Below are 72089 nucleotides of genomic sequence, written 5' to 3' on the forward strand. Positions count from 1 at the left end.
TGGTGTTAGACGTGCGTCCGGTATCCGCCGTTAGTTCACAGGGAACTAGACAATTTATTGAGGCAGTGTGCCCCCGTTACCAAATACCATCTAGGTTCCACTTCTCTAGGCAGGCGATACCGAGAATGTACACGGACGTCAGAAAAAGACTCACCAGTGTCCTAAAAAATGCAGTTGTACCCAATGTCCACTTAACCACGGACATGTGGACAAGTGGAGCAGGGCAGGGTCAGGACTATATGACTGTGACAGCCCACTGGGTAGATGTATGGACTCCCGCCGCAAGAACAGCAGCGGCGGCACCAGTAGCAGCATCTCGCAAACGCCAACTCTTTCCTAGGCAGGCTACGCTTTGTATCACCGCTTTCCAGAATACGCACACAGCTGAAAACCTCTTACGGCAACTGAGGAAGATCATCGCGGAATGGCTTACCCCAATTGGACTCTCCTGTGGATTTGTGGCATCGGACAACGCCAGCAATATTGTGTGTGCATTAAATATGGGCAAATTCCAGCACGTCCCATGTTTTGCACATACCTTGAATTTGGTGGTGCAGAATTTTTAAAAAAACGACAGGGGCGTGCAAGAGATGCTGTCGGTGGCCAGAAAAATTGCGGGACACTTTCGGCGTACAGGCACCACGTACAGAAGACTGGAGCACCACCAAAAACTACTGAACCTGCCCTGCCATCATCTGAAGCAAGAAGTGGTAACGAGGTGGAATTCAACCCTCTATATGCTTCAGAGGTTGGAGGAGCAGCAAAAGGCCATTCAAGCCTATACAATTGAGCACGATATAGGAGGTGGAATGCACCTGTCTCAAGTGCAGTGGAGAATGATTTCAACGTTGTGCAAGGTTCTGTTGCCCTTTGAACTTGCCACACGTGAAGTCAGTTCAGACACTGCCAGCCTGAGTCAGGTCATTCCCCTCATCAGGCTTTTGCAGAAGAAGCTGGAGGCATTGAAGGAGGAGCTAAAAGGGAGCGATTCCGCTAGGCATGTGGGACTTGTGGATGCAGCCCTTAATTCGCTTAACAAGGATTCACGGGTGGTCAATCTGTTGAAATCAGAGCACTACATTTTGGCCACCGTGCTCGATCCTAGATTTAAAGCCTACCTTGGATCTCTCTTTCCGGCAGACACAGGTCTGCTGGGGTTGAAAGACCTGCTGGTGACAAAATTGTCAAGTCAAGCGGAACGCGACCTGTCAACATCTCCTCCTTCACATTCTCCCGCAACTGGGGGTGCGAGGAAAAGGCTCAGAATTCCGAGCCCACCCGCTGGCGGTGATGCAGGGCAGTCTGGAGCGACTGCTGATGCTGACATCTGGTCCGGACTGAAGGACCTGACAACGATTACGGACATGTCGTCTACTGTCACTGCATATGATTCTCTCAACATTGATAGAATGGTGGAGGATTATATGAGTGACCGCATCCAAGTAGGCACGTCACACAGTCCGTACTTATACTGGCAGGAAAAAGAGGCAATTTGGAGGCCCTTGCACAAACTGGCTTTATTCTACCTAAGTTGCCCTCCCACAAGTGTGTACTCCGAAAGAGTGTTTAGTGCCGCCGCTCACCTTGTCAGCAATCGGCGTACGAGGTTACATCCAGAAAATGTGGAGAAGATGATGTTCATTAAAATGAATTATAATCAATTCCTCCGCGGAGACATTGACCAGCAGCAATTGCCTCCACAAAGTACACAGGGAGCTGAGATGGTGGATTCCAGTGGGGACGAATTGATAATCTGTGAGGAGGGGGATGTACACGGTGATATATCGGAGGGTGAAGATGAGGTGGACATCTTGCCTCTGTAGAGCCAGTTTGTGCAAGGAGAGATTAATTGCTTCTTTTTTGGGGGGGGTCCAAACCAACCCGTCATATCAGTCACAGTCGTGTGGCAGACCCTGTCACTGAAATGATGGGTTGGTTAAAGTGTGCATGTCCTGTTTTGTTTATACAACATAAGGGTGGGTGGGAGGGCCCAAGGACAATTCCATCTTGCACCTCTTTTTTCTTTTCTTTTTCTTTGCATCATGTGCTGATTGGGGAGGGTTTTTTGGAAGGGACATCCTGCGTGACACTGCAGTGCCACTCCTAGATGGGCCCGGTGTTTGTGTCGGCCACTAGGGTCGCTAATCTTACTCACACAGCTACCTCATTGCGCCTCTTTTTTTCTTTGCGTCATGTGCTGTTTGGGGAGGGTTTTTTGGAAGGGACATCCTGCGTGACACTGCAGTGCCACTCCTAGATGGGCCCGGTGTTTGTGTCGGCCACTAGGGTCGCTAATCTTACTCACACAGCTACCTCATTGCGCCTCTTTTTTTCTTTGCGTCATGTGCTGTTTGGGGAGGGTTTTTTGGAAGGGCCATCCTGCGTGACACTGCAGTGCCACTCCTAGATGGGCCCGGTGTTTGTGTCGGCCACTAGGGTCGCTAATCTTACTCACACAGCTACCTCATTGCGCCTCTTTTTTTCTTTGCGTCATGTGCTGTTTGGGGAGGGTTTTTTGGAAGGGACATCCTGCGTGACACTGCAGTGCCACTCCTAGATGGGCCCGGTGTTTGTGTCGGCCACTAGGGTCGCTTATCTTACTCACACAGCGACCTCGGTGCAAATTTTAGGACTAAAAATAATATTGTGAGGTGTGAGGTATTCAGAATAGACTGAAAATGAGTGTAAATTATGGTTTTTGAGGTTAATAATACTTTGGGATCAAAATGACCCCCAAATTCTATGATTTAAGCTGTTTTTTAGTGTTTTTGGAAAAAAACACCCGAATCCAAAACACACCCGAATCCGACAAAAAAAATTCGGTGAGGTTTTGCCAAAACGCGTTCGAACCCAAAACACGGCCGCGGAACCGAACCCAAAACCCGAAAAATTTCAGGCGCTCATCTCTAATATATATATATATATATATATATATATATATATATATATATATATATATATATATATAAATAAAATTAAAATAATTGTTAAGACAAAATAAAATTCTCTGCTACCTAAAGCAGAATAAAATAATCTGTTATCCTGGGAACAGTATTCTAGGCATGTGACTTGCTGTTATTATAATACTTTGAGGGATTAGAAAGAGAATTACAAGTTGGCAATTCGGTTGTACGGAATAAACATTGTTGTGTTCACAAGCAGACAGAAGGATATTGTCCATGTTTAGTTTATTGCCTCACACAAGGTCATGGTTTGGTGAGCATGCTGACTGAAAAGTCAAAGAGGTCTTTATTTCTCTTCCGCACCACACTTAGCTCATCCTCAAGTTCTGTTGTCCGAGAGCGAAGCTGATCTACGAGTACTGTAAGGTTCTGAGAGAAATACAGAAAAAGAATATATATATATATATATATATATATATATATATATATATACTTAGCTCAAAGCAATACATACCTTACTCATGAGCATGCACACACAAAAAAAAAAAACTAACTGCTCGACAATTTAGCACTCACCTTGCCCTCAGTTTCACCAAGCAGATTGTGCAGCTGTTTCGCTCGTTGCAAGTAAGTGTCCTCAGTCCCCTGAAAGCAAAAACGCGGCTAAGAGTTCAGAAATCACTAGGAAAATATGGAGTAATACAGGATTAGGATACCTACCGGTAAATCCTTTTCTCCTAGTCCGTAGAGGATGCTGGGGACGACATCAAGACCATGGGATATAGACAGGATCCGCGGGAGACATGGGCACTCAAGACTTTTCATTGGGTGTGAACTGGCTCCTCCCTCTATGACCCTCCGCCAGACCTCACTTGTAGGAACTGTGCCCAGGGAGACTGACATTTCAAGGAAAAGATTTACTTCAACTAGTGGTGAGATATCTACCAACCCTCAACCATGCCGCTCACATGGCATTCAACATAACACACGCCAACAGGCATGAACCAATTACAGCAACATGCTGAAAACTAAGAAAACACAACTTGTGTAACTCTAATAACTAAACTGCAGGTAAAGTACGCATTGGGACGGGCGCCCAGCATCCTCTACGGACTAGGAGAAAAGGATTTACCGGTAGGTATCAAAATCCTGTTTTCTCATACGTCCTAGAGGATGCTGGGGACGACATCAAGACCATGGTGTCTATACCAAAGCTCCAGTACGGGCGGGAGAGTGCGGATGACCCTGCACCACCGATTGACCAAACTTTAGGTCCTCATCGGCTAAGGTGTCAAACTTGTAGAACTTAGCAAATGTGTTTGACCCTGACCAAGTAGCTGCTCGGCAAAGTCTTGTTGTGAGCATACAGGACAAACAGCCTCTGTTTTCCGTATACGAGCCATTATAGCAACATAGATTTTCAAAGGTCTAACCACATCTAGAGATTTTGAATCTGTGAATGTGTCAGTAACTACCGGCACTACAATAGGTTGGTTTATATGGAAAGATGAAATCACCTTCGGAAGAAAATGTTGTTGAGTCCTCAACTCTGCCCTATCTTCATGGAAGAACAGGTAAGGGGTCTTGTGAGACAAGGCCCCCAATTCAGACACCCGTCTTGCAGATGCCAAAGCATCACCACTTTCCAAGTGAGAAACTTCAACTCTATCTTTTGTAGAGGCTCAAACCAATCCGATTGAAGGAACTGCAATACCACGTTAAGGTCCCATGGTGCCACTGGAGGCACGAATGGAGGCTGGATGTGCAGAACCCCTTTCACGAAAGTCTGAACCTCTGGAAAAGAGGCCAATTGTTTTTGGAAAAACACTGACAAGGCCGAAATCTGAACCTTGATTGATCCCAATCGGAGGCCCGCCTCCACACCATCCTGCAAAAAATGGAGGAAACGCCCTAAGTGAAATTCTTCCGTAGGAGCTTTCTTGGATTCACACCAAGACACATATTTTCTCCAAATACGGTGGTAATGTTTCAACGTTACTCCCTTTCTGGCCTGAATAAGGGTGGGGATGACTTCCTTGGGAATACCCTTCCTGGCTAGGATACGGTGCTCAACAGCCATGCCGTCAAACGTGCCCGCGGTAAGTCTTGGTACACGCACGGCCCCTGCTGCAGCAGGTCCTCTCGAGGAGGAAGAGGCCGAGGATCCTCTATGAGCAACTGCTGAAGATCTGGGTACCAAGCCCTCCTTGGCCAGTCTGGGGCAATGAAGATTGCTTGAACCCTTGTTCTTATGATCCTGAGTACCTTTGGGATCAGCGGAAGTGGAGGGAAAACCCACTGGGTCACTAGCGCATCCACTGCTACTGCTTGAGGGTCTCTCGACCTGGAACAGTATCTCTGAAGCTTCTTGTTGAGGCGAGACGCCATCATGTCTACTTGAGGAACTCCCCAAAGACTTGTCACCTCTGTGAAGACTTCTTGGTGGAGGCCCCACTCTCCTGGATGGAGATCATGTCTGCTGAGGAAGTCTGCTTCCCAGTTGTCTACTCCCGAAATGAATATTGCCGGCAGAGCCTGTAGATGTTTTTCTGCCCAGCTGAGGATCTTTGTCGCCTCTGCCATTGCCGCTCTGCTTTTCGTTCCGCCCTGCCTGTTTATGTACGCGACTGCTGTTACATTGTCCGCCTGGATCTGTACGGGACGGTTTTGAAGATGTACCGCTTGTTGAAGGCTGTTGTAAATGGCTCTTCGCTCCAGTATGTTTATGTGAAGGCAGGCTTCCTGATGTGACCAACGTCCTTGGAAGTTTTCTCCCTGAAAGACTGCTCCCCAGCCTCGGAGACTCGCATCCGTGGTTACCAGGACCCAGTCTTGGATCCCGAACCTGCGTCCCTCTAGTAGGTGAGAGCTGTGTAACCACCACAGGAGCAAAATCCTGGTTCTTGACGACAGGATTATCTTTCGGTGCATGTGTAGGTGTGACCCCGACCACTTGTCCAACAGGTCCCAAACTGAATACTCTGGCATGGAACCTGCCAAACTGTATGGCCTCATAGGCCGCCACCATTTTCCCCAACAACCGAATGCACTGATGGATAGACACACTCGATGGTTTCGATATCTGTTTTACCATTTTCTGGATTTCCAGAGCCTTTTCCACCGGAAGACATACTCTCTGAACGTCTATGTCCAGAATCATCCCGAGGAAAGACAACCCTGTTGTCGGTTCCAATTGTGACTTTGGGTAATTTATGATCCACCCGTGTTGTTGGAGTATTGACAGAGAGAGTGATATGTTTTGTAACAACTGCTCACTGGATCTCGCCTTTATCAGGACATCGTCCAGATAAGGAATTATATTTACTCCTTTCTGACGAAGGAGGACCATCATCTCCGCCATCACCTTGGTGAATACCCTCGGCGCTGTGGAGAGGCCAAAGAATAACATCTGGAATTGGTAATAGCAATCCTGAACGACGAATCTCAGATAAGCCTGGTGAGGAGGATAAATGGGACCATGCAGGTAAGCATCCTTTATGTCCACCGACACCAAGTAGTCCCCCTCCTCCAGACTGGTAATCACCGCTCCAAGTGATTCCATCTTGAACTTAAACCTTTTCAGATAGCAATTCAGATCCTTTAGATTTAGGATCGGTCTGACCGAGCCGTGCGGCTTCGGAACAACAAAGAGGCTTGAATAAAAACCCCGCCCTTGTTGTGACAACAGTACCAGGACTATGACCTGGTGTTGACATAATTTTTGGATTGCCGCCGTTACTGCTTCTCTTTCTGGCGGAGAAACTGGCAAGGTCGATTTGAAAAATCGGCATGGGGGAACATCTTGAAACTCCAGTTTGTATCCCTGGGATACTATTTGCAACACCCAGGGATCCAGGCCAGACAGAATCCAACCTTGGCTGAATAGTTTGAGACGTGCCCCCACCCGAGCGGCCTCCCGCAAGGGAGCTCCAGCGTCAAGCTGAGGATTTGGCAGAAGTAGGGGTAGACTTCTGCTCTTGGGAACCTGGAGCCGCTGTGGGCTTCTTTACCCTTCCCCTTCCTGCAAAGAAGGGGGAACCTCTCGTCTTTGTATTTATTGGGCCGAAAGGACTGCATTTGCGGGTGATAGGTCTTTTTTGCCGGTGCAGGCGCAGAGGGCAAAAATGTCGACTTACCTGCGGTAGCCGCCGAGACTAACGTATCCAGGCCATCGCCAAATAAGACCTCACCTTTATATGGGAGAGCCTCCATATTTCTTTTGGAATCTGCATCCGCGTTCCACTGGCGAATCCACAGCGCCCGCCTAGCCGATACTGCCACGGTAGCGGCTTGTGAATCCAATATCCTTCATTGCTTCCAGCATGTAGGCGGCAGCGTCCTTAATATTCCCTAACTTAAGGAGTATCTCATCTTTATCAATCATGTCAATTTATGATGACACGCTTTCTGACCATTTTTCAATAGTGCGACTCACCCATGCGCAGGCAATAGTGGGCCTGAGCAGTGTACCATTGGTAACAAATGGATTTCAACGTCGTTTCCATTTTGCGGTCTGACGGCTCTTTAAGAGAAGCCGTGCCAGGAGCAGGGAGAATTACCTTTTTTGTCAACTTGGAAAGTGCACTGGGGGTGATTCCCATTTTTTTCTGTCCTCAGCAGGGAAAGGCTGAATCCTTTTGGGAATACGAAATTTCTTATCAGGATTCACCCACATCCCTTCAAAGAGAGCATTTAGTTTGTGTGAAGGAGGGAACGTGACTTTGGATTTCTTTTCCTTACATAAATAAGCCTTCTCCTGAGGTACTGGAGTGGTTTCTGTAACCTCCAACACGTCCCTTATAGCCACAATCATATATTGTATACTTTTTGCCAATTTATGATCTCTCTCTCTGGAGTCACTATCGTCGACACAAGAATCAGAGTCTGTGTCGGTATCAGTGTTTACAACATTCGCAAACGGTCTCTTATGTGACCCAGAGGGGCCGCCCGCATAAGGAATAAACAGCATCCTGAAAAATCACATCTGCCACAGATTTTCTCCAGCATGCAGCCTTAGATTCAGACTTGTCTAATCTTCGGTTAATCAGATGCATACTGTCACGTATCTCTTTCACCCATGCAGGCTCTTGGTGACTGTGTCCCTAATATGGCTTCCTCTGGGGAGGAACTCCCTGCCTCACACGTGTACAGCACACTCAGACACACTGGGACTTATTTGGGGACAGACCCACAGTAAAATCTGTCAGAGGGACACAGGATAGGAGCAGCCAGTTCACAATCCCAGCACCAGTAGTGCCTGTGTACACAGTATGCCAACAGCCAAATAGCGCTTTTAAACAGTAATTACACTATTAAAATGCACCACAATCGCTTTGTGCCCCCCCTTAATAGCACCCTGTACTTGTCAGAAGTGGAGGTGAGGACCAGCGTGTTCTCTGCAGCCTGAGGAGAGAGAGAAAATGGCGCTGAGCAGTGTGCTGGCTGCCTAAGAAGCTCCGCCCCCGCAATGGCACGTCCTTACACTCAGCATACATAATATTTATACTGGCGGGGGTAGGGCTGTGCCAGCTGCATCTTATGCCCCCTTTTAGCCAGTTTGAGGTATATTTCTTGCTGCTCAGGGCGCCCCCTGCGCCCTGCAGTGCCTGTGTGTGGGGGCAGCAATGGCGCGCTGCGCTCCCGCCAGTCGTGCCGCACCTCAGCCGTCACTTAATAGAAGATCATTCTTCTCATACTCACCTGTCTTCTGGCTCTGTGAGGGGGGTGACGGCGTGCTGTGGGAGTGAGCATCTAGACACGGCTAGCGTTCAGTTCCCTTCAGGAGCTAATGGTGTCCTGTCAGCCAGAAGCAGAGCCATGAAACTCTTTAGGAAGTTGGTTCCTACTTCTGCCCCCTCAGTCTCACGAAGCAGGGAGTCTGATGCCAGCAGATCTCCCTGAAAATAAAAAACCTAACATAAGTCTTTTCAGAGAAACTCAGTAGAGCTTCTTAGAGTGCATCCAGTCTGCCTGGGCACATTTCTAAAACGGAGGTCTGGAGGAGGGGCATAGAGGGAGGAGCCAGTTCACACCCAATGAAAAGTCTTTAGAGTGCCCATGTCTCCCGTCTATACCCCATGGTCTTGATGTCGTCCCCTGCATCCTCTAGGACGTATGAGAAATACAGTTCAGCTATAAAGGCAGTCTTGTCTGGGGTGCACTGTGCATATGTAATGGGGTATTGCTTTTAAACTATAAAGTAATTTCTTAATAGAGAATGGGAATTAGGGGGTCATTCAGATCTGATCGCTGCGGTGCGTTTTCGCACAGCATGCGTTCATAGCCGAACTGCGCATGTGGCACACGGCTGCAACGGGCATCGGCGCGCTGCAACGGGATGGTGCAAAGAATCCATTCGCAAGGAGATTGACAGGACGAGGCCGTTTGTGGGTGGCAACTGGCCATTCTCAGGGAGTGTCTGGAAAAATGCAGGCAGGATCAAGCGTTTTCACGGAGGGTGCCTGATGTCAAATCCGGTCTCAATCAGCCTGATGTGATCGCAGCGGCTGAGTAAGTCCTGGGCTGCACAGAGACTGCACAAAATCAGTTTGTGCAGCTCTGCTACACATGCGATCACACACTTGCACAGCGAAAAATCACTCCCCCTATAGGCGGCGACTATCTGATCGCAGGACTGCAAAAATCGCTGCCTAGTGATCAGATCTGAATGTCCCCATAGTGCACATTAAAATTGCGATTGATGTAGTAATGCCACTTCAGGTATAGATCCACTGACTCTGCGCTAGTAATCACCTTTTTCCCTGTAAAGTATTTATAGCATTTATTGGAGGGGGAATTTAATTGTTTTGTGAGGGCCCATTAGAGCAATTCAACTGCCCCCACTCCTTGGGTGAGAGTGTTCTAAAGTACTACTTTTGGTGCCCAAAGTGCCAATTTATTGTAAATTTCATCTCGCCACCTCAGGGGACTGCGAACTGAAATGTGTCCCCGCAGTTATTTTCCCCCGAATGGACCAACAATTGAACTGCTCCGTTCAGCGCCATATAGTGGTAGCCCCAGGGTGAAACAATTGAAACACCCTTGTTGTATCCTAAGGCTCCAAGATAACATTATTGCACAAATTTCTTAAAATATAACAATAAGCTAGTCAATGAAAAACTAAGCTTACATTAGTCAAACATTTTGCATTTTTATTAATAGTATTCGTGGCTCAATGCAAGCCCCTCTTTATACTTACATGTTGGGGTTTCCCGGGCCGCAAAATGATACCGTCACTCTCAGGACCCTCACAGCCCTCAGCACCCTGAAAGTGCTTGCTAAAGCGAGGGAGGGGAAAGCTTGGCTTACTATCTGCTCGCAACATGTTGCCTGGTGTAGGTATAATAAAGGCATTTGTCACTGGACCTAGAAAGGCAAACAAAACCTTAGTAATAATCATGAAGTTCAGTATTGCTGGATCTTTACCCAGAGGCCAAACATGACCCTACCTCTGTGGTTGACTGTACGTAGGCATTGCTTGCTCTGGATGTCCCATACACACACGGTTTCATCATGAGATCCTGATATTAGCATACTCCCATCCAGTGACACAGATAGACATGTCACTTGGTCTCTGAAATGAAAGAACGATAAAGGGTGATTTGAAGCAAGTAAATGATTATTTTTGCAGTAGGGGGTACAGAACAACCTTCTGCCTGCATACTTGGAATACGATAGAACTGTAATGCTGCACCACTGCACCGAGTCTTTCAAACACTACCTTAAGCAGACTGTGTGGATACCGAAGCACTATAAATTAAATTTGATTGTAACAAAAATAGGATTTTGGTACTTACCAGGTAAATCCTTTTCTTTGAATCCATAGGGGGCACTGGAGTACTCTTGGGATATGGACGGTGTTAGCAAGGACAGGCACTGGATATTTAAATTTCAGTAACTCTCCTCCCTTCCATACTCCCAGAATACCTCAGTGTTTTTTCCTGAGGCGAACAGGAGCGATAGAGAGGATGAACAATGGAGAATTACCTATAACATTATAACATAACGGACAACAATAAAGTTGACACATAACGTAACTGACAACTAAACAGTTGACACCATAACCGATAAATCGGTGAGAATGTGTTACCATAAGATCCACTGAACTTACCACAAACAAGGTAAAACTGCTCTGGGTGGGCATCCAGTGCCCCCTATGGATTCAAAGAAAAGGATTTACCTGGTAAGTACCAAAATCCTATTTTCTTTTTCATCCACTAGGGGTCACTGGAGTACTCTTGGGACGTACCGAAGCTTCCCTCGTGGGCGGGAGAGCTGTTTGGCACCTGTAACACTAGGCGGCCAAAGCTAGGCGCTGATGCCGCAAACGAATGAAACTGGTAAAAGCGCACAAACGTGTGCACTGATGACCAAGTAGCCGCACAGCAAAGCTGCGTCGTAGAAGCTCCACGACCAGCTGCCCATGAAGTTCCCACAGAACGTGTGGAATGAGCTGTTACTGATGTAGGCGGCTATAACCTAGAATGAAGGCAAGCCTGACGTATGGTCAGTTTAATCCATCTGGATAAGGTTTGCATAGAAGCTGGCCAACCCATCTTGGCAGCCTCATAGAGAACAAACAACGTATCCTCTTACGAACTGTAGACGTTCGGGATACATAAACGCGTAGTGCGCGTACCACATCCAAAGTTACAGAATCTTCTGTTAACACAGGAACTACTATTGGTTGATTGATGTGAAAAGATGACACTACCTTTGGCAAGAAAGCGGGATTCGTCCGAAGTTCCGCTCTGTCATCATGAAACACCAACTACGGTGGCTTGCATGACAAGGCACCCAAATCTGAAACACGCCTTGCCGAAGCCAAGGCTAGGAGAAAAATTGTTTCCCAAGTGAGAAACTTAATAACTTGTTGTAAGGGTTCAAAATATGAAGACTGTAAAAAAAAAAACCTAAACCAGATTCAAGTCCCATGGCGCTGTAGGTGGAATGAATGGAGGCTGTACTCTGAGGACACCTTGCAGAAAAGTGTGTACCGACGGCAATAGAGCCAATTGTCTTTGAAAGTAAATTGACAAAGCAGATACCTGCACCTTTAGTGTATATAAACGCAGTCCTCCATCTAACCCTGTCTGTAGAAATAACAAAAGTCGGGATAACTTGAAATATGATGTCGGAAACTTACGAGTTTCACACCAACCTATATAGGCACGCCAAATTCTGTAATAATAAGCTGCCGTAACTGGCTTCCTAGCACATAACATGGTTGGTATAACCGATTCTGGAATGCCCTCTCTTCTTAAGAGGGCGGTCTCAACAGCCACCCCGTCAAACGCAGCCGCGCTAAATCGGGGTAAAGGAACGGACCCTGTTTTAATAGGTCCGGACGTAGCGGGAGCGGCCAAGGATCGTCTGCGAGAAGTCCGCGGAGATCCGAGAACCAAGCTCTCCGAGGCCAATGAGGCGCCACTAGTATGACTGTGGCGGACTCTCTTTTGATCCGTTGTAGCAACAGAGGGAGCAGCGGAAACGGTGGAAACAGATACACTAGACTGTATGGCCACGCGATTGTGAGAGCATCCATAGCCACTGCCTTTGGATCTCGCGTTCTGGACACATACTGGGGTAATAGGTGATTGTGGAGAGATGCCATCAGGTCCACTTGAGGGTAACCCCACATCTGGACCAACATGTGAAACACTTCTGGATTTAATGACCATTCTCCTGGATGAAAATCCCGACGGCTTAGATAATCCGCCTTCCAGTCGTCCACTCCCGGAATGAACACTGCCGACAATATCACTTGGTGATGCTCGGCCCAATTGAGGATTCAAGCTACTTCCCGCATGGCCATGCGGCTTCTCGTTCCTCCTTGTTTGTTGATCTATGCGACCGCCGTCGCGTTGTCTGACTGCACTTGGGCAGACTGAGACCGAAGCATGTGCACTGCTTGTCGTAGCGCATTGTAAATTACCTGGAGTTCCAGGACATTTAGAGACAGCAATCTTTTGTGATCTGCCCAGAGACCCTGGAGCTGACAACTTTGAACCACAGCTCCACAACCTCTGAGACTCGCGTCCGTCGTTAGAATTATCCAATTCCAGACGCCGGACCGTTTTCCTGCAGTTAGCGTGTGTACTTTGAGCCACCAGAGTAGAGATACTCTGGCCCGTGGAGACAACATCACCATCTGGTGAATCTGCCGATGTGAGGCCGACCACTGTGCGAGCACATCCAGGTGAAAAGGACGCGAGTGAAATCTTCCGAACTGAAGCGCTTCGAAAGCTGCCACCATATTTCCTAACAATCGAATGCACAAATGTACAGAGACTGTGCGTGGCTTGAGCACTAATTGTACCAGATGACGAACACTCTGTACTTTCTGTTCTGGTAGGTAAATTATGTTGGAGGATCATCTGTTGAGACAGAGTTTGATGAGTAGATGGTCCAAGTATGGAACTATTATCACTCCCAGGGATTTGAGAGGAGCTATCATCACAGACATCAGTTTGGGGACTACCCGAGGCGCTGACGAGAGGCCAAACGGTAGAGTCTGAAACTGGTAATGGTTTCGCTGTAGCGCAAACGCAAGAACCTCTGATGAAGTGGCCATATTGTAATCCTGTAGCTCTAAACCTGCAATTACTGACAGCAGGGATTCCATCTTGAATCTGTAGTAAGTGACGTACTGACTGAGACCCTTTAAGTTCAATATTGGTCTGACCGAGCCATCCGGCTTTGGTCCTACAAAAAACTGGCATAATAACCCTGACCTTGTTAGTGAACAGGAACTGGAAACAAACTGCTGAATCTAGCAGAGACTGAATTGCGATTTCCAGAACTCAGACATGGGCTGGGAGCACGTCATGCCCCAGGCTTCTTGGTGGCCCTAGCGTTGTAAACCACGTCCTCTACCACATCTACTAGGTGTGGTTGTTCCTCTACCACGGCCTCGAAAAGGCCTAATTTAGAATTAAACAACTTCTTGCCAGCGGAAGGTAATGCTTTCAGAGAGCCCGTCGTGCCGAAACTAGTGACGCTGAAAAGCGAGAACTGACCTGACAGACGTCCGTAGAAGCTGTACATAAATACTCAGCAGCTTCACCGATGTGATCAGCAAGAAGTATAAGGTGGTCGACTTGCAGGCGGATCTGAGTTGTGTTATCAATATAATCACCGCCTTATGTACCCAAATTCCAACCAAACCAGGTCTAAGCAGCACCCCTGCTGCTGTATACATGGACTTTTAGCTTACGCTCTGACGGATCTTGAAGCGTAGTAGCAGTTGGTACTGGAATGGTTAATTTTTTTGTAAGTTTTGACACAGACGAATCCACCATTGGCGGATTCTCCTATGTAGATGTCACAACTGTGGAAACGGTTAACTAGACTTAAACCGGCGAGGTATAGAAACCCGTTTATGCGGATTCTGCCATGCCTCTATTAACAGTCTGAAAACACACTAAAGATCTCTGTCGTTTAGTAAATACCACCTTATTATTTGTCAGCGGTTCTTCAGTGTCTGTAAAAATCAGAGACTGACGTACCACCCTGATATTATCAATGCCGGCTGTCAATATCCTCAATATCTGACTGCTGGTCCAATTCACCTTCCTCATGCTCATCCTGCGCAGTCGCCAGGATGCTATATAGCAGAAACTGGGAAAGTATAAGCAAATGAGAACTATCTTTGTGACCCGAACTAGACTGGGATCTGTGCAAAGACGGAGACCTATTCTGAGACCCTCTGGTATCTCTTGTGGTCTCCCCGAGCCTCAATTCTTGCCGTGTGTCTCTCGTCGAGCAGCGCCCATCTTGTGAGGCAACACACACTGACAGACATTGCAGTTACACTGCATCTTTGTTTTTGCTGGAGCCTTATGCATTATGTTGTACGGCTGAAGGCAGTGCATGTGGCCAGACTATAGGAAAACTGATCCAAAAGTCCTACCAACACCCCTACGCCATCCGGTGGAGTATTGTTGTAGGATAGCCCTTTCTGGAAGAAGAAACAGGAAGTATGGTTAAAATGGCTTCCAGCCATGTGCTTACATTCTATAACATAGCATACTAGGTTATAAAGACGTGCCCTTAAAACCATGCCCTTAACACTCAATCTAATGCAGCCTCTCTCAATATAAAGCAGCCTTAATATAAAGCAGCAGCCTCTCTCAATATAATGCAGCAGCCTCTCTCAATATAATGCAGCAGCCTCTCTCAATATAATGCAGCAGCCTCTCTCAATATAATGCAGCCTCTCTCAATATAATGCAGCATTTCTCAACATAAAGCAGCATTTCACAATAGAATGCAGCCTCTCTCAATAAAAGCACATATTTAATAACTTATAATCTAGGCTTAACAGCCTGTCTAGTACTGCTGCTGTGGGCATTATTTCCCCCCCCCCCTTCAGCTGCGCTGCACGTAAAGGGGACAGACCGCGGCAGCCCTGAGCGCTGTCCGCGGTCTGAGTGAGGGCTGAGCCGCCGCAACTCACACCCCCAGCGTGAGCTCCCGTACTGTGTAACGGGCGCTCTGTAATATTGGGGAGCGGTGTGGAGCGTATTAGCGGGCGGCGGCAACAGGTATCATCTCGCTGGCTCCCCTATGCGCAGGATTCTAACACTGGCCGGCGAGTCGGGAGCGGCGGCTAGAGCGGGCGCAAGGGAGCCTGTGACAAGTGGCAGGCAGCAGGGGATTAGTGGCCGGCGGCGGGCAACAGCTATGGCGGCGCGCAGTCCCCACACACAGCGGGGCGGCAGCGTGAGCTGACCGCCCCGGTCATTAATACCTGCGATCCTGTTTTGTGATGGGCTTTTGTAGCTGACCTGTGCTCTTGGGCTCTGACGGGGCTTCTCCAGCAAGCTCCGTCCAGTCCTTTCTGCAGCCTCAGCTGAAGTTAGCTGAGCTGCTTGTGGCTGTGAGGGGGCTCCTATTGTGAGGCCCGACACGCCAAGAGCTGCACACAGCAGCTTCTGTAATCCCGGACCTATAGCTTTTGTGTAAACTGGAAGGGATTATAATCAGAAAAAAGTATAAAAAATAAAATATCTAAAAGTAAAATATGTCCCCCCCTGGAGGTCCACACTTTGTGCTCCTATCCATGTGAGCACCGAAAAAACACTGAGGTATTCTGGGAGTATTGAAGGAAGGAGAGTTACTGAAATTTAAATATTCAGTGCCTGTCCTTGCTAACATCGTCCATATCCCAAGAGTACTCCAGTGACCCCTAGTGGATGAAAAAGAAACTACAAATATTCCACCCACCGATATTTTGAAACAGAGAACACCCAAATGACAGTACATACTTCACACATACCCCTTTCAAACATGCTTCAAAATCCCCGTAATTTCCCCGCAGCCTAAACGGGTTGCAGTTAATTTAAATCGGCAGTCAGGATCCTGGGGGTCAGGATACCAACGTCGGAAACCCTACTGCTGACAATACCGACAGCCGGAATCCCGGCTCAAAGGAAGCTATTCCCACTCGTAGGTGTCCACGACACCCATAGAGTGGGAATAGAACCTGTGGCATGCGCAGCGTGCCAAAGAGCCCACAGCATGGCTAGCGCAACGAGCCCACAAGGGGACTCTCTGCGCTCGGTCCACTGAAGGCATACTGACGGCTGGGATGCAGTTGTTGGTATACAGACGGCTGGAATCCCGACTGTCGTTAAATCATACTGGACCCACCTAAATGACCCGGGTCTACTGGTAGTGTGAAAGCTATTGACCCGGGTTGGGAGTCCCGGGTCCATGACCCTGTTACTTGGGTTATTCCCGGGTCTGTGCAGGGTGGACCTGGGTTTCTGCAGTATGAAAACACTAGACCCAGGTTTTAAGATATGGGTCTGGGGAAACAGCTCTGATTGGCTGGGCAGCACATCAGTAGCTCCACCTTGCGCAGTCACGGCTTCCAGACTCACAGAATAGCTGTAGGTGTGTGTGTGACAGGGGCAGCGTCCATAAAGTATTTGTGGGTGGCTGGGTGCCGCGTAATTAATACAGTGTGTGACTGCCCGGGGCAGCATCTTTAAGTTATGCTGGTATGTGATGCTGGGTAAACACTAGGATGACTTATTCGACGATTGGTAAGTACATACACACTTATCAATCCCTTGCCTGACGTGCCATGCCTGACGTCACATGGGTGAGCATTTACGCGTGCCCATGCAGTTATGATGTCAGTCACCAAAAGCAGCAATTTGCCTCTGCAGATATATCAGCCATAGACTCTGCTGCAGGGCCAAAACGATATGTCTGTGAACGTCGTCGTTCAAAGTCCTATAGCTGGTACACCCCCGCTGACGCACCCATGATACCCACAATATATATCGGCCAGTGTGTACCCAGCTTTATGACTGTGTTACAGTGGGGATGTTAAAAAATAAAAATAAATAAATACCTTGGTTCAGTGTGAACATTGGTCGACCCTGGAATTTCCTGGGTCTAATGTGTAGTGTGAAAGGGGTTCTCGAGCAAAAACCCGGGTTTTTTTGCAGAGTTGAAAAACCTGGGTCTGAGCTGGGATATGTCTGAAAGTTGTATGTCTGAAAGAGGTATTACGCTCCGTTTAGTCCCACAATTGCCAGGACTATCAGATGGCTGCCAATTAAGGAGGGTACTCAATTAGTGCCATTTCTTCGACCAGTTGAAACACACGGCACTTTTCGCCAGTTTTTAGGTCGTATTTACATTGACCTATTCAATTCCTGTTCCGTTTCTTCGACTGGTCGAAAAATACGGCACTGGCGAAGACCACGTGTATTGTCGAATTCGCTGTTGATACACATGTTTTGGCGAATTTGCAGTGCAATCTTCACCTATGCCAATTTAAAAAAAAAAAAAAGTGAAAATGCCCGCAATCGAACACCCTGTGTTAAATTCGAAAAAAACAACAACCCAGCACTTAATTCAGGCATTCCCAACCACGGTCCTCAAGGCACACCAACAGTGCAGGTTTTAGTGATATCCAGGCTTCAGCACAGATGGTTAAATCAAAATAACTGAGCTACTAATTAAGTCACCTGTGCTGAAGCCTGGATATCACTAAAACCTGCACTGTTGGTGTGCCTCGAGGACTGTGGTTGGGAATGCCTGACTTAATTGAATACCCCCCGGGGGTTGGTGGTTTTTGGGGCTGGCTTATTTTACACTTTCCCAGCGGCTGCCATTGTCTGCAGCCACTGGGCGGGGGGTCCTGCTATGCTAGCTGATCAGATATGATCGGCAACACTGAGGGGAGGGTTCAGGGAGGCAGAGGGACCTTCCGTTTCCTCTGACAACAGCAGCAGCTGAGGTAAGTTTCCCTTCTCTGCTGCTGCTAACACTATTTAGCTGACTGGTCCCATCTGGTGCGACCAGGTCAGATAAAACATTTGCTGGTGTGGTCGCATCCGATGCGACCATGCCAGGCAAGTGGTTAACAGGTACACAGTTTGATTGCTTTTTATTCTACAATGTTGTATTCAGGCAAGTGTGTGCACACATGATCTGCAAATTAATGACAACATCCACGTTTCAGACCGCTATGGTTGTACGACACATGACTAATGATGCTGTTAAAAACCATCAGCAAATCATTGAAGCAAAAAACAATCAGTAGTTTCCATAAAAAAAAGCATAATGAGAGTGAACATACAGTATTGTGCATTGGATCTCACTGGAAATAAGTGCAGTGATCATCGAGCAGGCATGTTGACTGATTGCAAAGTCAGATTATCATTCAAGTGGCAGCGGTGAGAAAGGTAAGAAGTTCATAAATGGGGTACTGTCTGCCTAGAAAAGTCACCAGAGATTTATTTATCTGCACTGAATTGTGGTGTATAGCATATGGTCTACAGTGTAGATCAATCTTCTTGTATTACTTAAAGGTAACTAGACATAATGTGCATTAAACAGCCTAGATTTTTATGGAATGGGCACCTTTATGGTGGAGTTAATATAGGGGGAGGAAGAAAGCTATTCCTGACACATCAAAACTGGGAATACACTGATAAGCACGGACAAGGACAGCGATTTCCTACCTGTGTCCTCTGAACACCTTCTCCTGTTCAGTGTTGAAGGTTTTGTCTCGCTGTACTGGCTGAAAATATAATACAAGATTGTAAAATCTCTCTCTTATATATATATATATATATATATATAAAATAAGAATTTACTCACCGGTAATTCTATTTCTCATAGTCCGTAGTGGATGCTGGGGACTCCGTAAGGACCATGGGGATTAGCGGCTCTGCAGGAGACTGGGCACAACTATAAAGAAAGCTTTTAGACTACTGGTGTGCACTGGCTCCTCCCACTAAGACCCTCCTCCAGACCTCAGTTAGGATACTGTGCCCGGAAGAGCTGACACAATTAGGAAGGATTTTGAATCCCGGGTAAGACTCATACCAGCCACACCAATCACACCGTATAACTCGTGATACAATACCCAGTTAACAGCATGATAACAACTGAGCCTCTCAACAGATAGCTCAACAATAACCCTTTAGTTAAGCAATAACTATATACAAGTATTGCAGACAATCCGCACTTGGGATGGGCGCCCAGCATCCACTACGGACTATGAGAAATAGAATTACCGGTGAGTAAATTCTTATTTTCTCTAACGTCCTAAGTGGATGCTGGGGACTCCGTAAGGACCATGGGGATTATACCAAAGCTCCCAAACGGGCGGGAGAGTGCGGATGACTCTGCAGCACCGAATGAGAGAACTCAAGGTCCTCATCAGCCAGGGTATCAAATTTGTAGAATTTAGCAAACGTGTTTGCCCCTGACCAAGTAGCAGCTCGGCAAAGTTGAAGAGCCGAGACCCCTCGGGCAGCCGCCCAAGAAGAGCCCACTTTCCTCGTGGAATGGGCTATTACTGATTTAGGATGCGGCAGTCCAGCCGCAGAATGTGCAAGCTGAATCGTACTACAGATCCAGCGAGCAATAGTCTGCTTATAAGCAGGAGCACCCAACTTGTTGGGCACATACAGGATAAAAAGCGAGTCAGTCTTCCTGACTCCAGCTGTCCTGGAAACATAAATTTTTAGGGCCCTGACTACATCCAACAACTTGGAAGCCTCCAAGTCATTCGTAGCCGCAGGCACCACGATAGGTTGGTTCAGATGAAGAGCTGATACCACTTTGGGGAGAAACTGGGGACGAGTCCTCAATTCTGCCCTATCCATATGGAAAATCAGATAAGGGCTTTTACATGACAAAGCCGCCAATTCTGAAACACGCCTGGCCGAAGCCAAGGCCAACAACATGACCACTTTCCACGTGAGATATTTTAAATCCACGGTTTTCAGTGGCTCAAACCAATGTGACTTTAGGAAATCCAACACCACGTTGAGATCCCAAGGTGCCACTGGAGGCACAAAAGGGGGCTGTATATGCAGCACTCCCTTAACAAAAGTCTGAACTTCAGGTAGTGAAGCCAATTCTCTCTGGAAGAAAATCGATAGAGCCGAAATCTGGACCTTAATGGAACCCAATTTAAGGCCCATAGTCACCCCTGACTGTAGGAAGTGCAGGAACCGGCCCAGCTGAAATTCTTCCGTTGGGGCCTTCCTGGCCTCACACCACGCAACATATTTTCGCCATATGCGGTGATAATGGTTCGCGGCTACTTCTTTCCTAGCTTTTATCAGCGTAGGGATGACTTCCTCCGGAATGCCCTTTTCCTTCAGGATCCGGTGTTCAACCGCCATGCCGTCAAACGCAGCCGCGGTAAGTCTTGGAACAGACAGGGCCCCTGCTGCAGCAGGTCCTGTCTGAGCGGTAGAGGCCATGGGTCCTCTGACATCATTTCTTGAAGTTCCGGATACCATGCTCTTCTTGGCCAATCCGGAACAATGAGTATAGTTCTTACTCCTCTTCTCCTTATTATCCTCAGTACCTTTGGTATGAGAGGAAGAGGAGGGAACACATAAACCGATCGGTACACCCACGGTGTTACCAGAGCGTCCACAGCTATCGCCTGCGGGTCTCTTGACCTGGCGCAATATTTTTCTAGCTTTTTGTTTAGGCGGGACGCCATCATGTCCACCTGTGGTTTTTCCCACTGGTTTACAATCATTTGAAAGACTTCTGGATGAAGTCCCCACTCTCCCGGGTGGAGGTCGTGCCTGCTGAGGAAGTCTGCTTCCCAGTTGTCCACTCCCGGAATGAACACTGCTGACAGTGCTAACACGTGATTTTCTGCCCATCGGAGAATCCTTGTGGCTTCTGCCATCGCCGTCCTGCTTCTCGTGCCGCCCTGTCGATTTACATGGGCGACTGCCGTGATGTTGTCTGACTGGATCAGTACCGGCTGGTTTTGAAGCAGGGGTTTTGCCTGACTTAGGGCATTGTAAATGGCTCTTAGTTCCAGAATATTTATGTGCAGGGAAGTCTCCTGACTTGACCATAGTCCTTGGAAGTTTCTTCCCTGTGTGACTGCTCCCCAGCCTCGAAGGCTGGCATCCGTGGTCACCAGGACCCAGTCCTGTATGCCGAATCTGCGGCCCTCTTGAAGATGAGCACTCTGCAGCCACCACAGCAGAGACACCCTTGTCCTTGGAGACAGGGTTATCAGACGATGCATCTGAAGATGCGATCCGGACCACTTGTCCAACAGGTCCCACTGAAAGGTTCTTGCATGAAACCTGCCGAATGGAATCGCTTCGTAGGAAGCTACCATTTTTCCCAGGATCCGCGTGCAGTGATGCACCGACACCTGTTTTGGTTTTAGGAGGCCTCTGACTAGAGATGACAGCTCCTTGGCCTTCTCCTCCGGGAGAAACACTTTTCTCTGTTCTGTGTCCAGAACCATCCCTAGGAACAGCAGGCGTGTCGTAGGGACCAGCTGTGACTTTGGAATGTTTAGAATCCAGCCGTGCTGTTGTAGCACTTCCCGAGATAGTGCTACCCCTACCAACAACTGCTCTCTGGACCTCGCCTTTATCAGGAGATCGTCCAAGTACGGGATAATTAAAACTCCCTTCCTTCGAAGGAGTATCATCATTTCCGCCATTACCTTGGTAAAGACCCTCGGAGCCGTGGAGAGACCGAACGGCAACGTCTGGAATTGGTAATGACAATCTTGTACCACAAACCTGAGGTACTCCTGGTGAGAATGGTAAATGGGGACATGTAGGTAAGCATCCTTGATGTCCAGCGATACCATGTAATCTCCCTTGTCCAGGCTTGCAATAACCGCCCTGAGCGATTCCATCTTGAACTTGCATTTTTTGATATATGTGTTCAAGGATTTCAAATTTAAAATGGGTCTCACCGAACCGTCCGGTTTCGGTACCACAAACATTGTGGAATAGTAACCCCTTCCTTGTTGAAGTAGGGGCACCTTTACTATCACTTGTTGTGAATACAGCTTTTGAATTGCCTGTAACACTGCCTCCCTGCCTGAGGGAGTGGTTGGCAAGGCAGATTTGAGGAAACGCGGGGAGGAGACGTCTCGAATTCCAGTTTGTACCCCTGAGATACTATTTGAAGGATCCAGGTATCCACCCGTGAGCGAGCCCACTGATTGCTGGAATGCTTGAGACGGGCCCCCACCGTACCTGGCTCTGCCTGTGGAGCCCCAGCGTCATGCTGTGGACTTAGAGGAAGCGGGGGAGGACTTTTGCTCCTGGGAACTGGCTGTATGCTGCAGCTTTTTCCCTCTACCTCTGCCTCTGGGCAGAAAGGACGCGCCTTTAACCCGCTTGCCCCTATTGGGCCGAAAGGACTGTACCTGATAATACGGTGCTTTCTTTGGTTGTGAGGGAACATGGGGCAAAAATGTAGACTTCCCAGCTGTTGCTGTGGAAACGAGGTCCGAGAGACCATCCCCGAACAATTCCTCACCCTTATAAGGCAGAACTTCCATGTGTCGTTTGGAATCTGCATCACCTGTCCACTGCCGAGTCCATAACCCTCTCCTGGCAGAAATGGACATAGCACTAATTTTGGATGCCAGCCGGCAAATATCCCTCTGTGCATCCCTCATGTATAAAAGTGCGTCTTTTATATGCTCTACGTTCAGCAAAATAGTGTCCCTGTCTAGGGTATCTATATTTTCTGACAGGGAATCTGACCACGCAGCAGCAGCGCTGCACATCCAGGCTGAAGCTATAGCCGGTCTCAGTATCACACCTGTGTGTGTATATATAGATTTCAGGATAGCCTCCTGCTTTCTATCAGCAGATTCCTTCATGGCGGCCGTATCCGGAGACGGTAGTGCCACCTTCTTCGACAAGCGTGTGAGCGCTTTATCCACCCTAGGGGATGTTTCCCAGCGTGACCTATCCTCTGGCGGGAAAGGGTACGCCATTAGTAACCTCTTAGAAATTACCATCTTTTTATCAGGGGAAGCCCACGCTTCTTTACACACTTCGTTTAACTCTTCAGATGGAGGAAAAGCTACTGGTAGTTTTTTCTCTCCAAACATTATACCCTTTTTTGTGGTACCGGGGTTAACATCAGAAATGTGCAACACATTTTTCATTGCCTCAATCATGTAACGTGTGGCCCTACTGGAAGTTACATTAGTCTCTTCGTAGTCGACACTGGAGTCAGTATCCGTGTCGACATCTGTGTCAACCATCTGAGGTAGCGGGCGTTTTAGAGCCCCTGATGGTTTTTGAGACGCCTGGGCAGGCACAGGCTGAGAAGCCGGCTGTCCCACATTAGGTATGTCGTCAAACCTTTTATGTAAGGAGTCGACACTATCACGTAATTCCTTCCACAGCACCATCCACTCAGGTGTCGACCCCGCAGGGGGTGACATCACATTTACAGGCATCTGCTCCGCCTCCACATAAGCCTCCTCATCAAACATGTCGACACAGCCGTACCGACACACCGCAAACACACAGGGAATGCTCTGACAGAGGACAGGACCCCACAAAGCCCTTTGGGGAGACAGAGAGAGAGTATGCCAGCACACACCAGAGCGCTATATAACACTGGGATCCCTTAATCAATGAGTGCTTTCCCTATAGCTGCTTTTTTTTATATATATATATATATATATATATATATATATATATATATATATATATATATATATATATATATATACTGCGCCTAAATTTAGTGCCCCCCCTCTCTTTTTTACCCTTCTGTAGTATTCTCAGACTGCAGGGGAGAGCCAGGGAGCTTCCTTCCAGCGGAACTGTGAGGGAAAAATGGCGCCAGTGTGCTGAGGGAGAAGCCCCGCCCCCTTTTTGGCGGACTTTCTCCCGCTTTTTCTGTGATACTGGCAGGGGTGATTTTACATCTATATAGCCTCTGGGACTATATATGATGTATATTTTGCCAGCCAAGGTGTTATTTATTGCCCTCAGGGCGCCCCCCCCCCAGCGCCCTGCACCCATCAGTGACCGAAGTATGAGGTGTACATGAGGAGCAATGGCGCACAGCTGCAGTGCTGTGCGCTACCTTGGTGAAGACTGAAGTCTTCTGCCACCGATTTTCCGGACCTTCTTCGTGCTTCTGGCTCTGTAAGGGGGACGGCGGCGCGGCTCCGGGAACGAACACCAAGGTCAGGTCCTGCGGTCGATCCCTCTGGAGCTAATGGTGTCCAGTAGCCTAAGAAGCCCAAACTACCACCTGTTAGGTAGGTTCGCTTCTTCTCCCCTTAGTCCCTCGCTGCAGTGAGTCTGTTGCCAGCAGATCTCACTGAAAATAAAAAACCTAAATATACTTTCTTTCTAGGTGCTCAGGAGAGCCCCTAGTGTGCATCCAGCTCGGCCGGGCACAAGAATCTAACTGAGGTCTGGAGGAGGGTCTTAGTGGGAGGAGCCAGTGCACACCAGTAGTCTAAAAGCTTTCTTTATAGTTGTGCCCAGTCTCCTGCAGAGCCGCTAATCCCCATGGTCCTTACGGAGTCCCCAGCATCCACTTAGGACGTTAGAGAAGAGGATTTTGGTACTTACCGATAAATCCATTTCTCTGAATCCTCTAGGGGACACTGGAGTCCTATACAGTAGGGGTGTGAAGCCTTGAACCGGAGGTGTGGCACAATCTTAAATTAGCATTGTCTGCACAGCCGGCTCCTCCCCCTTCACATCCCTCATCCCTCAGTTTGAAAAATTTGACTGAGAGAATAGAACATGACACTATAGCCCATGGCGAGGAACCGAACCGTACAACATATCAAACAGCGGCCAAGAACTCTTAACCGAATAACTAACGCTGTTTGCACGAACTGTTGAAAACAAGAACATTGAACACAGCAGGTTGACAGCACCGAGGCGGGCGTCCAGTGTCCCCTAGAGGATTCAGAGAAATGGATTTATCGGTAAGTACCAAAATCCTCTTTTCTCTTTCATCCACTAGGGGACACTGGAGTCCTATACAGTAGGGGACGTCCCAAAGTTTTTCCCCAGGGAGGGAGTGCTGTCGGTGGCCTGCAAAACTAAACGTCCGAACTTAGATTCTCCGGACGCAAAAAGTATCAAACTTGTAAAATTTCGTGAACATGTGGGCTGAAGACCACGTTGCCGCTCTGCAAAGTTGAATAGTGGAAGCACCCCTGGCAGCCGCCCACGAGGCACCCACTGATCGGGTAGTATGAGCACCCGTCTGAACCGGAACCTGTTTTCCACAGGAAATATAAGCTTGCCTAATGGCAAGTCTGATCCATCTGGACAAAGTCTGCTTAGATGCCGGCCAACCCTTCCTTGGCCCATCATACAGAACAAACAAATGGTCTGACTTTCTGAAAGACGACGTAACCTGTACGTATACTCTTAAAGCTCGGACAACATCCAATGACACGTCCTCCTTTGTGAGACCCTGGAAAGATGGGACCACTATTGGCTGGTTTACATGAAACCCCGACACCACCTTCGGAAGGAAGTCTGCTCTTGTACGGAGTTCCGCCCTATCCTCATGAAAAACCAAGAAAGGACTCTTACAGGATAAGGCTCCCAACTCGGAAACCCGCCTAGCCGAAGCCAAGGCAAGTAATAACGTGACCTTCCAAGAAAGATATTTCAGGTCTGTACTTGTCAGCGGCTCAAAGGTCGGTGACTTCAAATATTCTAACACCAAACCTAAGTCCCATGGTGCCGTGGGAGGACGAAAAGGGGGTTGAATCCTCAGAACACCCTGTAAAAAGGTTTGAATCTCTGGCAAGGATGCTAGCCGCTGTTGAAAAAGGATGGAGAGAGCCGAAATCTGAACCTTCAAAGATCCCAATCCGAGTCCTCCCTCTAGACCGGCCTGAAGGAACAGTAGAAGTCGCGATAAATGGAAGTTTGATGAATTCCATCCCCGTTCCTGACACCAAGCCATGTACCGTCTCCAAATCCTGTAGTAGTGCCTGGCTGTGACCGGCTTCCTAGCGGCAATCATTGTAGGAATGGCCGTTCGTGGGATCCCTCTGTCTCTTAAGATCCGGGTTTCAATAGCCACGCAGTCAAACGCAGCCTGTTTAGGTCGGGGTGCAGGAACGGTCCCTGAGATAGCATGTCCTCTCTCTGAGGTAACCTCCAAGGATCCTCCGCCAGTAACCCTCGCAGGTCGGTGTACCAACTCCTGCTGGGCCAATCTGGTGCGATTAGAATAACCCACACTCGTTCCCGCTTTACTCTTTTCAGAACCCTGGGTATGAGTGGGAATGGTGGAAATATGTAAACCTTTCTGTAACACCACGAAAGTGTCAATGCGTCCACTCATTCTGCTGCTGGATCTCGAGTTCTTGACACATATCTGGGCAGTTGATGGTTATGTCGAGACGCCATTAGGTCCACCTGAGGTAGACCCCATCTTCTCACAATCATGTTGAAAATCCGTGGATGAAGGCACCACTCCCCCGGATGCATGTCCTGGCGACTGAGGTAATCTGCTTCCCAGTTCTCCACACCTGGAATGAACACTGCGGAGAGAATGATGTCTCGTCTTTCTGCCCACAACAAGATCTTTGTGGCCTCCTTTAACGCCATCCTGCTCTTTGTTCCTCCTTGACGGTTTATGTAAGCTGTCGTCGTGACATTGTCTGACTGAATCCTGATTTTTGATTCATGACTAGGTCTTCTGCTAAGAGAAGGGCATTGTAGACTGCTCTTAGTTCGAGGATATTTATGGGTAATTTGCTTTCCTGTAGCGTCTATCGTCCCTGAAACTGATGGTCGTCTTGGACGGCTCCCCAACCTCTGAGACTGGCGTCCGTCGTCAAGATCTTCCAATCCCAAATGCCGCATTTCTTGCCGGCTGTAAGGTTCTTGTGTAAAGACCACCATATCAAGGAGACCCTTACTTGTGGTTGAAGTCGAATTCTCCGATGGAGAAGCCAGTGTGAGCCTGCTCCCTGAGCAATGAGGTTCATTTGGAATGGTCGTGAATGAAGTCTGCCGTACTGGAGAGCTTCGAGCGACGCCACCATCTTCCAGAGAAGTTGCACACAGAGGTGCAGAGAAACGGTCTGCGTCCTCAGTACCTGAGCCACTAATCTCTGTAGGTCCTGTACCTTGTTCTCTGGTAGGAACACACATAATAGGACCGTGTCCAAGATGAGACCGAGGAATTGAATCCGTTGAGTCGGTATGAGGTTGGACTTTTTGAAATTGACAATCCATCCATGTTGAATTAGAAATTGATGGGATGTCTGAACATCCTTGAGCAGTCGATTCTGAGATGGAGCTTTTATCAGTAAATCGTCCAGATAAGGTATAATCGTGACCCCCAACAGTCTTAGTCCTGCCACCATGATCGCCATGATCTTTGTGAAAATTCTTGGGGCTGACGCTAGACCGAACGGCAAGGCCCGGAATTGGTAGTGCTCCGCCACCAGTGCAAACCGTAAGTAAGCCTTGTGAGGAGTCCAGATTGGGATATGCAGATATGCATCCTTTATGTCCATGGATACCATGAACTCGCTTGGTTCTAAGCCTGCAATAACGGATTGGATTGATTCCATCTTGAATCTGTAGACTCTTAAAAACTGGTTGAAAACTTTTAAATTGAGAATTGGTCTGACCGTCCCGTCTGGTTTTGGCACGACAAAAAGATTGGAATAGAACCCCGTTCCTCTCCGAGAAGCGGGAACCGGAATAATGACCTCTGCTTGTAGTAATTTTTGAATTGCTGCCCGTAGTGCCCTTGCTTTTTGAGGGCACTGAGGCAATCCTGTTGTAAAAAATTGACTGTGAGGCCTCTGTTGAAATTCCAGTTTGTATCCCTGAGAGATTAAGTTGTTCACCCAAAGCTCTGGTGAGGTTTTGGCCCAGATGTCCTGAAAACCTTCCAGTCGGCCGCCCACCAAGGGGGACCCCAGGTGAGCTAGGAGGCAGTCATGCCACGGTCTTGTCAGCAGGTTTATCCTGCTTTCTGGTTGCTGCTTGCGAGCGGCCTCTACCTCTGCCCCCGCGTGCTTGTGTACCGAAACCCCTACCTCGGGCTCGAAAGGACTGTGATCTAAATGAAGTAAACGATGGTCCCGAATAACCTCTCCTAGTTTGTGGAGCGGTTCTCGTATAAGGAGTAGGCAGAAAAGTGGACTTCCCCGCTGTAGCCTGCGAAATCCACTTGTCCAACTCTGGTCCGAACAGCATTTCACCCCCAAAGGGAATGGATTCTACCGCCTTCTTGGTGTCAGTCTCCTTGCCATTCTGAGCCATAAAATCCTCCTAGCCGATATGGCCGATGCAGATATGCGCGATGCTATTCTGCTAATATCCTTAGAAGCTTGACACAAGTATGTAGCAGATTCTCGAATGTGTTCCGCCAACTGTGTAATCTCTTCTAAGCTATTTTCCTCCTCAATAGCTTGCACTATACGGCCGGACCATGCACCCATGGCCTTGTTGACCCAAGCACAGACGATCGCAGGTCTCTGCGCTGCACCTGCTGCTACAAATATTGATTTTAACGCAGTCTCAACTTTACGGTCGGACGCATCCTTTAAAGTAGTTACGTTAGGAATTGGCAAGATTGTCTTCTTTGACAACCTTCCTAGGGAAGCATCCACTACCGGCGGAGACTCCCACTTGTCCATTACACCTCTAGGTAGGGGGTAAGTTACCTGAAACCGTTTCGGAAATTGAAAACGTTTGTCAGGTTGTTTCCAAGCCTCCTCCATCTGAGATTGGAGGGATTTAGGAATGGGGAACTCTGCTAAACGCGGCTTCTGGGATTCGAACAAATCGAATTCTTCCGGCTCCCGGATTTCCGCTTCCTTAAAGCTTAGGATGTCCTTTACTGCGTCAATTAAGGAATCCAGACCCGAGATCGCCGAGTCTTCTTCAGGAAAATCGGCGTCTAGGATGGGTTCAATTAACTCACCTTCTTCCGGATCCAGAAGAAAACCCTCTTCCTCCGCAGATTCTGGTATAAGAGGAAGAGTTCTTTTAACAGCCTTGCGCACAGTCGTCTCAGCGTGTGCGGGCGGCGTTAACTTGATGAGAAATTCCTCCATTGTCTTTGAGAATCCCGCAGCCCATTCCGATTGCTGTTTGCGGGATTCTGCCATTTCCTTGGAGATTCTATTAGCAAGGTTGTCTTCCCATGCCTTAGCCAGAGCACTGCTCCCAGGTGGAGCGTCCTTGTCTAAGCAGGAGTCGCACACCCCGGAGCTGCCAACCCGCGTGCTCTTCTTGTTACATTTCGTACAAACATAGCAGGTCTTTGAGGTCTTGGTAGCCTTAGACATACTGTCTTTTTTTTTTTTTTTTTAAACCCTGTACTAGGGTAGCCCGCAGCGCTTTCACCCTTTAAACTAGGAAGAGGAAGACTGGGAGATGACGGAAGCTAAGGTATTGGATCCGGCTGGAATTACCTGTCCCCTTTTTCTCTATAAAAGGAACAGGTCAAAAAATAAATAAATAAATAAAACACCAGCCGATTTGCAACTCTCCACCCCAACTGTAAATCAGCTACGATGTTAGAGTTTGCTTGCTTCCGTGTATTTTCTTCGGGATCCTTGAAACAGAAGTCCCTTGAAAACAAATTGTAAAATAAGAATTTACTTACCGATAATTCTATTTCTCGGAGTCCGTAGTGGATGCTGGGGTTCCTGAAAGGACCATGGGGAATAGCGGCTCCGCAGGAGACAGGGCACAAAAAGTAAAGCTTTATGATCAGGTGGTGTGTACTGGCTCCTCCCCCTATGACCCTCCTCCAAGCCTCAGTTAGGATACTGTGCCCGGACGAGCGTACACAATAAGGAAGGATTTATGAATCCCGGGTAAGACTCATACCAGCCACACCAATCACACCGTACAACCTGTGATCTAAACCCAGTTAACAGTATGATAACAGAGGAGCCTCTGAAAGATGGCTCCCTACAACAATAACCCGATTTAGGTAACAATAACTATGTACAATTATTGCAGATAATCCGCACTTGGGATGGGCGCCCAGCATCCACTACGGACTCCGAGAAATAGAATTATCGGTAAGTAAATTCTTATTTTCTCTATCGTCCTAGTGGATGCTGGGGTTCCTGAAAGGACCATGGGGATTATACCAAAGCTCCCAAACGGGCGGGAGAGTGCGGATGACTCTGCAGCACCGAATGAGAGAACTCCAGGTCCTCCTTAGCCAGGGTATAAAATTTGTAGAATTTTACAAACGTGTTCTCCCCCGACCACGTAGCCGCTCGGCAGAGTTGTAATGCCGAGACCCCTCGGGCAGCCGCCCAAGAAGAACCCACCTTCCTTGTGGAGTGGGCATTTACCGATTTTGGCTGTGGCAGGCCTGCCACAGAATGTGCAAGCTGAATCGTACTACAAATCCAGCGCGCAATAGTCTGCTTAGACGCAGGAGCGCCCAACTTGTTGGGAGCATATTGTATATTTTTAAAGCTCTGACAACGTCCAAAAACTTGGAGTCCTCCAAGTCGCTTGTAGCCGCAGGCACTACAATAGGCTGGTTCAGATGAAATGCTGACACCACCTTAGGGAGAAAATGCGGACGAGTCCGCAGTTCTGCCCTGTCCGAATGGAAAATCAGATATGGGCTTTTGTAAGATAAAGCTGCCAGTTCTGACACTCTCCTGGCCGAAGCCAGGGCTAGTAGCATGGTCACTTTCCATGTGAGATATTTCAAATCCACATTTTTTAGTGGTTCAAACCAATGAGATTTGAGAAAGTCCAAAACAACATTGAGATCCCACGGTGCCACTGGAGGCACCACAGGGGGCTGTATATGCAGTACTCCCTTAACAAAGGTCTGGACTTCAGGAACTGAAGCCAATTCTTTCTGGAAGAAAATCGACAGGGCCGAAATTTGAACCTTAATAGATCCCAATTTGAGACCCATAGACAATCCTGATTGCAGGAAATGTAGGAATCGACCCAGTTGAAATTCCTCCGTCGGAGCACTCCGATCCTCGCACCACGCAACATATTTTCGCCAAATGCGGTGATAATGTTGCGCGGTTACTTCCTTCCTTGCTTTAATCAAGGTAGGAATGACTTCTTCCGGAATGCCTTTTCCCTTTAGGATCCGGCGTTCAACCGCCATGCCGTCAAACGCAGCCGCGGTAAGTCTTGAAACAGACAGGGACCCTGCTGAAGCAGGTCCCTTCTCAGAGGTAGAGGCCACGGATCCTCCGTGATCATCTCTTGAAGTTTCCGGGTACCAAGTCCTTCTTGGCCAATCCGGAGCCACTAGTATCGTTCTTACGCCTCTTTGCCGTATAATTCTCAATACTTTTGGTATGAGAGGCAGAGGAGGAAACACATACACCGACTGGTACACCCAAGGCGTTACCAGCGCGTCCACAGCTATTGCCTGCGGATCTCTTGACCTGGCGCAATACCTGTCCAGTTTTTTGTTGAGGCGAGACGCCATCATGTCCACCATTGGTCTTTTCCAACGGGTTACAAGCATGTGGAAAACTTCTGGATGAAGTCCCCACTCTCCCGGGTGAAGGTCGTGTCTGCTGAGGAAGTCTGCTTCCCAGTTGTCCACTCCCGGGATGAACACTGCTGACAGTGCTATCACATGATTCTCCGCCCAGCGAAGAATCCTTGCAGCTTCTGCCATTGCACTCCTGCTTCTTGTGCCGCCCTGTCTGTTTACATGGGCGACTGCCGTGATGTTGTCCGACTGGATCAACACCGGTTTTCCTTGAAGCAGAGGTTCTGCCTGGCTTAGAGCATTGTAGATTGCTCTTAGTTCCAGAATGTTTATGTGAAGAGACGTTTCCAGGCTCGACCACACGCCCTGGAAGTTTCTTCCTTGTGTGACTGCTCCCCAGCCTCTCAGGCTGGCGTCCGTGGTCACCAGGATCCAATCCTGTATGCCGAATCTGCGGCCCTCCAATAGATGAGCACTCTGCAACCACCACAGAAGAGATACCCTTGTCCTTGGAGACAGGGTTATCCGCTGGTGCATCTGAAGATGCGACCCTGACCATTTGTCCAGCAGATCCCTCTGGAAAACTCTTGCGTGGAATCTGCCGAATGGAATTGCTTCGTAAGAAGCCACCATTTTTCCCAGGACTCTTGTGCATTGATGTACAAACACCTTTCCTGGTTTTAGGAGGTTCCTGACAAGTTCGGATAACTCCTTGGCTTTTTCCTCCGGGAGAAAAACCTTTTTCTGAACCGTGTCCAGAATCATCCCTAAGAACAGCAGACGTGTTGTCGGAATTAACTGGGATTTTGGAATATTCAGAATCCACCCGTGCTGCTTTAGCACTTCTTGAGACAGTGCTAGTCCCATCTCTAGCTGTTCTCTGGACCTTGCCCTTATTAGGAGATCGTCCAAGTATGGGATAATTAATACGCCTTTTCTTCGTAGAAGGATCATCATTTCGGCCATTACCTTGGTAAAGACCCGAGGTGCCGTGGACAATCCAAACGGCAGCGTCTGAAACTGATAGTGACAGTTCTGTACGACGAACCTGAGGTACCCCTGGTGTGAGGGGTAAATTGGAACGTGGAGATACGCATCCTTGATGTCCAAGGATACCATAAAGTCCCCTTCTTCCAGGTTCGCTATCACCGCTCTGAGTGACTCCATCTTGAACTTGAACTTTTTTATGTACAGGTTCAAGGATTTCAGATTTAGAATAGGTCTTACCGAGCCATCCGGCTTCGGTACCACAAATAGAGTGGAATAATACCCCTTTCCTTGTTGTAAAAGGGGTACCTTGACTATCACCTGCTGAGAGTACAGCTTGTGAATGGCTTCCAAGACCGTCACCCTGTCGGAGGGGGACGTTGGTAAAGCAGACTTCAGGAAACGGCGAGGTGGAGACGTCTCTAGTTCCAACCTGTAACCCTGAGATATTATCTGCAGGATCCAGGGATCCACCTGCGAGTGAGCCCACTGCGCGCTGAAATTCTTGAGACGACCCCCCACCGCCCCCGAGTCCGCTTGAGAAGCCCCAGCGTCATGCTGAGGCTTTTGTAGAAGCGGGGGAGGGCTTCTGTTCCTGGGAAGGAGCTGCCTGTTGCAGTCTCTTCCCCTTTCCTCTGCCTCGTGGCAGATATGAATATCCCTTTGCTCTCTTGTTTTTAAAGGAACGAAAGGGCTGCGGCTGAAAAGTCGGTGTCTTTTTCTGTTGGGGAGTGACTTGAGGTAAAAAGGTGGATTTCCCGGCTGTAGCCGTGGCCACCAAATCCGATAGACCAACACCAAATAACTCCGCCCCTTTATACGGCAAAACTTCCATATGCCGTTTTGAGTCCGCATCACCTGACCACTGTCGCGTCCATAAACTTCTTCTGGCCGAAATGGACATAGCACTTACCCGTGATGCCAGTGTGCAAATATCCCTCTGTGCATCACGCATATAAAGAAACGCATCCTTTATTTGCTCTAAAGACAGTAAAACATTGTCCCTATCCAGGGTATCAATATTTTCAATCAGGGACTCTGACCAAGCTACCCCAGCACTGCACATCCAGGCTGTCGCTATAGCTGGTCGTAGTATAACACCTGTATGTGTGTATATACTTTTTTGGATATTTTCCATCCTCCTATCTGCTGGATCTTTAAGTGCGGCCGTCTCAGAAGAGGGTAACGCCACTTGTTTTGATAAGCGTGTGAGCGCCTTGTCCACCCTAGGAGGTGTTTCCCAGCGCGCCCTAACCTCTGGCGGGAAAGGGTATAAAGCCAATAACTTCTTTGAAATTAGCAGTTTTTTATCGGGGGCAACCCACGCTTCATCACACACCTCATTTAATTCATCTGATTCAGGAAAAACTATAGGTAGTTTTTTCACACCCCACATAATACCCTGTTTTGTGGTACCTGTAGTATCAGCAATATGTAACGCCTCCTTCATTGCCAAAATCATATAACGTGTGGCCCTACTGGAAAATACGGTTGATTCGTCACCGTCGCCACTGGAATCAGTGCCTGTGTCTGGGTCCGTGTCGACCGACTGAGGTAACGGGCGTTTTACAGCCCCTGACGGTGTTTGAGGCGCCTGGACAGGTGCTGATTGATTGTCCGGCCGTCTCATGTCGTCAAACGACTGCTTTAGCGTGTTGACACTATCCCGTAATTCCATAAATAAAGCCATCCATTCTGGTGTCGACTCCCTAGGGGGTGACATCCCCATATTTGGCAATTGCTCCGCCTCCACACCAATATCGTCCTCATACATGTCGACACACACGTACCGACACACAGCAGACACACAGGGAATGCTCTTAAAGAAGACAGGACCCCACTAGCCCTTTGGGGAGACAGAGGGAGAGTTTGCCAGCACACACCAAAAGCGCTATATATGACAGGGATAGCCTTATAATAAGTGCTCCCTATATAGCTGCTTTAATATATATAATTTTGCCACAATTTTGCCCCCCCTCTCTTGTTTTACCCTGTTTCTGTAGTGCAGTGCAGGGTAGAGCCTGGGAGCCTTCCTGACCAGCGGAGCTGTGTGAGGAAAATGGCGCTGTGTGCTGAGGAGATAGGCCCCGCCCCCTTTTCGGCGGGCTCGTCTCCCGCTCTTTAACGGATTCTGGCAGGGGTTAAATATCTCCATATAGCCCCCGGAGGCTATATGTGAGGTATTTTATGCCAAAAAATAGGTTTACATTGCTTCCCAGGGCGCCCCCCCCAGCGCCCTGCACCCTCAGTGACTGCCGTGTGAAGTGTGCTGAGAGCAATGGCGCACAGCTGCAGTGCTGTGCGCTACCTTAAGAAGACTGAGGAGTCTTCTGCCGCCGATTCTGGACCTTCTTCTCTTTTCAGCATCTGCAAGGGGGCCGGCGGCGAGGCTCCGGTGACCATCCAGGCTGTACCTGTGATCGTCCCTCTGGAGCTAATGTCCAGTAGCCAAAGAAGCCAATCCATCCTGCACGCAGGTGAGTTCACTTCTTCTCCCCTAAGTCCCTCGTTGCAGTGATCCTGTTGCCAGCAGGACTCACTGTAAATAAAAAACCTAAGCTAAACTTTTCTAAGCAGCTCTTTAGGAGAGCCACCTAGATTGCACCCTTCTCGGACGGGCACAAAAACCTAACTGAGGCTTGGAGGAGGGTCATAGGGGGAGGAGCCAGTACACACCACCTGATCATAAAGCTTTACTTTTTGTGCCCTGTCTCCTGCGGAGCCGCTATTCCCCATGGTCCTTTCAGGAACCCCAGCATCCACTAGGACGATAGAGAAATTTTGATTACTTCTCAGGAGATCCGTGTGTGTGTGTGTGTGTATATATATATACGCAGAGACTAGGCTCTGTTCGCTGGATATTACCAGTTTGTATATGTAACCCTACCTTACCTCTAACTGATCCTCCGATGCCAACACAACACTTTTTATGACTGTGATAGGTCGAAACGCGTTGGGCGTGGCTATCTGCTGAGGACGTTGTGACGTCACCCGCCGGGTCCGGAGCCGACGAGACAGTTCCAGCTCGGTTGAGCACAATTCTGATGGTCGTGTGGACCTCGCTGAGTTTGGATACTTTTACTGCAATGTATGTGGATATTACTTTTTCTATATAAAGTGAATGATTTTACGTTTACCGGTGCGCTCTCCTTATTTGTTTCTAGCACCAATACCAATTACTCCCTGGCTGGGAGTGGGATCGAGCAGCACTGAAATAACATTAATAGAGACTCTGGAAACATGGACATGCAGCGCAGGAATTGATATATATATATATTATATATATATATATGGGAAGGTCTTGCACTCTCACAATAATAATGTCAACTGCTAGGGTGCCTATCAGGATCCAGTCACAGAAGGAACTGGGCCCATAGTACAATACAGGAAATCCCACTTTCGTGGGAAAAGATAGCACTCTCCAGACTATATTAAATAAAGTCAAAAGATAATTTAATGAAAAGAGTAATCTCACTTTTGACTTTATTTAATATAGTCTGGAGAGTGCTATCTTTTCCCACGAAAGTGGGATTTCCTGTATTATATATATATATATATATATTACACCAGCAGAGGGAGCTGTTACTTAACGATCCCTCTACTATATTATTTCCTGCACTATCCAGGCAATGCAGCAGGGGGAGCTAATTCTTTTATAAAAAAACCTTCCCCTATGCACACTACTGGGGGAGGACCCATCCTCTACACAGCATGGCGCCAAAATGCAGCAAACATGGCCACCACTAAATGTAAGTTAATATTAGTGGGATCCTTCATCGTGTGGGCTTTGCGCATACCTTCTCTATGCGCTGCTTTTGTCTTGTACTGACCCCCACACGCTGATCGCTGGTGCGCGCCAAGTCCTCTATTCGGCGCGCTCCGGACCCGCTGGCCGGGGCGCGCCAGGACCTCTCCCGTAGCGCTGCCTGTGCTCCGCTCCGTCTGTGGGTGTTCTCGGCCGCTGTGCAGCGCGCCGCTCTGCCGTCCCTCCCTGCTCACAGGGAAGACAGGCTGAGTCCCGCGCCGCACCAAGGCTCCCACACGCCGGGCACCGTCGCTCTGCCGTCCCTCCCTGTTAGCTACTTTCCCGCTGTCTATATCAAGGGGAGCTCTTTTACTGCAATAGCTGGACTGACTCTATAAGATAGAGGGAGTTTAAACTATGAGAGAGAGAGAGAGAGAGAGAGAGAGAGAGAGAGAGAGAGAGAGAGAGAGAGAGAGAGAGAGAGAGAGAGAGAGAGAGAGAGAGAGAGAGAGAGAGAGAGAGAGAGAGAGAGAGAGAGAGAGAGAGAGAGAGAGAAAAAAAAAACAAAAAAAAAAACAACCTTTTACTAACTGGAAACACCCTAGCCTAAGTTTGTACCAGTACTCACTATTAGTTGAGTTTTTGAGGATCTCCTGTGGAGAGAGGCAGGTCCCTTCAATAGGGATCTTTGTCTCTCTGCTATCAGGCAGCTTTGTCCCCCTTTTATTAGGGTTACGTAGCCCCTTTTAGATTTTTCTGTCAGGAGCTCAGTGCTCCACGTATTGTGCCTCCAGCACAATTTTTCAAACTGAGGGATGAGGGATGTGAAGGGGGAGGAGCCGGCTGTGCAGACAATGCTAATTTAAGATTGTGCCACACCTCCGGTTCAAGGCTTCACACCCCTACTGTATAGGACTCCAGTGTCCCCTAGTGGATGAAAGAGAAATTATATATATATATATATATATATATATATATATATATATATATATATATATATATATATATATATATATATATATATATATATATATATATAATTTTTAAGACTTTGTGATGGTGTAGGACCTGCAAGAAGGTGGGGTACATTGGCGAGCGGTTTGCAGGCTTCCGTGCATTGGCCAATTCACTAACTAAACCCCCATCATTTATTTATTGATGTTGTGAGGATAAGTGAGCTTGCTATGGTGAGTGCTGAACTTTGTGTGTATATTATATTAAAGGGAACACTTAAACACAATGTAACTCCAAGTCAATCCCACTTCTGTGAAATCAAACTGTCCACTTAGGAAGCAACACTAATTGACAATCAATTTCACATGCTGTTGTGCAAATGGAATAGACAACAGGTGGAAATTATAGGCAATTAGCAAGACACCCCCAATATGCTTTCTGGCTGATGTTTTGGTCACTTTTGAAAGCTGGCAGTGCGTTCACTCTAGTGGTAGCATGAGACGGAGTCTACAACCCACACAAGTGGCTCAGGTAGTGCAGCTCATCCAGGATGGCACATCAATGCGAGCTGTGGCAAGAAGGTTTGCTGTGTCTGTCAGCGTAGTGTCCAGAGCATGGAGGCGCTACCAGGAGACAGGCCAGTACATCAGGAGATGTGGAGGAGGCCGTACGAGGGCAACAACCCAGCAGCAGGACCGCTACCTCCGCCTTTGTGCAAGAAGGAACAGGAGGAGCACTGCCAGAGCCCTGCAAAATGACCTCCAGCAAGCCACAAATGTGCATGTGTCTGTTCAAACGATCAGAAACAGACTCCATGAGGGTGGTATGAGGGACCGACGTCCACAGGTGGGGGATGTGTTTACAGCCCAACACCGTGCAGGACGTTTGGCATTTGCCAGAGAACACCAAGATTGGCAAATTCGCCACTGGCGCCCTGTGCTCTTCACAGATGAAAGCAGGTTCTCACTGAGCACATGTGACAGACGTGACAGAGTCTGGAGACGCCAAGGAGATCGTTCTGCTGCCTGCAACATCCTCCAGCATGACCAGTTTGGCAGTGGGTCAGTAATGGTGTGGGGTGGCATTCCTTTGGGGGGCCGCACAGCCCTCCATGTGCTCGCCAGAGGTAGCCTGACTGCCATTAGGTACCCGAGATGAGATCCTCAGACCCCTTGTGAGACCATATGCTGGTGCGGTTGGCCCTGGGTTCCTCCTAATGCAAGACAATGCTAGACCTCATGTGGCTGGAGTGTGTCAGCAGTTCCTGCAAGACGAAGGCATTGATGCTATGGACTGGCCCACCCGTTCCCCAGACCTGAATCCAATTGAGCACATCTGGGACATCATGTCTCGCTCCATCCACCAACGTTGCACCACAGACTGTCCAGGAGTTGGCGGATGCTTTAGTCCAGGTCTGGGATGAAATCCCTCAGGAGACGATCCGCCACCTCATCAGGAGCATGCCCAGGCATTGTAGGGAGGTCACACAGGCACGTGGAGGCCACACACACTACTGAGCCTCATTTTGACTTGTTTTAAGGTCATTGCATCAAAGTTGGATCAGCCTGTATTGTGTTTTTCCACTTTAATTTTGAGTGCGACTCCAAATCCAGACCTCCATGGGTTAATAAATTTGTTTTCCATTGATCATTTTTTGTGCGATTTTGTTGTCAGCGCATTCAATTATGTAAAGAACAAAGTATTTAATAAGAATATTTCATTCATTCAGATCTAGGATGTGTTATTTTAGTGTTCCCTTTATTTTTTAGAGATGTATGTATGTATGTATACACATATATACACATTATATATATATATATATACACACATATATACACACACACACACACATATATACATCTATCTCTTCAAAAATAAAACAAAAAAAATCCTATTTTATGACACAAATGAAAACTCACCCACGCACAAAGGTCCACCTGGAATATAGAGCCATCACTGCCACCACAGAATAAATGATATTCAGCTGGATCAAATGTTACGGACATGATCCGCACATCAAACAGGACAGACACCAGAAGTTCTCCAGAGGCAAGATCCCAAAGCTAAAAAAACAGAAAAAACAGCAATGGATTTATTTTTTTATTGCGGAATATATATAAAACATTTTAGTAAGGTGTAAACTGACTCAACAGTGGGCCTGAATCACTATCATTTGCTAATGTAAGAACGCATGCACAGAGCGATTATCAGCAGACTGCACATGCACTGCAAACGCATTACATGTAGGTCAAAATGTAATTTCTCTGCATAGTGTTCGCAATATGATTGACAGGAAGTGACTGTTCGTGGGCATTAACATGGAATGAGAGGAGTAGTTGGGAAAACGCAGGCATGTCATGGCCATTTTCGAGGCGTGTATCGGACATCTGCGAGCACTGCGATGAAAAACATGGCGCCCAGTGCAAATGCACTCATTATTTTGGGTAGGCATGGATCAGACGCAACAGTCGATTGTGCTTGTTTATTGCATATGCATTGTGATTCTACTAATCATACGCAGATTTGTGATTGCATTGGTGGGCGTCTTTTATCCTTTTTCCTCTTCACATGCGATTTCTAGCAATAGCAGCTTTGTGAAAATCACTATCTCAGCCTCAATAGCTATCCATAATAAATTAGGCCCAGTCTTCACAAGTAGCAACCCATATGCATACAGTATGACACAGATGTTGTGACATTCTCCCAAGTGCCTACTATCAGGGACATCTTTTCTACTGCATCCTTAACTTTGTTTCCCTACCTAGCCAGTAATTACCTAATAAACCGTTCAGTGCTTCTGTTTCAGTGTGAAAAACCAGTAAACATAAGCTTGGAGTAATGTGTAGTATAGGAGATTATACTGTATATTGTACATCTATACATACACTATATTTGTACAAATAAAATTATGGCAGTACAACACAACCAGAGTAAAAAGATTAAGGGGGGGAGGGGAGGAGAATTCAAATGTTATCGCCCCCGATCTCCCGTCTAAAGTGACGGGAGATCGCAGGGGGGCGATAAACAATAAATTTCCCCTATCGCACTGATCGTGCCCGGGACATTTCTCAAAAAGAGGAGAAATTTGGTTAAAAAAAAAATAAAAACATTCTTCAATATTAATTTACTGTGTCCCACAAATTAGGTCATATAGATGGAGCAACATTAAGAATAAAAACAATGTTGGTATCTACATTATTAAGTAGAGAGAACATTATGTAAAAGTTATTATTCTAAAGAAAATGTTGATAAGGGATGCAATTTAATGTTTGATTTTCCCACATTGCAAATGGGAGTTCCACAATTTATCACTAGGTGGCGTTACTATTAGTATATGGTGGTTGACCACGTTTTCACATGCAAGAGCAATCAGTGGGGCAGATGTATTAACCTGGAGAAGGCATAAGGAAGTGATAAACCAGTGATATGTGCAAGGTGATAAAGGCACCAGCCAATCAGATCCTAACTGGTAATTTACATATGGGAGCTGATTGGCTGGTGTGTTTATCACCTTGCACAGATCACTGGTTTATCACTTCCTTATGCCTTCTCCAGGTTAATACATCTGCCCCAGTGTCTGAAGCTGAATACTGAAGGTGAACACCGCTATAACCAACTTGTAACGTTGAATTAGTTTCCTTCAGCTCTGTAATATGCATACATTTTTAGATACTATAAGGTTTATGAGGATTCTAGACATCTAACCAGTACTTCAATATTCACTGATGGCCATTAAATAAATTAGCTTATCTTATAAATGGTAATTAACGTTACATGTGTATTTAAGTCAATATCATATGCTAAATAAATGTTATCTAATACTTAGTCCTCTTTTAGCAACCTACTAGGGTAAAGCAAATTAAGTGTGAAAATACTACAGGCTCTAAAAAATTTTAGTTTTTTTATGAAATTCTGAAATTTTTAAAAATGTACAAAAAGTGGAATCATTGGTAGTATGAGGATTTGATGGCAAGGGATGGGGGAAATCTTTAAACATTTTTTTTTGCACTTTCATATTTGTTTGTTTGCAAAGACAGAACAAGTAATAGATGGAGGATCTCATACCTGACACATACGCTCTTGCTGCATTTAACAGATATACATACAGCATGGGGTATAAAGTATAGGTGCTGTGGAGTGAGCTGCTTGCGTTTCCCACTAACTAGCTCTCAGAATGACACTGCTCTGCGGCAGTCTGTGTACTGGGGTCCATGCTGCAGCGCCAGTGACCGTTAATGGAGGACGACGGGGTTTATAAGGAGTGAGTCATCACCTAGTACGTGTTGACAATTATATAGCAGGATAATATTTTGGGTTCAAGTTCAGAACATGGGACCCCCTGGACTAAAGTAACGCAACTGCTTCAGATCATTACATTTGTTCAGAACATTAAAGGTCAACAGGATGAAAATGGCTGACAGAAAAATAGTCGACATAAAAATTGTTCACAATTTCTGAAGGTTTTTTTTTTTTTGGGCCAATTGTTGTATAATACATGGTATGTGACCATCATCAGTACAAACGCAACCAATACCAAAGAAGTTGAATCTAAGGACCTTAATCAGTAGCAGTTGCTACTGCGATGCAATCCCAATTTTCAGGCCAGTACACAGGGCCCTTTCTGAGTGTGTGCGAGCCAGGAGATGAGATCACATCGCATTGTTGCAAACGCCTCTACCTGACTGACAGTCAGAGGCGTTCGCGGGGCAGCGATATTGCATTGAAGGGGCATGGTAATGGAAACGCAGGCGGATCCGGACCGTTTTGGGGGTGATGTCACACTCGGGTGCCTACGCGGCTGCAGCAAAACATGTCCACCCTGCACCTGCCTTTAGAGCCAGGCTGCACTGGCATGGGGCTACCCTTGTTTTGTGGGGACTGCGATCGCAATTGAATTAACAAAACTGCAACTGATACTGAATAAGGTCCTAAGGTCACAGTTCCACCTGTGAACTATTTTGTAGTGGTGAAGTACCCCATACTTAAAGTGGATCACAAACACTACATTCTTACTGTACAATACTTGAAAAGAAAAGGTGGTCTGGTTTTACAGGATTATGTTTTTCCTGAGAAAGAGGACATTGACATCATACGCACAGATATAGTGTTGTGTACTTTGTCAGAGCCATGTGAATTGTGTGGCAGACATTATTTCTCTGATTTGCCATGTAATATTGAGTTTGGTTAAATGTTTGTTATACTGCAGAGTATAATGTATATTCTTTGTGTAAAGGGTCCCATACACTACAACAATAATGGCCGATTTCATCCGATTTCGAACTTTCGGGACGATAAATCAGATGAAAAGTTGCAAATCGGATGTGTTTTACATCCGATACGATGCGCGGTCCCGTGAGCATCGGATCTGAGCCCCTAGATCGTTAGTGCTGCACTCATATCTTGGATCCCGCAGACATGGCTGGGATCGCATAAGATACATCGTATGCAAAGGACCGCATACGATGTATCTTATGCGATCCGGCGTGAGCTGAAATGTAGAAGCTGGCAGCTGAGCGCGCCCGAATGGAGCTACATTAGCATAGCTCTGTTTGACGCCATCTAGCAGCTGCCGGCGGTAATACGATTTTTAATTCCGCCTTAAGAAACCAACAGACATACAGTTGCCGGGAACAGGTTTATGTGCATGTAGTGTGCACATATATTTGTATCTAGTATAGAGATCTAGGATATGATTTGAGTCATATTAGGGGGGCACCAAATATGTGTTTTAAGCATCTTAAGATCTCATGTTTTTAATATAAATAGTACTTTGATACAGAAATATAATATTTATCCCATTCTTCTCCATATTAGAGGTGCAGGTTATCAATCTACCATCATGTATTATAGGACTGCAGCTGTCACAGCCAGAGAGCAGTGAGAGTGGTGTACAGTCATCCTATTCTATTGTGAGTTTTATCAATGACCTGCAAAATCCCAGAGCACAGACATCATTTATCGCGCAATCAGTTACAGTGCTCCTGATTTGGGATTGACTCCTAAACTAACTAGCATAGAGCACTGGAGGTAAGTTTGGGGAACGGACATTGTATCGTGGCTAGTCCCAGTGCAAGACTAGCTACCTCTGCACAACTGACTCTTCAGCATGCCCATGTACAAATTCACAACTTTCGGAAAGTGTGTAGTGTAGGTAGCCATAAGGCATTTATTCAATTGGGCACTGCTAATATAATCAGGGAACTTTGGTTAGTATGCAAACATGTGCACGAGTAGTATATAATGGGCAAATATGCTGCTATTTTACCATGGGATGTCTTCAGATTTTCTATGAGAATTTTACACTGCACTTTGGTCTCCCACAAGGTATTTTTCTCCATACACATCATTAGCTTGATTTCACACTACCTAGGCTTGGGACTAGAGTTCTATCTACTGAATACTAACAACTAACTCTTTGCAATACTGAAATGCAAAAAAAATGAAGGCTGATGAGACATGTAAATATGAGTTACCATGTTAACATCTGTGATTTCCAACAATGAAAAATACTTCTGTGCGAATTGTTATCAACACTACTTCCATCTACTGCGCTCACCATAAAGGACTGGACACATTAACACTTGTTTAAGTATGCAGGAGTGCAATTAAAAGTTATGCAATATTTTACACTTTATCCCTTCATGACCCTCCCAAAATAAATTTAAAAAAATACACGTACTGTAGCATCAGCCTGCACGGTTGGAAAGAATACACTGCAGTTTATGCATAAACCTGTGATGTTTAACAGTGCAGTCAAATATTTTTGGGGCATTGAAGCAAAACATTTTACTTGGCCACCTCACTACACCTGCATATAATGAAAACTAGCCCCCCCCATAAAATGGTAGCGCTGTTTTTTCTACAACATCGCAAATTATATTAGGCTAAATAAGACATCAATAACAGAAATTATGCATACTAAACTGCTTTACTGAGTACTTAGGGCTATTGACCAGTTGGAGATGCCCAATAACACCACACAGCAGAACTGCAAACTATCCCTTTACAAAATTCAGTTACCTTAACAGTTTGGTCCAAAGAGGAAGTGACTGCTCGGGACTGGGGTCCTCCAGTACCACACTGCAAATCAGTGATTGGAAGTGTATGTTGAGTCCACATGTGTCGAGGTTCGGGGCCCCGGGATCCCTCAGCCTGCAACACACTAAACGCAAGACTATTACTACATCTTATTTACCAGTGTTTCCCAACCTCTGTCCTCAAGGCACACCGACAGTCCAGGTTTTAGTGATAGCCATGCTTGAGCACCAATGGCTGAATCAAAATAACAGAGGTACTACTTAAGTCACCTGTGCTCAAATATGGATATTCTTAAAACCTAGAATGTTAGTGTGCCTTGAGGACCGTGGAGGAACACCCCTGTTATGGACACATAGGCTACTAACAAGAGAGAATTCAACGTTGTGAGCAGTTGGTTTGGTTCTACATTTAAGACCCGGCCTTACCTGAAGAGGTTCCACACCAGTGCCAGGCTGTCCTTGGCTCCAGACAAGAAATGGCTGCTGTCATCTGTGAACGTGAGGCAGGTGAGGTCTTGATAGTGACTGTTAAGGATAGAAAGGAGATGCCCTGTGCAAATCTGAAAATAACAGCGAGAATGTGGAGAAAACATTTAAGATTTGTATTTATCCATGGTAGGAATGAATACAAAACTAAAATTCCCAATGGCAGGGCTCATCAACTGGCAATCTGTAAGCTACACAGTCAGACGCAGGATGTCATGTGGGCTGCAACCACAGCAGTGGCTTGTTACCTGGTACCACAAGTGTCCGTGTAATACTGTTCTGGGAACGCTGTATCCGATACTAAAATGCTCGACTATGATCCACTATAGACTACAAGTGTAAGGAAATAAAAGATTCAAAATCCTACTCAAAACACTTTAAATGGAAAGAAGCAGAGTTACAAATTAAGGAAAGCAAATGCATTCTTTTCTTACATTTACATCAGTGTGTCATAATAAGTAGAACGTGTGTGTCCCCTTTTTACTACCAAGCAGATTTGTCTGATCATTTGAACAAAAATACCACAAAGGTCAATTCATTGCTACATCACACAGTAATGAACATGGAGTATGTTATATAGCCCCAATGAGTAGTGTGTAAAAATAAGATTTTACTTACCGGTAAATATATTTCTCGTAGTCCGTAGTGGATGCTGGGGACTCCGTAAGGACCATGGGGAATAGACGGGCTCCGCAGGAGACAGGGCACTCTAAGAAAGAATTAGGACTACTGGTGTGCACTGGCTCCTCCCTCTATGCCTCTCCTCCAGACCTCAGTTAAGGAAACTGTACCCGGAAGAGCTGACAGTACAAGGAAAGGATTTTAGAATCCAGGGTAAGACTCATACCAGCCACCCAAATCACACCGTATAACTCGTGATAAACTTACCCAGTTAACAGTATGAACAACAACATAGCATCAGACAAACCTGATGCAACCATAACATAACCCTTATGTAAGCAATAACTATATACAAGTATTGCAGAAGAAGTCCGCACTTGGGACGGGCGCCCAGCATCCACTACGGACTACGAGAAATAGATTTACCGGTAAGTAAAATCTTATTTTCTCTAACGTCCTAGTGGATGCTGGGGACTCCGTAAGGACCATGGGGATTATACCAAAGCTCCCAAACGGGCGGGAGAGTGCGGATGACTCTGCAGCACCGAATGGGCAAACACAAGGTCCTCCTCAGCCAGGGTATCAAACTTGTAGAACTTGGCAAAGGTGTTTGAACCCGACCAAGTAGCTGCTCGGCAAAGCTGTAATGCCGAGACCCCTCGGGCAGCCGCCCAAGAAGAGCCCACCTTCCTAGTGGAATGGGCCTTTACTGATTTTGGATGCGGAAATCCAGCGGCAGAATGAGCCTGCTGAATCGTGTTATAGATCCAGCGAGCAATAGTTTGCTTTGAAGCAGGAGCACCCAGCTTGTTGGATGCATACAGGATAAACAGCGAGTCAGTTTTCCTGACTCCAGCCGTTCTGGCTACATAAATCTTCAAAGCCCTGACTACATCTAGTAACTTGGAATCATCCAAGTCACGAGTAGCCGCAGGCACCACAATAGGTTGGTTCAAATGAAAGGATGACACCACCTTCGGCAGAAATTGCGGACGAGTCCGTAATTCTGCCCTGTCCATATGGAAAACCAGATAGGGGCTTTTACATGACAAAGCCGCCAATTCTGACACACGCCTAGCCGAAGCTAAGGCCAATAGCATGACCACTTTCCACGTGAGATATTTTAACTCCACGGTCTTAAGTGGCTCAAACCAGTGAGATTTCAGGAAACTCAACACCACGTTAAGATCCCAAGGTGCCACAAAAGGAGGCTGAATATGCAGCACTCCCTTTACAAACGTCTGAACTTCAGGAAGAGAAGCCAGTTCCTTTTGAAAGAAAATGGATAGGGCCGAAATCTGGACCTTAATGGACCCTAATTTTAAGCCCATAGTCACTCCCGCCTGTAGGAAGTGAAGGAAACGGCCCAACTGGAATTCCTCTGTAGGGGCCTTCCTGGCCTCACACCAAGCAACATATTTTCGCCATATACAGTGATAATGTTTTGCTGTCACGTCCTTCCTAGCCTTTATCAGCGTAGGAATAACCTCATCTGGAATGCCTTTCTCCGCTAGGATCCGGCGTTCAACCGCCATGCCGTCAAACGCAGCCGCGGTAAGTCTTGGAACAGACAGGGCCCCTGTTGCAACAGATCCTGTCTGAGAAGCAGAGGCCATGGGTCATCTGTGAGCATTTCTTGCAGTTCCGGGTACCAAGTCCTTTTTGGCCAATCCGGAACAATGAGTATTGTTCTCACTCCTCTTTTTCTTACGATTCTCAACACCTTGGGTATGAGAGGAAGAGGAGGAAACACATAGACCGACTGGAACACCCACGGTGTTACTAGTGCGTCCACAGCTATCGCCTGAGGATCTCTTGACCTGGCGCAATACTTTTGTAGCTTTTTGTTGAGGCGGGATGCCATCATGTCCACCTGTAGCAGTTCCCATCGATTTGTAATCTGTGTGAAGACTTCCTGATGAAGTCCCCACTCTCCCGGGTGGAGGTCGTGCCTGCTGAGGAAGTCTGCTTCCCATTTGTCCACTCCCGGAATGAACACTGCTGACAGTGTTTGCACGTGATTCTCCGCCCAACGAAGAATCCTGGTGGCTTCTGCCATCGCCACCCTGCTTCTTGTGCCGCCCTGGCGGTTTACATGAGCCACTGCGTGATGTTGTCTGATTGAATCAGCACCGGTTGGTTGCGAAGTAGAGGCTCCGCTTGACTCAGGGCGTTGTATATGGCCCTTAGTTCCAGGATATTGATGTGCATACAAGCCTCCTGACTTGACCACAGCCCTTGGAAGTTTCTTCCCTGAGTGACTGCCCCCCACCCTCGGAGGCATGCATCCGTGGTCACCAGGACCCAGTCCTGTATGCCGAACCTGCGGCCCTCGAGAAGGTGAGCACTCTGCAGCCACCACAGAAGAGACACCCTGGCCCTGGGGGATAGGGTGATCCGCCGATGCATCTGAAGATGCGATCCGGACCACTTGTCCAACAGATCCCACTGAAAGTTCCTCGCATGGAACCTGCCGAAGGGAATGGCTTCGTATGACGCCACCATCTTTCCCAGGACTTGCGTGCATTGATGCACTGACACCTGTTTTGGTTTTAAGAGGTCTCTGACCAGAGTCACGAGCTCCTGGGCCTTCTCCTCCGGGAGAAACACCTTCTTCTGCTCTGTGTCCAGAATCATGCCCAGGAAGAGCAGTCTCGTCGTAGGAATCAGATGCGACTTTGGAATATTCAGAATCCAGCCGTGCTGTTGTAACACCTCTCGAGAGTGTGCTACGCTGATCAGCAACTGCTCTCTGGACTTCGCCTTTATGAGGAGATCGTCCAAGTATGGGATAATTGTAACTCCTTGCTTTCGCAGGAGCACCATCATTTCCGCCATTACCTTGGTAAATATTCTCTGTGCCGTGGACAGACCAAACGGCAACGTCTGGAATTGGTAATGACAGTCCTGTACCACAAATCTGAGGTACTCCTGATGAGGTGGATAAATGGGGACATGCAGGTAAGCATCCTTGATGTCCAGAGACACCATAAAATCCCCCTCTTCCAAGCTTGCGATGACCGCTCTCAGCAATTCCATCTTGAACCTTTTCAGGTAAATGTTCAGGAATTTTAAATTCAATATGGGTCTGACCGAACCGTCCGGCTTCGGTACCACAAACATTGTGGAATAGTAACCCCTTCCCTGTTGAAGGAGGGGAACCTTTACCACCACCTGCTGGAGATATAATTTGTGAATTGCCGCTAACACTACTTCCCTTTCTATGGGGGAAGCTGGCAGGGCCGATTTGAGGTAACGGTGAGGGGGCATCACTTCGAATTCCAGCTTGTATCCCTGAGACACAATCTGTATAGCCCAAGGATCCACCTGTGAGCGAACCCACTGGTGGCTGAAATTTCAGAGACGCGCCCCCACCGCTCCTGGCTCCACCTGTGGAGCCCCAGCGTCATGCGGTGGATTTTGTGGAAGCCGGGGAGGACTTCTGTTCCTGGGAACTAGCTGTATTGTGCAGCTTCTTTCCTCTACCCCTGCCTCTGGCAAGAAAAGATGCACCTCGGACTTTCTTGCCTCTGTGCGATCGAAAGGACTGCATTTGGTAATACGGTGCTTTCTTAGGTTGTGAGGGAATATATGGCAAAAAAATTTGACTTCCCAGCCGTAGCTGTGGAAACTAGGTCCGAGAGACCGTCCCCACACAATTCCTCACCCTTATAAGGTAAAACCTCCATGTGCTTTTTTGAATCGGCATCACCTGTCCATTGCCGAGTCCACAGGACCCTTCTGGTAGAAATTGACATTGCATTTATTCTAGAGCCCAGTAGGCAAATGTCTCTCTGGGCATCCCTCATATATAGGACAGCGTCTTTTATATGCCCCAGGGTCAGTAATATAGTATCCTTATCCAAGGTATCAAGTTCCTCAGACAGAGTATCTGTCCATGCTGGTACAGCACTACACATCCAGGCCGACGCAATAGCCGGCCTCAGTAAGGTACCTGAATGTGTATAAACGGACTTCAGGATACCTTCCTGCTTCCTATCCGCAGGATCTTTTAGGGAGGCCGTATACTGTGACGGCAGGGCCACCTTCTTAGATAAGCGTGTCAAAGCTTTGTCTACCCCTAGGGGAGGATTCCCAGCGTAACCTGTCCGTTGGCGGGAAAGGATACGCCATAAGTAACCGTTTGGAAATCAGCACTTTCCTATCGGGGGAATCCCACGCTTTTTCACATAACTCATTTAACTCATGTGAAGGGGGAAAAGTCACTTCTTGCCTTTTTTTCCCCAAACATATAAACCCTCTTGTCAGGGACCGGGTTTACCTCTGAAATGTGCAATACATCCTTCATTGCTATAATCATGTAGCGGATGGCTTTAGCCATTTTAGGCTGCAACTTTGCATCATCGCCATCGACACTGGAGTCAGAATCCGTGTCGATATCTGTGTCAACAATCTGGGATAGTGGGCGCTTCTGAGACCCTGACGGCCTCTGCGCTGTAGGATCAGGCATGGGTTGAGACCCTGACTGTCCCAAGGCTTCAGCTTTATCCAACCTTTTATGCAAGGAGTTTACATTATCATTTAACATCCATCCAATCAGGTGTCGGCGCCGTCGGCGGCGACCCCACATTCATCTGCACCTGCTCTGCTCCCACATAGCCTTCCTCGTCAAACATGTCGACACAATCGTACCGACACCACACACACAGGGGATGCTCTATTTGAGGACAGAACCCCCACAAGGCCCTTTGGAGAGACAGAGAGAGAGTATGCCAGCACACACCCCAGCGCTATATAACCCAGGAATTACACAGTAACTTAGTGTTTACCCAGTAGCTGCTGTATTTGTGATTTTGCGCTAAATTTATGTGCCCCCCCTCTCTTTTTACCCTCTTTCTACCGTGATCTGCAGGGGAGAGCCTGGGGAGCTTCCTCTCAGCGGAGCTGTGGAGAGAAAATGGCGCTGGTGAGTGCTGAGGAAGAAGCCCCGCCCCCTCAGCGGCCGGCTTCTGTCCCACGATTTTGTGTAAAATAATGGCGGGGGCTCATGCATATATACAGTGCCCAGCTGTATATATGCTCTATTTTGCCAGGAGGTACTCAATTGCTGCCCAGGGCGCCCCCCCCTGCGCCCTGCACCCTACAGTGACCGGAGTGTGCGGGTTTAATGTGGGAGCAATGGCGCACAGCTGCAGTGCTGTGCGCTACCTCATATGAAGACAGGAGTCTTCTGCCGCCGATTTTGAAGTCTTCTTGCTTCTCTCGCCGGCTTCTATCTTCTGGCTCTGCGAGGGGGGCGGCGGCGCGGCTCCGGGATCGGACGACCAAGGGTGAGTTCCTGTGTTCGATCCCTCTGGAGCTAATGGTGTCCAGTAGCCTAAGAAGCGCAACCTATCCGCAGTTAGTAGGTCTGCTTCTCTCCCCTCAGTCCCACGTAGCAGAGAGTCTGTTGCCAGCAGATCTCTCTGAAAATAAAAAATCCTAATAAAATACTTTCTTATTAGCAAGCTCAGGAGAGCTCACTAAAGTGCACCCAGCTCTGTCCGGGCACAGATTCTAACTGAGGTCTGGAGGAGGGACATAGAGGGAGGAGCCAGTGCACACCAGTAGTCCTAATTCTTTCTTAGAGTGCCCTGTCTCCTGCGGAGCCCGTCTATTCCCCATGGTCCTTACGGAGTCCCCAGCATCCACTAGGACGTTAGAGAAATATATACACGTAGTAACAAAGACCTGCAACACATTCCCCACCCGCTCTCTTAATTCCCACAGTAGAAGATACTTGAAAAAACAACCTGCTCCCCAAAAAGGCACACAGTGTTAGTGCATAGAAATGCAACAAGCATTGCTGGACCATACACCAATTCCCACAGTGACCTGAGACACCTGTCAGCCCCAGGGGTTAAAGTGGGCCGGAACGGGGCGGAACTGCGTTCCGACACTTCTAATTGAAAAAGCGGGAGGCAAAATGGGCAGGGCAGTGCAGTGAGACGGCAGGGGGATGATCAGAGGAGCAGGGGGTGAGACGGCTGGGGGATGATCAGACGAGCAGGGGGTGAGACGGCAGGGGGATGATCAGACGAGCAGGGGGTGAGACGGCAGGGGGATGATCAGACGAGCAGGGGGTGAGACGGCAGGGGGATGATCAGACGAGCAGGGGGTGAGACGGCAGGGGGATGATCAGACGAGCAGGGGGTGAGACGGCAGGGGGATGATCAGACGAGCAGGGGGTGAGACGGCAGGGGGATGATCAGACGAGCAGGGGGATGATCAGACGAGCAGGGGGATGATCAGACGAGCAGGGGGTGAGACGGCTGGGGGATGATCAGACGAGCAGGGGGTGAGACGGCTGGGGGATGATCAGACGAGCAGGGGGTGAGACGGCTGGGGGATGATCAGACGAGCAGGGGGTGAGACGGCTGGGGGATGATCAGACGAGCAGGGGGTGAGACGGCTGGGGGATGATCAGACGAGCAGGGGGTGAGACGGCTGGGGGATGATCAGACGAGCAGGGGGTGAGACGGCAGGGGGATGATCAGACGAGCAGGGGGTGAGACGGCAGGGGGATGATCAGACGAGCAGGGGGTGAGACGGCAGGGGGATGATCAGACGAGCAGGGGGTGAGACGGCAGGGGGATGATCAGACGAGCAGGGGGTGAGACGGCAGGGGGATGATCAGACGAGCAGGGGGTGAGACGGCAGGGGGATGATCAGACGAGCAGGGGGATGATCAGACGAGCAGGGGGATGATCAGACGAGCAGGGGGATGATCAGACGAGCAGGGGGTGAGACGGCTGGGGGATGATCAGACGAGCAGGGGGTGAGACGGCTGGGGGATGATCAGACGAGCAGGGGGTGAGATGGCTGGGGGATGATCAGACGAGCAGGGGGTGAGATGGCTGGGGGATGATCAGACGAGCAGGGGGTGAGATGGCTGGGGGATGATCAGACGAGCAGGGAGTGAGATGGCTGGGGGATGATCAGACGAGCAGGGGGTGAGATGGCTGGGGGATGATCAGACGAGCAGGGGGTGAGATGGCTGGGGGATGATCAGAGGAGCAGAGGGTGAGATGGCTGGGGGATGATCAGAGGAGCAGGGGGTGAGATGGCTGGGGGATGATCAGAGGAGCAGGGGGTGAGATGGCTGGGGGATGATCAGAGGAGCAGGGAGTGAGATAGGTGGGGGGAATGATGAGAGAAGCAGGGAGTGAGATAGGTGGGGGGGAATGATGAGAGAAGCAGGGGGTGAGAGTGGGATGGGGTAGAGAGAGGAGCAGGGGGTGAGATTGGTGTGAGGGTGGTGAAAGAAGCATGGGGTGAGATGGGAGAGTAACACCCCACTCAGATCGCCTAAGGCAGGTTGCACCCTGGAGCCTGACACGGAAGCTCCCAGCGTGCGACCCACCGCCGCTGACTGCAACCCGGCATATTGCCGGGTTGGTGATGTCAGCAGTGACACAGAGGGGGACGGCGCTTGGAGATCACATGATATCCAAGCGCCACCCGTCCACACACAGTGAACAAGTGCCAGGTCACATCAACCTGGCTACCGTTCACACCGCACAGCGAGTCGGGTTGAACACGTGTTCAACCTTGCTCGCTACCCAAGTTGGAATACTGGGTCGCTCAACCCGGTATTTCAATCCTGGCACCTTTCAGACCGCACATGAACATGGGTTATGCACATTCATGTGCCAATAACCCGTGTTCAGAGGTGGCGGTCTGAAAGGGGTATAAGAGAAGATGTGGCTGAGATGGAAGAGTGAGAGGCACAGGGGTGAGATAGAAGCAGAGGCTGAAAGGGTAGCAGGGAGTGAGGAGTAAGGGGTAAGTAAAGGAGAGAAAGATTCAGGTGATCAGACACAAAGGAGAGTACAGTATACAGGGAGTAAGGGTTGCCTAGGATGAAGATATAGACACAAGGAGAGTACAGTATACATGGAGTAAGGGTTACCTAGGATAAAGATATAGACACAAGGAGAGTGACAGACAAAGGAAGCAAGAAAGCAGAAAGGACACATGGAAGACATAGGCGAGGTGAGGAAAGGTTGTACATATCCTGCTACATTGTACTTTTCATCTAAATTTAAACACCTAAAAATCCCTACACCTGCGGGGAGGGTGTTGTTAGGGTCATTACTCCGACTGTGGGCATTGTGTGTTTAAAAAATACGTGGGACAACGTGAATAAGATTATGCTGCTGTGAGGCGTTATTTTGCATCGGTACTATTGTGTGGCCATGCCCTTCCTAGTGATGCCACACACCCTTTTTTCGGCTGCGGCGTGATGAGTTCCCCCACCTCTCGAGGACCACTTTAAGCTCTGGTCAGCCCCCACCATGGCTCAGGCTGGGTCTCTGATGCCATACTCACTGTACAATTGGCAATCAGTACAGTGCCTATCGCTGTACCTACTACCCTGCAAAACCAGTAACAAGCCAATTATACAAGAGACATGGGAGTTTGAGAATAACTGTACTGCAAACCCCACCCCATCAGGTGCACATGTTACCTCCCACAGGTAGATGCTCTCTGCAATGCCAGCCACCAAATAGAGCCCATTAGGAGATGCGGCCAGACAGGTCACTGGTCCTGAGCACACGATCTTCTGCTGCAGCTGGTCCTAAAGGGACACAAGTGACAGGCGCGTTACTTTGTGGTGGCACGAGACACGGGCAGGCTGCACATACATACGGTCACATCGCATCAGTTGTACGAAGCAGTCAGTGCTGCAGCCCGGTCATACCGAGCGCTAACTCGCCTTTCTCTGCAGCTCCCATACATTCATATAGTTCTTCCCCAGCTGCCCTCCAAGAAGATACTGGCCCCCGAGCAGAGCGAGGCCGCGGGGCGTACTGTTCCCTCCGCGGTAGGTGAGCAGCACCGCGCCCGTCTGTGGATCCCATACCGAGCAGTTCGCCACTTGTCCCGCCGCATCCGTGCTCAGCACCAGCTCTAAGGGCGCCGCCATTTTTTCCTCCAGTAAGAGGGTCACGTGCTCCCAAATCGTACTGACCCGGCGCATCACGTGGTCCTTGCTTTAAGTTTACTCCTATGCCACAACCCACTGACTGCACAGTGCACGCAGCACTTGCAGTCACACACTGAACGGCTACTCTCGTACAAGGGGGGTAATTCCAAGTTGATCGCAGCAGGAAATTTTTTAGTAGTTGGCCAAAACCATGTGCGCTGCATGGGGGGCAGATATAACATGTGCAGAGAGAGTTAGATTTGGGTGGGTTATTTTGTTTCTGTGCAGGGTAAATACTGGCTGCTTTATTTTTACACTGCAATTAGTTTGCAGATTGAACACACCACACCCAAATCTAACTCTCTCTGCACATGTTATATCTGCCTCCCCTGCAATGCACATGGTTTTGCCCAACTGCTAACAAAGTTCCTGCTGCGATCAACTCAGAATTACCCCCTAGGTGCATGATGTCCACCCATCCCTCCCTATTTGACTGTGTACTAGCATTTTGTGAACTGGACAGCAGCTAAGTGTGTTTTTACTATAGGGAATATTTACTTTATTTTAATCTGTTGTTGCACATTGTAAAACAGTCATATATGCACTGCATGGCCACATGTGTAATGGCCCTCATTCCGAGTCGTTCGCTCGCAAGTGAATTTTAGCAGATTTGCTCATGCTAAGCCGCCGCCTACTGGGAGTGAATCTTAGCATCTTAAAATTGCGAACGATGTATTCGCAATATTGCGATTACACACCTCGTAGCAGTTTCTGAGTAGCTTCAGACTTACTCGGCATCTGCGATCATTTCACTGCTTGTCGTTCCTGGTTTGACGTCACAAACACACCCAGCGTTCGCCCAGACACTCCTCCGTTTCTCCGGCCACTCCTGCGTTTTTTCCGGAAACGGTAGCGTTTTTCCCCACACGCCCATAAAACGGCCTGTTTCCGCCCAGTAACACCCATTTCCTGTCAATCACATTACGATCGCCAGAACGATGAAAAAGCCGTGAGTAAAAATCCTAACTGCATAGCAAATTTACTTGGCGCAGTCGCAGTGTGGACATTGCGCATGCGCATTAAGCGGAAAATCGCTGCGATTCGAAGATTTTTACCGAGCGAACAACTCGGAATGAGGGCCCATGTTCATTAATTGCCTCTACACCTGACACCCCAGTGTACCTGACTAGGTATAAGTAATCATGTACACCTGTGTAGCACTGGTACCTAGTTTCGCATTTCCTTTACACCAGGGGCATTCAGACTTAAGGGGCCCATTTATCAAAAAATATTTGTGGCTATGTCCCCGAAAACACCTGTTTTGGGGGGCTAACCGCAAATACTAGGTATCCCCCGTATCTATGAAGGAGGGATTGCAGCAGGTATCGGATATACCTGCTGCGATTCCTCCCATTACCGCCCGCAGCCTGCCATCCATTGCCACCTACAGCCTGCCCGATATTGACCCCTGAAGCTACTGCAATCTCCTGATTGCGGTAGCCCATTGTAGCCTATGGGCTACGTATTGCGGGATGTAGTTTTGTCAGGGTTCCTCAGGAACCTTTCGCCGGAAATGGCCCCTGTGCATGGCTGTCACTATGACTGCGCATGTGCAGAGTCCAGAGGTGGATTGGCCATAGGGTTTACAGGGAAGATTCCCGGTGGGCCGACGCACCCATTGTGCCTGTTTTGTTTGAGGACATGTGGTCCTTTTTATAGACATAATGAATAAGATGCAAAATGATTTGCATATATGATAATTACTTTGTCACTTAGCCTGTGATTGCAGATGATCTAGTGTATGCTCTGTCTGCCTGTTTGGCTGACATATAAGATTGAGTGAATAGTGATTGGGATACGTTTGGTGTAATAAGCAAGAAAATATATCTTTCTAAAGAATGATATAGTTTCCTAAATTCTGAAGGTGTATCATATAATGTGCTCATAATGTTTAATTTTATTTCTTTTTAACTTCCCCCTTGATGCTGGACATGCCCACTATCTAGAAAGTATTGGGGGAGGGTGCTGCTGCCATGGCCCATGGCTAGACCTTACACCTCTGGTGCTGCCCATGTGGGACCACTAGTACAAATTTTTCCAGGGCCGCTTTTTGTTCCCAATCCACCCCTGGCAGGGTCCCAGACACCCTGCTCGGCACATCACAGGGACGGATTCCTTTCGGAGCCCTTGGCCCTGCATGTGCAGGGCGATACATGCTGCCGTTAGGATCGCATTTTGCAATGCGATCCTGGGCGGCAAGATGCCGCCCAGATCGCATGCAATACGCAATCCTTGATAAATGGGCCCCTTAGGATCTATTCATGAAGCAGTGAAAAGTGTGGAGAAGTGAGCCAGTGGAGAAGTTGCCCATGGCAACTAATCACCCGTGTAGCAGTGGCGTGCGGTGAGGTCAGTGGCTAGTGAGGCACTACAGCCATAATGTCTGCCGAATCCTGCCGATGACCCCTAGCCAATGCCCGCTACTGCCTCTGAGCCGATACCCGCTGCCACCGCCAATGGCTTACAAACTCGCCCACAATCAACTGACCCAGCCCTCCGCAACTAATTTCTATCTCAGTCCGATGCCGCCAATGCCCGCTGCCTGCCTGCTCATCATACTTGTGATATATTATACATTTTTATAGAAAAAAAAAATAGTGTTTGGGACTGGGAAGGGCGAGGGAGGAGGACATGAATGCAATTTTGTTGTCCAGGGCTTCCATTAACTTAATGGAGAAGGGTCTGAATGGGTTAAAAAAAAAATGCGTGAGGTCCCCCCTCCTAAGTATAACCAGCCTCGGGCTCTTTTAACCGGTCCTGGTTGTTTAAATACTGGGGAAAAAATTGGACAGGGGTTCCCCGTATTTAGACAACCAGCACCGGGCTCTTAGACCGGTCCTGGTTCCAAAAATACGGGGGACAAAAGATGTAGGGGTCCCCCGTATTTTTAAAACCAGCACCGGGCTCCACTAGCCAGAGACATAATGCCACAGGCGGGGGACACTTTTATGTAGGTCCCTGTGGCCGTGGCATTACCCCCCCAACTAGTCACCTCTGGCCGGGGTACCCTGGAGAAGCGGGGACCCCTTAAATCAAGGGGTCCCCCCCCTCCAGGCACCCAAGGGCCAGGGGTGAAGCCCGAGGCTGTCCCCAACACCCCTGGGCGGTGGGTGCTGGGCTGATAGCCATGTGTGTAAAAAAAGAATATTGTTTTTTGTTGTGGAACTACAAGGCCCAGCAAGCCTCCCCCGCTTGTTGGTACTTGGAGAACCTCAAGTACCAGCAGGCGGGGAAATAACGGGCTCACTGGTACCTGTAGTTCTACAACAACAAAAATACCCAAACAAAAACACAAACACACACCGTGACAGTAAAATTTTATTAAAACACACTTACACACTCACACATTCTTACCTACATCCCACGCCGGTCACGTCCACTTGTCCAGTAGAATCCAATAGGGGTAGAGGCACCTGTAAAAATGAACATTATACTGAGATATCCATACCTCCCAACATGACCCTCTCCAGGAGGGACACAATGCTCTGCTCCTGGAGTTCCCTATTAATTTATGATTGCCATCACCTGTGCTGAACAGGTCTATGGATTACAAAGGTGTTTCAGCACAGGTGATGGGAAACATAAATTAATAGGGAACTCCAGGAGCAGAGCCTTCTGTCCCTCCTAGATAGGGTCACGTTGGGAGGTGGTATGCATATCCACGGGGGGGGGGGGGGGGGTGAGAGAAAGAGGAGAGAGAGACGCAAACTAACCTGCTGCTGCTGCTGGAGCCGGCGGAGGAGGACAGCCGCACTTACTGCACGGCCACCGCTGCTGCTGAGTGTCAGGTAATCGGGAGCCAGGAAGACGGGGGAGAGCTCCGCAGGACCGCCGCTGCTGGTAAGGTGAGCGGGAGCAGGAGGACGGGGGGGGGGGAGCCGCACACACACTGAAGGCCCACCGCTACTCCCGGCTATCATAAGCGCCGGGACCCGCCGCCTCCAGTGCCGCATGTGGGTGATTGGACAAGCGGATCCAGCCCTGGATCCGCTGTCCAATCACAGGTGCCTCGCTGACATGGGGGTGGTGTCCCTGTCAGCGAGGCACTTGGATCAGTGCCACTTTCACCATTTTTTTTCATGGGCTTTTACAGCCCAGTGCTAGGCTCCGCCCCCCGCACTGTCCCCGTTCCATTATCAACGGGAGGCACTGCTATCAGTGCCTCCCAAACTGCTTTAAAGCAGGAAAATTATTAGAATTCAATAAAGAAGATACTTATGACACAGAATATGTGTCATAAGTATCTTCTTTTTATTATTTTAATAATTAATCACAGGGGAGGCACTACCTCCCCTGACTGCACGTCCCTGCCGTGTAGCCCCGCTCCCAGGCTGTGATTGGCTTGCGGGCCAGTCACTGGAAGAACAGGCATGACCATCGGTGGATGAAACCATCAATGCTCTCATATGTTATAGTTGATCACCATCAATGGCCACTCACAGCTTCACCATCGATGGTGAGAACAATGATGTCCATCCCTACTGCAGAGTCAGACACAGGGTGGACAAGGGCCGGAGACTAGCTCTGAAGACAATAGTGACTATGCCATAAGAAGGATAGGGACCTGGGCAATGATTGGGGCTTCATCTGTGAGGTATATTTACTAAAAGTCGATTTTGGTCGATGTTGATCAGGGTCTAAATCACACATTTACTAACAGATGATTTTTGCCATGCTCTTAAAAAACATATTCCAAAAATCATTTGTTAGTAAATGCGGGATTAAGGGGTACATTTACTAAAAATCAATCTAGGTCGATGTTTGATCGATGTTTGGGTGATTTTGTATTTCAGGGTCTAAATTCCACATTTATTAACATGATTTTTGACATTTTTTTTTAAACAATGTCAAAAATCTTCTGTTGGAAAATGTGTGATTTAGGGGAGCTGTACTAAGCAGTGATAATAGTGGAGAAGGAGCCAGTGGAGAAGTTGCCCATAGCAACCAATCAGCATTGACATAACATTTATAATTTGCATGCTATAAAAGTATAGAGAGCAGCTGATTTATACAAATAAGTAAAAACCACTGGGGCGCACAAAGCAGCCTATAGAATCCCTTCTTCAAGAAGGTTTCCTTAACCCTTCACCGACTACTACCACCAAACAAAAATGAAGGTGGGACTTAACTGGCGCTTAAAGAATCCTATTTATCTCCCATATGAAAGCTTTTCCAAAGTGGTGAGTTTCTTTCACTCCACAAGTTTGCATGAACAAGGGAGAAATTATCACATATAGTGGTGAAGTACAGTTTAATACAAATTACATAGTAAAACAAAGTTAACACATATAGTTCATTAAAATATAAGGTCCACACAACAGGGCCGTAACTAGGGGGGGGGGGGCTAAGGGGGCATGCGCCCCGGGTGCAGGATTTGAGGGGGCGCCAAGCAGTTACAGAGGAGCAGGGTTTTTTGTCTGTTTTTTTTTACTGGCAGTGCTGTGCTGCTCCAGTGAGACAGCAGACAGCTCCCAGGGCAATGTATCTGACCCACCTGTCTGCCCGCAGCTGGCTCCCGATGCTCCTATGTTGGCTACTGTCTTAAACTCTCTTCTTTGCCATGCAGTGATGTGACTAGCGTGCGGTGCACCGTACAAGCTATAGAAGCGCACTGTGCTCCCAGTTAGCAGTATCAACCTCCACTTTGCCTACCAGATGGGGGGATTTGGTGTAGTTTATAGGGTGGTGTAGTGCAGTGATGTAGTGTACCATATAGGGTATGTAGTGTAGTAATGTATTGCAGTATATAGGGGCATGTAGTGCACTTATGTGGTGTAGCATTTAAGTGGATGTAGCGTAGTGATGTAGTGTGGCATATAGGGTATGTAGTGCAGTGCATAGGGGCATGAAGTGTAGTGATGTACTGTAGTTCAGCGTCTAGGGGATGTAGTATACATAGTGATGTAGTGCAGTGGATAGGGGAATGTAGTGCATTGATGAAGTGTTATGATATAGTGCTATATATGGGGACACACAGAGGAGCATATAATTGAACACGCTGGCGGGGCATGTGACGCATAGGGCATTTGAGGCACATAGGGGATATTGTCCAGTAGTATCCCCTTTTTTCAAAACTTTTGATAATCTGATTATTTTAGTTTGATAGGGTTTGTTTGTTTGTTTTTTTGTTTGTTTGTTTGTTTTTTGTTTGTTTTTCTGGGGGGGGGGGGGGGGGGCACCAAATTACTGCCTTTGCCCGGGAGACGAAAATCCTAGTTTCGGCCCTGCACACAAACACATACAAAATAAGGCAGTGGTTCTCTATGGCTGAATCGAAGGTAATTATCAGCTTTTTTCAGAACTGTGCCAACAGTTCTAAATGCGTATTGGTATGTATAGGAGTCCCGGACACTCCAAACACTCCCAAACCTACTGGTTCACCTGCCACCAAACGGGTCCTCTGCCTGCTGCACCCATGCGTTTCGACCCCCTGCTGGGGTCTTTTTCAAGGTGAATGATGTGTGGCATTATGATGTGTGGATTGGTTGCCATGGACAACTTCTCCACTGGCTCACTTCTCCAATTTTATCACTGCTTAGTACATGTCCCCCTTAGACCCTTAAACACAAAATCGACCAAACATAAACTTTTAGTAAATATACCCCTGTGTATCAGAAAGAATACTGTATAATAGGGGCAGGGAGCATAGGATCCATCACAGTATTTTAGGAGAAGAGCTACCATAATCTGAGGATAATACAGACCACACTCATTTTCTGAGGGACAGTATCTCAGGACAATATAGTCCCGGGACTCTCATCTGCAGTCAAAGTCACAACATTGCTGCTTGAATTAGCACAGCATCTCATGGCGGTAAGTAAAATTGCTATCTAAAATCAATTTCTAATCACTTCTAAGTGTTTTTTTTTATTAGTTTTGGTATTTCTAAGAATAACATACTTTTCAAAGAACCATTACCTATTTACTGGGAGGCTAACCGAGGAAAAAAATTGTGTCTCTCTATTCAAAGTAATTTCCTTAATATGGCTTAGTGGAAAAAAGTTTGGATGCTTCTGCTATACACATGCAGTGGATGGGGAGAGGAGGGGAGAATGGGCAAAGTGGCAAAGGATATGCATCGTGCTAATCACTAAAGTCGATATAGCCAGTGTCATACCAAATAAAAATATAAATTGACCTCCATATAGACAAGATAGTGTCACCAACAAAACATTTATCAGATCATAAAACAGTTATTCAATAAAGGAAATAGTTACAGTTATAGAGAAAAGCCTATTAATGGAAACTCTTCTGTTGGTATTTTCCATGACCTGGGTGCAGGCAAGGCCAGATTATGGACAAGGCAGTATGGCCTAGGGGGCCCACTTGCCAAACACCACCATTGAGTTTTAAAATCCGCTTTTTTTATTTTGCAATAATACTGTATACTCGGATTGTGAGCTGTGACCAGGTGTATGTGCTTCTCTGGGCTGGACTTCCATTAAGTAGTTTAGGCTACGGACCGTGTTATAGACCCCTCATCTACTGGCCATGTATCCCAGAAGCTGAGTTGCACAACAAGGATGAGAGCAATATGCTGTCATCACCAAGTCCCTTCTCCCCATCCCCTTCCTCTCCATCTTTTGCCACACTGTAATGCTCCCAGATCACTTAATGCCCAGTGCTCCCAGTTCATTGATACTAAAACATTGTAGTGCCCTTGGTTCACATTATTTCAAATAGTGATGATGCCCCCAGTTTATATAATGCCACACAGTGTCCACAGTTCATAATATTGTAGTGTTCCCAGTTCACGTTATGCCACATTGTATTACTCTCAATTCACATGCCACATTGTTTTGCCCCAGTTCATATAATGGTACCCTGTGCACAAAGGTCATATTATCCATCTCCTCATGCCATTCATACTAGGCCACCCAACTGCAACTCAGCTCTGGGCTCTCTGCTGCAGTTGCATCGTCCAGAAGATCGTCCGGAAGATAGCACAAATAGAAAAAGTTGACTGAAGTAGGAGACCAATTGCAGTTAGGACAGATAAAGACAAGCTGAATCTAATCCAGGTGGGGACACAAAGAAGCCAGCACAAGTAAATGACAGGCTGTCAGTGTCAATGATAGCTCTAGGTTCCAATCACATGAGATGCCATACAATTCACAGCAAATGCAGTTATACAGGGTCTTCACGAGGGGCTCTGATGGATGTGTGTTGCCCCTTTAATGCCTTGGCCGCTAGAGGGGGAAGAGATCATGGGTGACACAACAGGACAAGAGGCTTGTTACTAGGTCCAGGTCTGTAGAAGATACCTAAGATACCAATGAGGCTGAAGTAAGGGAGTAGACTGAGCAGAAGAAACTTTTTAAATCTAGACTTGGATCAGCAGTGGAGCTCAAACAGGTAAAGTACATAGTAGTGAGCAGAGCAGCCTCTCAGGTGGGCTAGGCAACCTACCAGAGATCTCAAGGCTGCTCCAATGTGCAGATGTTGAATAGGCCAGTTTATCAAGAGTATAACGGAGAATTTTTTTTCTGTAAATTCCACAAATTGGCGCAAGGGGGATGCTGCCTAATGGAAACTGTTGACTCAAACTGGATATCACCCCTTAATCCAAAATAAATTGTACAAATCTAAAACAGGATAGAGTGAATGGCTTCCTTTGGCGCATAGGAAAAGTGTTAGAGATAGGAAGGTAATCGTACTTCCCTAACTCAAAAGGTACAATACTTCTATTTGGCGTACCCCCACTCACGCTAATATGGAGTAGGTTACACACATCAAGGTTTCTTTAAATCTTTTATGTAAATATAATCCTGGGTGTCGAACCCCAACTCACACGGAAATGGGAATCTGGACTCCTATCAAGGTATCTTTTCAATCGTCCTCTCAGGATAGGTCATACATTTTCAATATATGGTGGCCTCAGTCACATGAAAATGAAAGAAAAGTATCCAATCTACAGTAATTTCTTTACCGTGTGTTGTAAATAAAACTTATAATAGTGGATTGCTTCCGTGCCTTAATTGCACCCTTATTTACTCCACCGTGTGAAATATCCTTATGGTTTCATAAGCACCATCCACATGTGGGCCCTTCACCAGAATATTAATAAGGTATGCGTACCCCTCACTCACACAATAAATATGGGTGAAAATCCTATAGCGGTATCTTTATGTGACAGAAAATATGTGCCTAGTGGGCGTACCCCAACTCACAAGTGGATATGCAGGCTGCAACACATCAAGGTATCTTTATCTGGTTCTTGTTCCACACATTGTATCCAGAAAAAACCTGTGTGGCACTTCAGAATGGAAACACTTGACCTCCAAATATAGGTCCAAGGCAAAGGAATTGAAAAGGAAGGTCTTACTTCCTCATAAATCATGCAAGTCCCAAACATGCATAGACGAATAATCCACAGAATTTATTAAAAACAAACAGAAAAAAGTCTCTTAAAAAATACATGTAAAACATATGATGTAGAATGTTCACATCAAAGGCAAGTATAAGTCCATAAAATATACATCCATAAAATGATTCCGTTGGAAAAAATGGCTACTCACACAATGGTCTGCTTTTGAGTTAGGGAAGTACGATTACCTTCCTATCTCTTACACTTTTCCTATGCGCCAAAGGAAGCCATTGACTCTATCCTGTTTTAGATTTGTACAGTTTATCAAGAGACCTATATGGCTTAAACGGCTTTACAAGCCAAAAAAGGTATAAAAAATATTGTCAAAGCTGTTACCAGACTGAGGGCGCTAGTTGCTAACAGACAGCTAAGCACAGAGATGTCCCAGTTGGCGCATGTCCCATTTGCCATAGATGTCTCACTTTCCCTAGACCAGTGGTTCCCAAACTCAGTCCTCAAGGTACCCTAACAGTGCAGGTTTTGAAGATATCCATGGCTCAATACAGATGGTTAAATCAAATTGACTGATGTACTAATTATGTCACCTGTGGCCAAACATGGCCAAACATGGATATTTTAAAACCTGGACCATTAGTGTGCCTTGAGGTGCATGGGCTTATCAAATGGTACCGAGTCAGCTGTGGAGAAGGAGAAAAGTGCATATACTATTTTTCATGACATAGTTTACCGGTTTGGGGACACACCCCAGTATCTGCCATAACTGCCATACAGGGCCGGTTCTAGCCCTTGTGGCGCCCCGGGCAAAAATAGGGGCGTGGCTTCCTACGGGGCGTGGTCAGTTACGCCCCCATTTGTGCCCCCTGTAGAGTGGCGCCGCTGAAAGAAAAAAATGTAAATAAATGAATACTTACTATCCCCGCTCCTGATTCCTGACCGCTGCAGACCTCCGCCGGCGCCGCTCCTCTCCTCGGATCTATGGGAGAGACGTCATGACGTCTCTCCCATAGCACAGCATAGACACTAGAGGTCAATTATGACCCCTAGCGTCTGTGCCAGTCCCACAATGCTGTGTGGTGCGTGATGATGTCATCGCACACCGCACAGCAAAGGTCCTCTCCACGAAGGGAAACTAGGTAGCGTCTAGTTCCCTGTCACAACTGAGGGCCTGAGCTGACGGGAGGCAGCCTCAGTTGTAGGGGCTGAGATGTACCGGAACCTGGGAGGTTGTATCAGACCCCTGGACATGTAAGTAACATGAATAATAACTGCCCGAAGGCGTGACCACGACAACTTGGATAAAAGTCAATGATGTTTATTATGACAACTCCGCAACACAGCAGCAGTAAAAGAAAACGTAAAAGTCAGCAAAGAATAAATACAGTTCCTGGGTACTACAGGATGGCAGGAGCCACAGGGCACTGGTAGTGTGAGATAGTTCTTATGATCTTCTAGATGGAAAGTCCTTACCAGGCCCGACTGTAGCAATGGAGATAACCCAGGATTGTGCCAGCTGGTGTTCCAGGAAAAGCTGGGTTGCTGAAGATAAAACAGCTGCTGTGGATACTGGCTGGAACCAGACTGTTGTTAGCACGGAGTGGATACTGGCTGGAACCAGTTAAATAATAAATGAACTTGGGAGCGATGAAATATGAACTGAAATGTAGAACTTGAGAGCGGAGAAATAATAATACCGGTGGAGAGTGGTAAAGTGTAGAAAGGACACCGGCCCTTTAAGGGAAGCTGTACTCTGCTGGAAGCTGAGCTGGAAGCAGGTAATGTTGTAGCTGGAAACAGATGAATCCACAATGGATTGGAGAGTCAGGCTACACCGCAGGTGGAATGCTGGTGCGGGTCTCTATGGTGGAAGTCTTGAGACAGGAGCTGGAACCTGGAAGACAATCACAGGAGAGAGACAAACAGGAACTAGGTTTGACAACCAAAGCACTGACGCCTTCCTTGCTCAGGCACAGTGTATTTATACCTGCAGCAAGGAAGGGATTGGCTAGGCAATTATGCAGATTAACAATACAGACAATGGATTGGTGGAAATGATCAGCTGACAACATCCAAGATGGCTGCGCCCATGCAGACACTTGGAGGGAAGTTTGGTTTGTAATCCATGTGGTAATGAAGACAGTAATGGCGGCGCCAGCCACCGGAGACAGGAGACGCCAGGCTGACAAGTGCACATCCAACCACGCGGACACAGCGGAGGCCGCGGCTGACGTAATCGCCACTCTGACACTCTGCATGCAGAAGCTCAGGGACGGCGGCGGAGGCCGCGGGAGACGCCATGCCAGATGTATTATGGCGTTACTGTGACAGCGTCTCAGAGAGACAGGAGAGGATGCAGGGATGTGAACATTAGGATAACAGATGGGATCCGGTCCTGGAGCGCTGAGCCAGCCTTAGGAGGCATCTGATGGGTAAGAAGTGGCGTCCAGATACCCGGATCGTGACAGCACCCCCCCCTTTAGGAGTGGCCCCAGGACACTTCTTTGGCTTTTGAGGAAACTTGGAATGGAATCTCCGGACCAAGGCAGGAGCATGGACATCAGAAGCATTGGTCCATGAACGTTCCTCAGGGCCATAACTCTTCCAGTCAATAAGATACTGTAGTTGACCGTAACGGTGACGTGAGTCCAGGATCTTGGCCACTTCATACTCAACGCCTCGTTGAGTTTGGACTTTCGGAGTTGGAGGAAGTGAGGAATGAAACCGATTCAAGATCAGCGGTTTCAACAGGGAAACATGGAATGTCCTGGGTATTTTTAAGAAGGGAGGCAACTGGAGTCTGTAAGCAACAGGATTGATGACTTGTTCAATCTTGAAAGGACCGATATAGCGAGGTGCAAACTTCATACTGGGAACTCTTAACCTCAAATTCTTCGTGGATAACCATACCCGATCACCCACCTTGAGAGCAGGAACTGCTCGACGCTTCTTATCCGCAAACTTCTTGTACCTGAACGATGCCTTGAGCAGAGCTGATCGTACGCTCTTCCAGATATTGGCAAACTGATGCAAGGTGATATCCACTGCGGGAACAGAAGTTGCTGGAAGCGGTTGGAACTCAGGGACTTTAGGGTGGAATCCAAAGTTAGTGAAGAATGGTGTTGAAGCAGATGAAGAATGATACTGGTTGTTATGACAGAACTCGGCCCAGGGAAGTAATTGAACCCAGTCATCTTGAGAGGAGGACACATAGATGCGGAGGAAGGCCTCCAAGTCCTGATTCACCCTCTCGGTTTGACCATTGGTCTGAGGATGGTAAGCCGTGGAAAACTTTAGCTTGACTTGGAGGACTTGACATAAACTTCGCCAGAATTTGGCTGTGAATTGAACTCCTCGATCTGAGATAATTTCTTCAGGAAGACCGTGGAGTCGGAAGATCTCTTGTATGAATACTTGAGCCAACTTGGAAGCTGACGGAAGACCGGTGAGAGGAATGAAGTGTGCCATCTTGGTGAACCGGTCAACTACCACCCAGATGGTATTGAACTTGTTGCACATGGGTAAGTCTGTAATGAAATCCATCGACAAGTGGGTCCATGGTCGACGGGGAACGGATAGTGGAACCAGTTGCCCCGCAGGCGACTGGCGGGATACTTTATGTTGGGCACACTTTGGGCAAGATGCAATAAACTCCAAGACGTCCTTTTTCAGAGTTGGCCACCAATAGGACCTAGAGATAAACTCCAGGGTTTTTTGGATACCTGTATGTCCGGCAAAACGGGAAGCATGGGCCCAATGCATGAGCTTCTTCCTTAGCATCGGCTTCACAAAACTTTTCCCTGATGGGGGCGTAGAGTCCATCCCTACCGTGGAGAATGCCAACGGATTTATAATAGGATGCTTGTCTGAAGACTCTGACTCATTTTCTTGCTCCCATGAGCGGGAAAGGGCATCGGCCTTGCGATTCTGAGAGCCCGGACAGAACTGGAGTTTAAAGTCGAACCTGGAAAAGAAAAGTGCCCATCTGGCCTGACGAGGGTTGAGACATTGTGCGCCCTTCAGGTATAAAAGGTTCTTGTGGTCTGTAAGTATGGTGATTGAATGAGAAGCTCCCTCCAACAGATACCTCCACTCTTCTAGAGCGAGCTTGATGGCTAGCAACTCCTGGTCGCCAATGGCATAGTTGCGCTCAGCTGGGGAGAACTTCCGGGAGAAGAAACTGCAAGGGTGTAAATGGCCATCTTTAGCCCTCTGAGATAACACCGCTCCTACTCCAACGGAGGAGGCATCCACCTCTAAGATGAAAGGAGAGTCGATGTCAGGCTGTTTCAGAACAGGCGCAGAGATGAACCTTTGTTTTAAAAGATGAAATGCTTGCATGGCTTCTTCAGACCACTTGGACGGGTTAGCACCCTTCTTAGTGAAAGCAGTAATAGGCGCCACAATGGTGGAAAAGTCTCGTATAAACTTTCGGTAATAGTTGGCGAACCCTAAGAACCTCTGGACCCCTTTGAGGGTTAAGGGTACCGGACAATTTTGGATTGCTTGTAGTTTCTCAGGATCCATCTCTAGTCCGGAACCGGACACAATGTACCCTAGAAACGGAATGGACTTGACTTCAAAGACGCATTTTTCTAATTTGCAATAGAGATGATTGACACGGAGACGGGACAGAACCTCTTTAACCCAAAAACGATGTTCCTCTAAATCGTTGGCAAAAATGAGGATATCGTCTAGATAGACCACGACATGACGGTATAGAATGTCTCTGAAGATCTCATTGACAAAATGCTGGAAGACAGCTGGAGCATTGCTCAATCCGAAGGGCATGACGAGGTACTCATAATGTCCGTCACGGGTGTTAAAGGCGGTCTTCCACTCGTCACCCTCACGGATCCGGATGAGATTGTATGCACCTCGCAAGTCCAGCTTTGTAAAGATGGTAGCTCCGCTAACTCTGTCAAAGAGCTCAGTAATCAGGGGTAAAGGATAACGGTTCTTGATGGTAATGTCGTTCAAACCTCTGTAGTCGATGCACGGCCGCAGACCACCATCTTTCTTTTTTACAAAAAAGAAGCCTGCGCCGGCTGGAGAAGAAGAAGGTCGAATGAACCCCTTTGCTAGGTTCTCTTTAATATATTCCTCCATAGAATGCGTCTCAGGCAGAGACAACGGATAAGTTCGGCCTCGAGGTGGAACCTTCCCTGGAACGAGATCAATCGGACAGTCCCATTCTCTATGAGGAGGAAGGATATCAGCAGAAGCTTTACTGAACACATCCGTGAAATCTTGATATGGAGGAGGTGGAACATCAGACGACCTGGGGGAGGAAGAACAGACAGGCAATACTTTAAACAAACATGTCTCAGCACAGGAGGAACCCCATGCCAGGATTTGCGTAGTCGTCCAATCAATTGTAGGATTGTGAAGACGGAGCCATGGAAGGCCCAGGACCACAGGATGTGTGGCTCTTGGAATCACTAAAAAAGAAATAAGTTCGGAATGAAGAACTCCCACTCTCAGACGAACTGGTAGAGTCCTTAAAGAAATAACTGCATCAAAAATTTTGCTGCCATCCACGGCAGTTAAAGAAATGGACGAAGGAAGTCTCTCGGTGGGTAGGGACCACCGTTTAACATAGGCTTCGGTAATAAAGTTCCCAGCTGCTCCGGAATCAAGGAGGGCAATGACGTTCCGATAACGTTGAGCAACTTGAAGCGAGACTGGGAGATTACAATCTTGAGGAGATGGAGAGGAGATCATTACTCCTAGCCGGCCCTCTCCTTGGCGAGCTAGGATTTGGAGTTTCCCGGACGTTTGGGACAGGCATTAATGGTGTGAGACGGAGCTGCACAATAGAGACAGAGAAACTCGGAGAGACGTCTTCGGCGCTCAGCAGGAGTTAAACGGGAACGGCCAAGTTGCATGGGCTCATCTTTAGATGGTGACAGTTGACAAGGAGGAGGAGCAGAAGATTTTGGAGCAGATGATCTTCCACGCTCAGTTGCTCTCTCTCTGAAACGTAAATCAACTTTCGTGCAGAGTGAGATTAGCTCATCTAACTTAGAAGGTAAGTCTCTGGTAGCTAACTCATCTTTAATACGCTCAGATAAGCCATGCCAGAATGCAGCATACAGGGCCTCGTCGTTCCATGCCAGTTCGGATGCCAGGATCTGGAACTGTATCAGATATTGTCCTACAGTACGTGACCCCTGGCGTAAACGGAGAATCTCGGATGAAGCTGAGGTTACCCGGCCTGGCTCGTCGAAGATGCGCCTGAATGTTGACACGAAGGCAGTGTAGGAAGATAGCAGGGTGTCGGACCTCTCCCATAACGGTGATGCCCAATCAAGGGCTGAGCCACTGAGAAGAGAAATAATGTAGGCAATTTTTGTACGGTCACTGGGAAAATTGCCAGGTTGTAGCTCAAACTGAATCTCACACTGGTTGAGAAATCCCCTGCAGAATCTTGGAGATCCGTCAAATTTTGCTGGCGTTGGAAGATGAAGACGTGGAGCAGAAATGGGTAAGGTGGGTGGGGTTATAGCTGGAGTCACTGTGGTTGACGCACCAGACGCGCCTGATCCACGGAGAGTTGTCTGAATCCCATCCAGCCGAGTAGAGAGATCCTGGAGACAGCGGATGATGTGGCCCTGTGCAGCCTCCTGATGTTCTAGTCGGGCTGCCAGTTCTTGCATCGGCCTGGCCGCTTGATCCTGGTCTCCGGCTGGATTCATTAGGTCAGTGCTTACTGTCACAACTGAGGGCCTGAGCTGACGGGAGGCAGCCTCAGTTGTAGGGGCTGAGATGTACCGGAACCTGGGAGGTTGTATCAGACCCCTGGACATGTAAGTAACATGAATAATAACTGCCCGAAGGCGTGACCACGACAACTTGGATAAAAGTCAATGATGTTTATTATGACAACTCCGCAACACAGCAGCAGTAAAAGAAAACGTAAAAGTCAGCAAAGAATAAATACAGTTCCTGGGTACTACAGGATGGCAGGAGCCACAGGGCACTGGTAGTGTGAGATAGTTCTTATGATCTTCTAGATGGAAAGTCCTTACCAGGCCCGACTGTAGCAATGGAGATAACCCAGGATTGTGCCAGCTGGTGTTCCAGGAAAAGCTGGGTTGCTGAAGATAAAACAGCTGCTGTGGATACTGGCTGGAACCAGACTGTTGTTAGCACGGAGTGGATACTGGCTGGAACCAGTTAAATAATAAATGAACTTGGGAGCGATGAAATATGAACTGAAATGTAGAACTTGAGAGCGGAGAAATAATAATACCGGTGGAGAGTGGTAAAGTGTAGAAAGGACACCGGCCCTTTAAGGGAAGCTGTACTCTGCTGGAAGCTGAGCTGGAAGCAGGTAATGTTGTAGCTGGAAACAGATGAATCCACAATAGATTGGAGAGTCAGGCTACACCGCAGGTGGAATGCTGGTGCGGGTCTCTATGGTGGAAGTCTTGAGACAGGAGCTGGAACCTGGAAGACAATCACAGGAGAGAGACAAACAGGAACTAGGTTTGACAACCAAAGCACTGACGCCTTCCTTGCTCAGGCACAGTGTATTTATACCTGCAGCAAGGAAGGGATTGGCTAGGCAATTATGCAGATTAACAATACAGACAATGGATTGGTGGAAATGATCAGCTGACAACATCCAAGATGGCTGCGCCCATGCAGACACTTGGAGGGAAGTTTGGTTTGTAATCCATGTGGTAATGAAGACAGTAATGGCGGCGCCAGCCACCGGAGACAGGAGACGCCAGGCTGACAAGTGCACATCCAACCACGCGGACACAGCGGAGGCCGCGGCTGACGTAATCGCCACTCTGACACTCTGCATGCAGAAGCTCAGGGACGGCGGCGGAGGCCGCGGGAGACGCCATGCCAGATGTATTATGGCGTTACTGTGACAGCGTCTCAGAGAGACAGGAGAGGATGCAGGGATGTGAACATTAGGATAACAGATGGGATCCGGTCCTGGAGCGCTGAGCCAGCCTTAGGAGGCATCTGATGGGTAAGAAGTGGCGTCCAGATACCCGGATCGTGACATTCCCTTCACAGCGGGGGACACAGCGGCAGCGGGGGGCACAGTAGCAGATCTTGCCATGGTGCAGCGCCCTCCGGAAGGCGGCACCCCAGGCAAAAGTCCTGCTTGCCCATGGCAAGATCCGCTACTGCTGCCATATGTCTTCGTGGCCCTGTCTGTGAAACTGCTCCACCCCTATACATCTGCTTGTAAGACCAGTCATCATCAGTATCAGCAGACATTTGCACCATCCCTATCCATGGTGCAAAAACTCCACTTCTGAAATCAGTTAGATATCTG

At 47.8% G+C, this 72089-nt stretch overlaps 1 protein-coding gene across 1 annotated transcript; it reads right to left on the reverse strand.

The window, feature by feature from the left end:
- Nucleotides 1–3171: 3171 nt before the first annotated feature.
- On the reverse strand, nucleotides 3172–54559 carry WDR18 (WD repeat domain 18). The gene is made up of 10 exons (XM_063914370.1): nucleotides 54196–54559; nucleotides 53947–54057; nucleotides 44796–44929; nucleotides 44353–44494; nucleotides 39252–39395; nucleotides 18890–18948; nucleotides 10352–10476; nucleotides 10102–10268; nucleotides 3480–3548; nucleotides 3172–3332 (listed from the first exon to the last, which is right to left on the reverse strand). The coding sequence occupies exons 1-10, from the start codon at nucleotides 54457–54459 to the stop codon at nucleotides 3207–3209; spliced, it is 1341 nt and encodes a 446-aa protein (XP_063770440.1). The 5' UTR covers nucleotides 54460–54559; the 3' UTR covers nucleotides 3172–3206.
- Nucleotides 54560–72089: the final 17530 nt, after the last annotated feature.

The sequence above is a fragment of the Pseudophryne corroboree genome, chromosome 1, assembly GCF_028390025.1.
Source record: "Pseudophryne corroboree isolate aPseCor3 chromosome 1, aPseCor3.hap2, whole genome shotgun sequence".
In the NCBI taxonomy this organism is placed as follows: Eukaryota; Metazoa; Chordata; class Amphibia; order Anura; family Myobatrachidae; genus Pseudophryne; species Pseudophryne corroboree.

Coding starts and splice junctions, on each gene's coding strand:
- WDR18 (XM_063914370.1), bottom strand. CDS start 54,459: ATGCGCCGGGTCAGTACGATTTGGGAGCACGTGACCCTCTTACTGGAG. Junction 3,549..10,101: donor GGCCCGGGAAACCCCAACAT/GTAAGTATAAAG, acceptor TTTTGCTTTCAG/GGGACTGAGGACACTTACTT. Junction 3,333..3,479: donor TTGGTGAAACTGAGGGCAAG/GTGAGTGCTAAA, acceptor TATTTCTCTCAG/AACCTTACAGTACTCGTAGA.